The sequence below is a fragment of the Lissotriton helveticus genome, chromosome 10, assembly GCF_964261635.1.
Source record: "Lissotriton helveticus chromosome 10, aLisHel1.1, whole genome shotgun sequence".
Taxonomy (NCBI): Eukaryota; Metazoa; Chordata; class Amphibia; order Caudata; family Salamandridae; genus Lissotriton; species Lissotriton helveticus.
This window is the reverse complement of record NC_136071.1, coordinates 1,130,572,905-1,130,644,993: the sequence shown is the minus strand read 5'-3', so window position 1 is coordinate 1,130,644,993 and position 72,089 is coordinate 1,130,572,905.

Genomic DNA, 72,089 nt, shown 5'->3' with positions numbered 1-72,089 from the left:
TGACCACTCCAGATCACAACACGACCTGAAGGTGAATGTTATGTTTCTTACAACATCATATCACAGCATGGCCTGAAGCTGATTTCGGGGTTCTGATAGCTCATGATCACTTGACCTGAAAGAGTAGAGGATCCATTGGTCTTGTTTTTCAATTTTGGAGCCTTACAGGCCAGTTAATATTGTCACCAAGCTGCGCCTCTTATTGATTGTAGTTTCTATTTACCTGTGATTTTCTTCACATTTGTTTTGGTTTATGTTGTTATATGTTGCAATTTCTTTTTTTTACAAAAATAAATGTTGGGTTTGTTTTAAGTACTAAAACATACAACCATGACTGTTAGACAAACAGACAGTAAGTCTGCAGATATTATGGAGAATTCTGGTAGGATATATGATCATGAAACATACTTTTCAGGTTACTTAACAACAGGGTAGAGAAAAAGGCAAAACACACTTGCATCATTGAGACAAGTCCAAAGGGAACTCATCTTCCTCAGTGAGTCCATAGTAGTCTATCCATCATCCCCATATTTTCTGAAATTTGCGTGGGCAGCCCTGATATTTATAACCAGTAGTCCCCCCTTTGAACTAGCACTGGAGGATCATGTAATGAGTTATAGCGCCGAGACGCCTACGGGCATTTGTTCGCGCTCAATAAATCTTAAAAATAAATAAATAAATAGGTCACCCTCTCCGCAGCCATGAACAGGTCCATACCGTTCATCCATTCTGTGAGGGTTGGTGTCACGGCAGACTGCCATATCTGAGCCAAATCTCGTTTAGTGACCTCCAGTCCAAAATGGCATAGGAGCAGTTTCATGCAAAGTAAGTCTACATCGTTAGGTATCCCCAGCAAGACACATTTGGGATCATCAGAGATTGGTTATTCTAGGATCGTACTTAATTCCTTCTGTATTCATTCCCAATAGATCCATATGTTTGGACATGTCCACAGAGTGTATATGAAGACACCCCAGTCCCTCCCACAACGTTGGCATTTGGGTAAGGATGCTCTACCCATGTGAAATAGGCGGGCCCTATTGTAGTACACCCTGTGTAGGATTTTCAGTTGTATAAGGCGCGGTTGCCACCTCCCTCTGGAACATTAATGATGCCTCCCAATCAATGTCTTCAAGTGAGCCTATCTCTGCTTCCCTTGTTCAAACTGGAAGAGATCCGGCGTGTTGTTATTGATAGTTTTGTAAGTGTATGAGAATGATTTTTCCTACAGTTCGCCTAGTAGGAGTCTACCTTCCAAAGGTGCATAGTCTGGGAGGTATTGGGGTATCTTTTCATCCTTCCATGCGTGTGCCAGCTGTAGGCATTTGTACCATATGTGGTCTTGTAGCTGGAATGCAGGTTGTAATGACTTAAAGGGCATCAGGAAGACAGCAAAGCAAGTCCCTAATCGAATAAACTAAATATGTGGATCATGTGTTGGACAACAAGCTATGCAGTATGTTCAGTGAATGCAGTTGTAATAAAGTCAGAATATAATGAGCTTCAAATCGATATAAAAGACAAGAAAGTACATAAAAACAATATGCAAACTAATATTACAGTATCAATAATTTATTTCGATTAAAAAAATATAATCACATGTAGGCTTAAAACATCTCATGCTCTGAGTACAGTATTATTGGTATACATCACAAGAGAACTACAAAAAAAACTAAAAAATAAAACTACAAAAAAAGGGCATGAGGACACCACTTTCTAGTAAATCCCCCACTTTAGAAATACCTATACTGTCCCAGGGTGCAAAGCTCTGGAGTTTGGCGAGGTCCTACCCAGCCATAGTGGTGTTTCCAGCGTGATTTTGCCTTTCCAACCAATATAGGAATTTGCCCTGGCCCATGCATCAATTGTAAGTTGAGTAGCTGGTAGGAGGTGGAATTCCCCCCGGCCATAAAGGAAGTGATGAAATGCATGTTTCTGAAATTGAATCTGTTCCAGGGCATAGGTTGGGTGGTATCTGTCAACATAGCCCTAGTCATTATTGGCGATCAAATGAGCCTCCCAGTAGTATGCCGGGGGTCTGGAAAGCCAATGCCACCAATTTATGGGCTGCATTGAAGTTTACGGAGTGCTATTCTCGGGTGCCCATCATTCTGCTGGAGGTTTCCAAGCTCAGCCTTAGGCAAATAGTTCTTCTGGGAGTGTTTTGGGAAGCGTAAATGAGCTTGCGGAGGGTAATCATTTTGAACATTGCAGCTTTCCTCAGTAGTGGCAGAGGGAGATGTTTCCATTGCGCCGCATCTAATTGGAAGTCAGAGATTCTCGTCTTTATATTGTGTTGTATACTACACTCTGGCTTTGGCATAGCATTATTCCCTAAGTATCGGAAGTCCTCTATGGCCACTCTGAGCTTTCTCGGGCGAGTGGACTGGACGAAGGCCCCGCTACAGGAAGAGCCTGGATTTATCCCAGTTTATGGTATATCTAGAGTGAGAACGATAGTCCCCAAACACCTGGAAGACCGTTGGTAACGAGATCATGGGTTTAGTCAGGTAAAGCAGAATATCATCTGCATATAAGAAGATCTTCTCTTTCGGAACAGAAGAGCCTTCAATTCGGAAGCCTAGCACCCCTGGGTGGGCCTCGGATCAGACAGGCCAGTAGCTCCAAGGTCAGGGCAAAATGAACTGGGGAGAGTCGGTACCCCTCTTAATCAGGAAATCCAGGGATAAAAATTATTAACTTTGACTTCAGCCGTTGGTTTTGTGTAGAGCAGTCTCACCCACTCTTGAAACTGGGGCCCAAATCCCAGTACCTGCAGGGTTTGCTTCATAAAAAGGCCAATGGATTACATTGAAGGCCTTCTCAACATCCATGGAGGGAAAAATGTGGAGGTTTAGTCTATTTCTATGATCCAGTTGTGAAGCCTAGGCAGGTTCTCTCTCGTGGAACACCTTGGCATACAGCCGGACTGGTCACTATGCACCAAGGTAGTAATTATGTATAGGAGTCGGGTAGCAAGGATGGTGGAATGGACCTTGGTATCGACATTTATGAGGAAAATGGAATGATAGGAGGCACATGAGGTGGAGGGCTTCCCTAGTTTGTGGATTACAGTAATGGTGGCCCTGCATAGGTTTGGCAGGAGGAAGCCATCTCCTCATGCCTTAAGAAAGAGTTGGAACAATCTGAAAACAGTGTACTGGGATGCACAGCAGTATTTATGTAAAGTTTCATCAAGTTTATAGGTGCCACATGAGTAACGTCAGGTGTCCCTCGGCGTTAAATAATCACAGGCATAATGTGAGGTCAGTGGACCACTGGTCTCATCCTTATGTGCACACAATATATTTTCCTTTTATATTCAGGAATTCCAAACTTATTCATCAATGATTCATATTATTTTTATTCGCTTTCCGTTTCATAAGTCAGTAATCATTTGCTACTGTAGTTTACACATTTTCGCTCTTGTTTTCAGAGCATAACAGTGTTCCTTATTTCAAATATATCAAAATCCAATGCATTTCGGGGCCATTTCGTGCCCCTTCATCAGGGATATTGTGTTTGAAAGTGGCGGTTGTTTAAATCTGAAGTGAAGGTTCAAAGGTTCTGCCAGGAGGCATTCCGTTCTTCGACGCACCAGCGTCTGAAAACAAGAGCGAAAATATGTAAACTACAGTAGCAAATGATTACTGACTTATGAAACGGAAAGCGAATAAAAATAATATGAATCATTGATGAATAAGTTTGGAATTCCTGAATATAAAAGGAAAATATATTGTGTGCACATAAGGATGAGACCAGTGGTCCACTGACCTCACATTATGCCTGTGATTAAGAAAGAGTTGGAGCATATGAGAAGCAATTAGAGTACCTTGTTTTTAAAAAAAATCAGCGGGCAGCCGGTTGGGGCCAGGGGTATACCCGGAGATTAAACGGAGGATAGCAGCGGGAAATTCCTCCAAAGAGATCTTGGCCTCGAGAGATACCCTGTCATCGTTGGATAAAGTCACGAGTGTAGTTCCCGCAAGAGAAGAGGCAATCTGTGCCGAATGCTCCCGGTGATGATTTTCGTAAATATCAGTATAGTATCTTGTGAATTCCCCCAATATTTCGGCATCTGTGGAGAAGAGGGAGCCATCCTCTCTCTGTATCTGGGGAACCCATCGAGCCTCTGTCTCCTGTCGACTCGACAAGGCTAGCAGTTTGCCAGCTTTATCACCAACTTCATATAAGCGATGCTGTGTCGCAAGCATATGGTGGCGAACCACGTTAGTAGCCAGTTCAATATACTCAGATCTCAGGCCATCGATCTTACGTCAAAGGGACGGTTGAGGCTGGAGGGTGTGTCTTGCTTCTGCTCTCAGCAGACGAGATTTGATGCACATTATTTCATGATTAGCCTTGATCTTTTTATAGGCTACTAGCTTACCCGTCGCGCGTTGCTGCGATCTCAGAAGAAAGGAATTTTATGGAAACTTGTTATGATAACATTCAATTTACATTGTGTCATTTTTATTGAAACGTATTCATTTTAATATGGAAAACATTTTAAAGTGTTGTTTTAATTCTGTTTATTTATTCGAGTGCTTGTGGATACACAGTATTTTTTGTTTTTCCATCTGGTGCGTACACTCATAAATCAGAAGGTTTTCCGACGCGTGAGCTGGCCACATACAGTTGTCCATGTGAGAAGCACGGATTCTCCAAATCTAGTCCACACACTTGCATCGATTGTCCTTGTGCTTTGTTGATGGTCATTGCAAAAGCGAGTCGCACCGTAAGCTGTAAACGTTCAGTATTGGAAAGATTATGAGGGCCCTGGATGGGTGGGGGGGCCGATATTTAACAAATGTATTTATTTATATTCTTTTTTGCCAGAAACGTTCGCGGGAGTGTACTCTACAACTTCCCAAAGTTTCATGGCGATCGGGTGAATGTTGTAGTAATGCATAAAGGACAAACAGAAATACTTTAGTTTTTATATATATAGATAAGATTTTGCACCTGGTCCCGCATGACTGCCTTAGAGGATTCTCACACTGTAACGGCCAAATCAACCGAGTCTCAGTTCTCCGAGAAGTTAAGTTCAGTTTTGACATGGATTGCACACGTCATAGTCGTGTCTCTAAGTTCCCAGGTGTTTAGTCTCCATGTGGTAGTGGCCAGGTGGGGTCTGTGACCTATGGTTACCCAGAATGGGGATTGGTCTGAGAGGCCCCTCGCCAAATATTTTGCCCAGTATATCTGTCCTGTTTCACCTGCTGGTGTAAAGATATAGTCTAGTCGGGAGCATACTTTGTGGGCCCCTGAGTATTAGGAGTAGTGTTACAGTAGTGGGTGGTGCTTTCTCCACAGATCTGTAAGACCCAGGGAGGTAATAAATTGGGCTAAAGGAGTGACACTCATCAATGTGTGACCTCTCACATGTTCTGTCTAGTCAGGGAGTTACTAAATCATTAAATTAGCCCCTAAGATGTGTTTAGAGGAGGGCGTTTCTAGCAAGATGTCTGTAAGTTTGGACAGGGTATAGCCTTGGAGTCGGAGTGTAGGCACTAATAATAGTGACATAACATCTCTCCTAGAGGCCCTGGAGTGCTGCAAACGTGCCCAGTGGGTCTAGCCAAGTTTTCAGTATTCTGAAAGGGGGGTGTTTTCCAGATCAGCACCTCTACCCCTCGGGATCCAGAGGTGAATCCTGCATGTACCAGAATAGTATATGCACCCCTGGCTAAGAATTGGCATTGTTTGCCTTTAAGATGCTCCTCCTGGAGGAGGACTACATCTGGTTTGAGACTTCATATGTGAGCGGCCGCTAATCCCCGTTCCACCTTGCTACCCATCCCATTGATGTTCTAGGTGAGGATAGAATGTTGTCTAGATTCCCACTCGACTGTGATCATTAATCTGGGAAATCATCAGGGAGATAGCGGACCCTCTGGGACCAAGATCAGTTCAGTACCATCTTGTCTCATCTGTCATGCAATGTAGAACCATATTTTGAGTTAACACGTTTTATGCTTGGAACCCCCCCCCACCCCATCTCCCCATCCCCGACTCCGTGCCTCCCCGCAACATGCCAAGAGAAAACATTGCTCACTTGACAGGAGATCTGTCTCCCTCCCCATATTGAACACTTAAATGGCAATGATCAAATCAACAGGAAATCGGAGTTGAACGCTGAACAGATAGAGTTGGAGAGGGGGAACGAGGGGGTGGACAGGAAGAGATAGCAGAGGGGCAAAGAACAGAAAAGAGAAAGGGGAGGAGGCAAATGGGAAAAGGACAATAAAAAGTGAATCAGGAAAGGTTATCACATGAAACCACTCCCAGTCATCAGAAGAGTGTGTCTTATTAATGGACTGGTGTTTCTTGGGGGATAAAATGTGGGGTCGCTGCGAAGTCATTGTGAGGTCCACCAGTCAATTAAGTGTCACTCCCACGGTCTGAAGGTCTGCCGCCAGGGAGAATGTCTGTGCCTTTGGCATTGTCAGGTGTAGTAACCTGTGTTGTATTTATCTGGTTACTTACTCCCTAGCTGCTCAGCCAGCGTGAATTTGATGCATGGAACGTTGGTGTGAGATTCTTGAATGGAATGTGTGGGTGCCTGGATGCTTGAGTATGTCAGTTGGAGTATGGGCTGAACAGCAGGCAGACTGCTCCTGGTGGGGCTGTATCTCTACTACTTATCTACATGTAACTGGTCTCAATATATCCACTTGAAACTACATCCTGGCTACGGACATCATTACTGCAGAATTGTAAAGGACTCTGAAACAAAAAAATCTCTTAAGGAAACCTCCAGAAACTAAGAAGAAAACCTCTAGTCTGAAATACTCGGCATGTCAGCCCCACCAGTGTCCTTTTCACCGGACAGCCCCTGTCTGCTAGTACTTCTTTGAGCTAAAAGATTGCCTATTCCTGCTTCTGTGACATCTTGTGTGATCCTGAGCACTTATCAATTAACAGCCCAGCCTGGATATGCTTCATTGGTGTACTTAAATGACTTTTCCAAGTGGATAGCTTGTGTGATCCTGAGCACTGTCTACTTTGCACTTTCTTCTGTGACAACTTGTGTGATCTTGAGCATTTCCCCCTGCTCTTCACCAATCTTCCTCACACTGCCTGGCCCCAGCATAAGTGTGGAACACTCACAAGGGAATCCTGAAACAGCGGCACAAGTCTGTGATTTTCCTCAAGCTGGCCAACACCAGCACACGCGAGGAGTGCTCACAGACTTATTTCACTGAATACTGGACAACGATCAACAATTCAACACTAGATCAATGGCTTAACTGCTCAACATGGGATCATTTATGGAGTTTATGCCTGGAGTGTTCATCCCGCTCTACAGCCATCGGTCTCTTCTAAATGGATTTGTTTCTGGAGATTTGCTACACATGATTTACTTGTGTCGATCAATGTCTATACTTTCATTTCGAGTACTTTCCTCAGTGGCGTTATTTCACGTTTGGGAAGCCTGTTTTCACACAAGGATACGCGTCTGGCATGCAAGTTTTGCTGCTTAAGCCCTACCAGAATAACATGGGGTATGTCGGAGACAATCAACCAAACTCTTCAATGCACAAGTCAACTTTTGTTTTCAAGCAGTTTGGTGAGTTTATGATACTTTTGTTCACCTACGCAGAGTGGTCAGTTAAACCGTTCACTGCCCTTTAAATTTGTAGAAGTGCGCGTGCACCTTGAAATGAAATTAAATGAAAGGGGTTTTATTAAGCGCAACTGCTGCCCTGAGGCGTCCAGGCGCTAAGAGCTGGGTTAGTGCCTCCCAGTGTGGTCAGCCCGGGAATTAGTCTGGTTTATTGAAAAGAAAGGTTTTGAGTTGTTTGCGGAAGGTCATCAAGTTAGGATTAGATCTTAAATGGGGGGGAGTGAGTTCCATAACTTGGCTGCGTTGTAAGAAAAAGACCGGCCTCCAGTACTGGATCTCCTAATCCGGGGGACTGTCGCCAAGAAGGCATCAGAGGAACAAAGCTGTTTGTTGGGGAGATAAGAGGTACCTTACCGTGTTCATGAGTCTTGCGGAGGGTTTGCAGCTCTCTCTATGACGTGTGTTCTTCCACGCTGCCTCAAGCTGTTTTGCAACGCTTTCCAGCTAGGACGTGCCTTGAACCACCCGGCGCAGCAGAGGTTGCGTGCCGCCATCTTGTGGTTGGATTTAGCCGCAAGTACTGGAGTACGTGTTGTCCCACGGTGTCCATTTTGATTCAGAACACTTTCTGCCAGCAGCGACCTATGCAGTCAGACCCTGGTGCACTGTTGCTCCGCTATTCCTTTTGGAATCATGTACCTTTTGGTTGTGTCCTGCTTTGCCCAGCCTCCATCTCTTCAGATCTCGACATCTGCGTGTGTACTTTCTTGGTTGCACCGGATTATGAAGACTGAGCATGTTGCATGTTCCTTGTGTACGGCTCCTCTGCTCAAGGAAGGAACATTTTGGTAAAGCACCTGTGTCTGGATGTCACCCTTTTACTAAATTTGGCTATTGATTGGTTCATATATTTTTAATACACATTTACATGCTTCTCTGGAAATTGTATCAATACGCTGCAGGTAATTCCTGTGGGTCCCCTGAGATTTAAAGTTTTATTCAGTTTGCAGCTAACGTTTTCTTTTTGGGGCAAAGGCATTGAAAAAACGTCACTTTTCTTTTGTTTAATCCTCATGGTTATTGGAATTGGTCTGATTCCAAATCTAGTGTGACCACTTTTACTTGCTGTTAATGTGTGACAGTTTGTGTTACATGTCTGTTGGTGTCAATAAGTCTAGAGTGTGGCCATAGTAGCATTACTCAGGTGAGGGGTCCCTCACCGGCGTTGTTTTTTTTTTTCTTTCATTGTGCAAGTTTTTCCCTGTTTAGCGTCCACGCAATCTTGTGCATACTACAGTTCTTGGCTACGAATCACCCTTATTGCAGTTGATGGGTTTTAGTCCCTTTCAACGTATCTTCACAGTTCATGGTGTAGTCACCTGGTGTTTCACATTTTGTTTTTGTAGTGGATTTTAGTCGGTAAATACCCTTCACAACGAATCCTTTACCATGAATACTTTTACCCCGCATCCCTTTTCAACACATTGTAATTTATTACGATTACCTTTACCCCGCAAACACTTTCACCCGCAAACCATTACAATGAATATACTATTACAACAAATATTCTTCGTGATGGTATGCAGATACAAATTTTAAAATGGAGGATGATGCATCATTAAAACTTTGCCCAGGAGTCATAACGGAATGAGCAAGCAGACTCTCACCTTTGTGCACACCGCTCAAGAAAAAGCTCGCAGACACAAACCGTCAAGGACATGTTGGAGGACGACCTGCTGGTTGGAGGAAGACCTGCTGTGTGAGAAATAGCTGAATATAACCCTTGTGGATACGGCTACGGTAAAAAAATTCAGACCCACACCGTCATGGTCAAGTTGGAGGATGACCTGTCCTACCAATCTGGAAGCGTGTAATAAGGTATGCGGAGGAAATGCTCAGCGTCAATTAGTACCTTTTTTACTTTTATGGCAGAATATGACGTAAGCACTAACATGTTAATATTATACTTTAAAGGGCATCTTCAACGAGAATGGCTGCAGGAGAGATATGTTTAAAGGTAAGAAAGAATTTTAGGAGATTTATTTATTTGGATAGTAAGAGAGTTAAAGAGTAATGTAAAAAAGAATGCAATAAAAGTGTATTAGTCTAAAAAAGCTTGAGTATTAATTAAATTACTTACCCCCCCAAAGCCCCCGTTTTCCATGGGATACCATGCCTGTAGGTAAGTGACAACATTTTAAAAAAGAAAGGAGTTCGCATTGAATTTTCGTTGCTATGGCATGCGTTTTTAAAAAACAGTGTGGTGAATGTACTTTAAATTGAATGAATGCAATTTTCGTTGTGTTTGCTTCGGTATAAAAGGATGAGGGGTCATAGTCTTTGCGTTGAAAAATGTTTCAATGTAACGGTATGCGGAGTGTTAGGCTGTGGGGTAACGTCATATATTCGTTTTAGTCCCATCTACGTAGTTCTAATGGGTACAAGTCCCATGTTTTTGCAGTGGGTGTTAGTCCCATTTATGCAGTTCTGATGGGTACAAGTCCCATGTTTTTGTAGTGGGTTTTAGTCCCATGCACGCAGTCAGTAGTGGGGTTTAGTCCCATCTACGTGGTTCTAATGGGTACAAGTCCCATGTTTTCTATTGTTCCCTGCACGTTCCTAGTCTCCTCACAGGGGTTCTAATGGGTACGAGTCCCATGTGTTCTGCTGTTCTGTGCATGTTTCTAACCTCCTCACAGGGGTTATAATGGGTACGAGTCCCATTTGTTTAGTTGTTCTTTTCACTTTTCTAAGCTTCATGTAGAGAGTCTAATGGGTATGAGTCCCATGGGTTTTTAAAAATTATAGGAGGATGATGGGTGGGTAATGTATATTTTAAGTGTATTTATCTATGCATCTCCTCTATATTGTTTATTTTTATTGCATGTACCTATTGTACGTCTCATGTATATTTTCTCTGAATTTTCTTTCCTTTCTCTTGTACTTCGGTCTTAATCTGTTTCATTTTTTTCTTGTACTTTGGACTTAACCTGTTATTTCTATTGTACTTACTCTTGTATACCTCCATTGTATTTTCTTCTTTGCTCACGCTGAAGAACTGAAATCTTCATTCTCAGGGAATACTTACTAATAAAAAAGAACTTGGCACAGAAGCTGAAAATATGAAAATACATCTTTATTAAATTTAATAAGTGAGGCCACGTCACACAGAAACCGTAGCAACTGAATGAGGTAGTCTGAAGAATACAGAAAACAGAGGCCTTTTATCTGTTTAGGGTTACAAACTTCAGCATACAAGTAAGGGGCAGTCCTAGCTTTTGCAAGCATGCAAAATGCCTAACATTCCTTCTTACACAAGCCGGACAACCCCATAATAAAAGGACCACAACCCATACCATAAACAGACCATAAAAGAAGGAACAGAAAACAGATAAGAAGCAGTATAAGGGGTGTGTGTGTGCATACCAAACTCTACAATGTCCTGTGCTTTGATCCTCAATCTTGATCAGCTAAAGGGCAGGAACTGGTTTAACAAGGTCAGCTTCAGGCAACAGGGTCAGTTCACTCAGGTCAAACAGGAGTCAGCATGAACTCGAGCTACGGTCTACATGTCCTTAAAAGACTGGTTCAGCCACAATCATGGGCCTATGTGAGGGCAACCACAAAATGGCTGCCATACACAAAATGGAACCCACGGGTTCAGAATTCACAGAACCGCAGACCCTCCTTTTGCCCTTACATAGGCAATCACTCAGTCTGTGTCTGAATCGATATCAATATTATCCGTTATTCCCTTCACTAAGGCACTATTACTCGAGTTATCTTTCATGGAACACAAGGGATAGACTTCGTTGGCATAAATAAACATCGTCTGATATGCCCATACAGACCCGTTGTAACTAAATGGCAGAACCAAATAGGGAATACCTCTATCTGTAGTATGTGGCATAAGACCACACACTCAACAATTAGTGGTGTTCACTACTAACTGGTGTTGATGCAGAAGCTGTACAAAGGAATTATTAGTAAACTCTGACCTCCTAACCAGTTCATGTTCAGGTAAAGTATGGAAAGAATGCAAAGAAGTAGTAGTAGGAAGAGACATAGGTTGGGAGGTGGGTACAGATGTCAATTGGGTAGCAAAAACAATTTAACCCACAAAAGACAACATCATGATTATATGTTCAGGTGAAACAGTGGTGATCCTCATCAATGCTCTGAGGTGAAAAGGGGATACTCTTCCACAAAGAATGGATTTTATTCTGCTTTTACTAAACAGAATACTACTTTAAAACAATGCCAGTAAAACAATAATGATCAGTCTCCTCAAACCCATTTTATGCAATCACACGGAAACCACTTGTGAAACCAACTAAGCTCAGAGTCCGTTCAAAAGCCTCTCTGGCAGGCTTCTATTGTCCATCATATCTGCTCCAGTTGTTGCATGGGTCTCTTGATTCAGGCCTCCCATGAAAAATAGTGTTTTTCAGTATCCGCTGGAGTGCCCTCCTGGCAAACACTCACAGCTCATTTGAAAGTCTCAATGTCTCAAGGCAGTGCACCAATATCTCTCCTCTGCGGCAGGCACTACAGATAGTGTGCTCTTCATTGATCAAGGGCACAGATCATCTTATGCAGATCCGGGTCTACATTCTCAGGCTCCAACACTCATTACTCAGTGTCAGAGAACGCTCAGGCTGCTCTTTCATGGGCACCAGAATGTAGTGCCTTTTTCCAATCTTGGATCCTCCGGTACACTGCACTTCCGTTGGAGCAAAGGAAAAGGGGTTGTGTGGGCAAAACTCAGGCCAAGGGGCTCAAGGGACTACACACTGCCAGAGGTTGCCAGCACATGACAGGTGGGTGGAAAACTGAAGCCTCAAACAACAAGAAACCTTCAATTTGGCTCTTTGCACTGAAATTTTTGTTCTGTGATGTCCAATGCCGTCTGATGGAGCAAGTGCGATGCTTTAAACAGTCCATTGTATAACAAGGGGACTGCAAGCAGGTGGCCTGCACTCTTCAAAGGAGTGGCCATATGCCATGGGACAATTCTGGTCTAAAATACACTGTCATTTCTCAAAAGGCAATACAAAGACAAAGGCAGTAGGCAAAACAGTGCCTCTAGGCTCTTCAATTGGGTTTCTGTGTGAGAGCATATCCTCCACCATCTAAGGGTAGATAGCGACATGATTAAGTCTAGGTATTCCTAAATTCCTTATCTAGAACATCTCAAAAGAAAAATTGCATAATATAGATTATCACGGACATGTAGATACCTCCCTTTTAATAACTGTGCACCAAGTGCACTACGCAATACACAGGCTAATAATCAAAATGTGGAAACTTGTCTTATAATAGCATTGAGTCAGTTAACCAGTCCATCACTACCATGACGGTTAGACTGGAAAACATCGAGTTAGGCCTAAAGAAAATTCTTTAAAAAACAGTCTAGTGATACAAAAGGGAATTATACATAATATAGGGGTTCCTAGTACATTACTGCAATCTGGAAGTGTGAACCTAATACAATAATAACAAAAAGAAGGCTAACTGGTGAAAGGAATATGGAAAATGGAAAATGGGACTAGGACACAGCTAAAATCCCCAATTACTAGGCACGATGCAACATCAATCAGGGGAAAAAATAAGCCTTGTTTCCTTTATGGTACAAAGCCATACACTATTCAGGAAGCAGAACAAAACTGACTAATGTAATATAAAAATCAGGTCACCATGCAGAAAAGTCACAGATCTATAATTTATCCTTACGTCCAATTCAGGATACATCATTTTAGGGCTGCCTGTTCCTTACAGGAAAGGGGGCAGTAATGTGACTGTAGGCGAAACCTTGTTTCCTGTATATCTTTTTTATTTTTGTTCAAATACCATTATAGCCAAATTTGACATGCACTGGTGAAGTGTTGTCTGTCTTGCTCACAGGATGAAAAAATATCATATCTGTGAAATTTAGCGCAAATTCACCCAGCTGTTGTACAGGATACACATCATCATGTATATCCCTTCACAACACAGGTAAACTTGTAATAGTATCATAAGCAGCAACATAAAACAAAAAACATGCAAAAAAACGCACAAAACGGGCATGTCAAGCCATCAGATATACTCGCTGTATATCAAGCACAAAAAGCATAGACAAAACAATAGCATATATAAATGAGCGGTAACGCATAACACCGTGTCAGGTTTAAAATCCTTACCCTCCTTTTTGACAGTAGATCACCAATTAGTGGATATCTGCTGTCAAATACAACTTTCAGACACACAGAACCAGCAAGAACAATTCATGATAGAACCAAATACACAAACATGAAAAAAGCATGGACATTTCTTTCCAAAGGAGTTACGCAAAAACACATTTCATTTCAACCAACCGAACTCACGTGTCTTGTCAGCCTTAAAATCACCCAGAACAATCCATGAATGATCTGCGGGCAGAAGCAGAGAAAAAAAAAAAAAGACCACAACACACAAAAGAGAGACATTTCTCATAACAAACAGACATTAATTATAACTTTTAATCAGAAGACAAAACATAATACACATGAACAGACACAAAAATAATTTTCCATTACTTAACTGTTACCATCTTGTCAGTCAGCTTGCAACATTAAGCCATTTTAACTTTCCAAAAGTAAAATTCTTTCACTGACACTCCATGTTATCTTAGGGCCACAATTCGTTCTCACTTAGGCATGTAGCCTTCAAAATTTCAATAAAAAGCTTCATCTTATTTTCTGTCTAAAACTTAATGCAATGCTTCATTTTCGGTCAAATAAAAGCAACTAGCAGACATTATTTTTTTTAGAGGCAGAGACACAAATATATCATTTCTGCAGAGCATTTAGCATGTGTTGGGACTTTCAAAGAAACCTTTTCCATATTTTCCCTTTGGAATTAAGTTCTTTAATTTTATTAATGTTCTTATGGAGAATCCAGAAACCCTTCCTTTTAGAGGCCTGTTTAGCAAGGTCATTCTGCATTTCACAGAGACAAGTCCCTAATTTAAAGGGTTACAAATGTCAACATGACAGCCTCCTTCCATTGTTTACAGGGAAACCAAAGATAGCATCTCAGCGCGACTTGAGCCAGCTGCAGCTTCTTCTAGCCCCCACCCTCTGCTCATTCTGAGGCTGACAAAGACGAAAGGCCTTCCTAATTCCTCCTAACCTGCAATAATTCACTCTATTTTGAAAAATATTTTCTCTTTTTCAGGCGCTTAAAATGATCTCCATTCCCAGATTATTAAACAACATTTACTGTGAATAATTCACAGAACCTGATAACACACATACCAGTTTTTAGAACAAATGCTTATTGCAATGGTACTCATTTCATCAACCTTAAATGGATCTCACTGGGCCATTTAAAAGCAAACCCCAAATGGGGACAGTCTGCATATTTGTATTATACCTAAATGTATGCATTTACTGAAGCCTAAAACACTTTAAAGCTATCATAAATGGCAAGAATGCTGTTTTAAATGGTCTATTTTACCCAAATTCGACTTTGATGTTTGGGGCACTTAAAAATAAATATCCTATACTTGTGATACATATTAATCATCCTCAGAATGTTCTTTACAAATTACAGAGATTGGACATTAGACATATCCCATGTAAATCCTTAGAAAAATGAGTTTTTTACGCCTGCGCTAGGTAAGATGTCATATGCTAATGTCCTCATTATGCAGTGCAACACAACTCAAATTAAATTATAATGCTAGGAGGTCACAGTATGAGCATTAAGCTCCATGAATAGTAAAAAACGAATTTTGTAGCACTTATTTTTAATAATTATTTTTCATAATTAATAATTATTTTGAATATACCCAATAATTTTTGCTAATTTCACATATAAAAGCAAGCTGCAACCCTTGCCTATCATTTTAGACGCATTCATTTATAAGCCTAAGCACAGAAGCCTAACTTGAAACATGACGAAATTTGGCGCTACATTTTTCCTTCTAAAAAGGACAATTTTTATTTAGCAACAGAGCCAAGAATATGCGTATGCTTAAAGAGGGGAAACCCTTAATTGAAATGTCTTCCTGTAATACAAAATAATGAAGAAATGATATAAGTTGGTTTTTCTACAAAAACACACCATTCATTTTTGGGGGCCTTTTTATTCCTAGTGAATGTGAATTTTAATTTAATTTTTTTAATCAATCATGCCATTTGTATAGCGCACTACTCACCCGGGAGGGTCTCAAGGCGCTTGGGGGGAGGGGTATGCTACTGCTCGAACAGCCAGGTCTTGAGTTGTTTCCTGAAGGCGAGATGGTCCTGGGTCAGCCGAAGGTGGATGGGGAGGGAGTTCCAAGTCTTGGCAGCCAGGTAAGAGAAGGATCTTCCTCCGGCGGTGGCTCTTCGGATGCGTGGTACGGCTACGAGGGCGAGGCGGGTGGACAATTTAGAAATTTTGCTTAATAGACTGAAAACATAAAAAACCACAAACACACATTTGAGCTCATTCAGACATAAACAGAAAGGGGTGAAACACTCAGGACACACAATACGGCGAGCTTTTAGCCATGCTTTTCATAAATAGCGCCATCGCAATTTACTTACAGAAGTTGCACTAATGGGAAAACCACATAAACATTTAAACACACATTTAACCCACAACTCAATACTCAGGACAGAAACCAAGGACAGCCCACAGACTGTACTTAAACCAAACCATTTGCAAATACTAGTTGTAAGTCATATTTACAAGAAACGCTTCTCAATAGTGTTCCAAAAGACTGCAAAAACAGCCCAACAGACTGATGTACATCCAAGAAGCGAAAATACACTCAATTCACTAGCTTTGGCTAGCAGAACACCAAAAAATCGTTCTGCATATCTTCATTCATAAAACTGCGCAGAACAAAGGATCCTTGTTTTGCATTATGTCATATTTTAATTCCCTGGGGATACAAAATCACCAAGGAAGAAATATGTTTGTAAATCTAAACCTATTTAGATATTCCCGGCTAATTTACTTCACATCACACTATGGTACCTTCCAAAAAAGGCAACACATTTTTCCATGTGAGCTTACAAACAGGCATGCCAAAAATACTGCGGAATACGCAAGTATTATAATCAAAGTGGTGCTTAAGGTACTTTTCGTACGTGCACCGTTCAACTAGACCAAATGGAGAAATATCTCCTCATTACCTGCCTACACAAATTGCAATTCGCATATCCAAACCTATACAAATTCAAAGTTGGCCAACACAAATTCCAAAGTTCCAAAGCTACAGTCCCAAATTTGCTAAGATTAGGCATTTTATAGCTCACTAATCTAGCTTCAAACTTCAAGGGGTTATCTCTACCAATATACTCGCAAATATACGAGCCCCTCGGCTTTGGTAATTTGCAATAACCAAATCAAAAACCAAGAAACCAAACCCCTCGTCTTTGGTAATTGCAATAACCAAATCAAAACCAGAAACCAAACAAAGTCGTAGGAGCGACCCACTTGTACTTCTTATTTTTACTAATCAAAAGGTTATCCAAATTCTAACTGTCAAGTTGTACATGACCTAACGGTCTTTTTTAGAATACTCACGCCTTAAAAGGTTCTCAGTCAGGAGTGACATCATGTGGAGGATCAAAATCAGGAAGATCAGAAATGTACTGGGCTGCAGAATCAAAGAATCTCCAGAATCCCTATGCATAGAGTACCTCCTTAGTAGAATCCTGTTCTGTCCTCCTCAGTAGATTTCAGTCCTCTGACCAGATCACTCCCACAGATAGTCACTTCTCTGATGAAGCCCCACGAGGGCGCCATTTGAAGAACTGAAATCTTCATTCTCAGGGAATACTTACTAATAAAAAAAGAACTTGGCACAGAAGCTGACATCTTTATTAAATTTAATAAGTGAGGCCACGTCACACAGAAGCCGTAGCAACTGAATGAGGTAGTCTGAAGAATACAGAAAACAGAGGCCTTTTATATGTTTAGGGTTACAAACTTCAGCATACAAGTAAGGGGCAGTCCTAGCTTTTGCAAGCATGCAAAATGCCTAACATTCCTTCTTACACAAGCCGGACAACCCCATAATAAAAGGACCACAACCCATATTATAAACAGACCATAAAAGAAGGAACAGAAAACAGATAAGAAGCAGTATAAGGGGTGTGTGTGTGCATACCAAACTCTACAATGTCCTGTGCTTTGAGCCTCAATCTTGATCAGCTAAGGGGCAGGAACTGGTTTAACAAGGTCAGCTTCAGGCAACAGGGTCAGTTCACTCAGGTCAAACAGGAGTCAGCATGAACTCGAGCTAAGGTCTACATGTCCTTAAAAGACTGGTTCAGCCACAATCATGGGCCTATGTGAGGGCAACCACAAAATGGCTGCCATACACAAAATGGAACCCACAGGTTCAGAATTCACAGAACCTCAACGCCTTACTTTCTTTAGTTTCTTTGCCATGATCCTTTCACGCTTTGTGTCCACTTTCTTCTCGCTTTTTCTCTACTTTTCCAGTTTTCTTTTTCTTGGGGTACCCTTTGTTTGAACCTTCCTCTTCTTTGTGGTTGCTATTTTTGTTTTGTAGAAAAAGGGAAGGTATGTAGTAACCTGTGTTGTTTTTCTCTGGTTACTTACTCCCTAGCTGCTCAGCCAGTGTGAATGTGATGCATGGAATGTTGGTATGAGAGTCTTGAATGGAATGTTTGGGTGCCTGGATGCTTGAGTATTTCAGTTGGAGTATGGGCTGTATTTCTACGACTTATCTACATGTAACTGGTCTCAATAAATCCACTTGAAACTACATCCTGACTACGGACATCATTACTACATCAGGGTAGAGTCTTGCTCCAGGGCCATGATCACTCTGGCCAATGGGTGTACACTCTCCATGTCCAATGGAGATGGTACAGAGGAAGCGAGGATTCCAATGTCTGTTCACCTGAGGCAGTGGAATATGGGGGGCCTCTTCAGGGGCACCGGGCCATCGCTCCTACTATGGGGCCAGCTGGTTAGTCCTCGCCTCATGGGCACCAGGGCCACTCGGATGTACGTTGTTACAATGCATGCTTTTACCACGCATGCTGTAACAACGCAAGTTTTAAAACTCATTCCATTACAAAGCATTACACTGGGGGGTGCTGGATAGTGAATAGTTTAATTTACTATTCCAACACCAGTCCCCGTGGACACTAGGGAAGGTGTTGGATAGTAAATTAAAACTATTCCCTATCCTAGAGCGCCCCCCAGTGTAATGCGTCATAATGGTTTTCGTTTTAAAGTCTGCGTTGTAATAGCACTGCGTGCTAAAAGTTGCGTAGTAAAGGCTGTTCCCCGGGCCACTCCCACGTAGATAAAGGTTCCCAGGAGAAGGCATTCTCTCAATTACCTGCCCCAGAGTCTCAGCATGCCTGTGTAGGAACCAAGAAGGGAGGGGTTCCTCTTTCCACCCCCCAGGGCGAGTCAACACCTAACCAGCGGACTCTCCTTCTGCAGCGCTTGTCCGACCCCCATTACTCCCAGCCGCAACCACAGGGAGATGACCACCATCTGAAGGGGGGCCGGCCACCACCTCACTGCGTCCGCCAGCCACAGCGTCAGCTGCCGTTCAAGGCCCAAAGCCCCAGACCGATCATAGTGGCCCTCAGGGTTCGGGTCGCCGCCTCTCAGATCTACAGTTGCGAGCTGTGGCTGCCTAGGATAATCTTTCTTCCGGCCTGTTGCAGTGGGCCCACGGATCTGAACCTCTGCTCCATCCAAGGAGCAGCTCGGTGACAGGGTGGGGGCGCTGCTGCAGGAATTCCTTGCCGGCCCAACTCCCTGCTCCTGTAGGCCTCAAAGATCAGGTCATTCTGTATAGGCTACAGGATCTCCAAACACCTCACTTCAGGTCTCGGGCCGCAATCCACAGTCGGCCGCTGCTTTGGCTCCGCAGCAATGCACCGTGTCTCAGTCAGTTGCTCTCTCCTCAGACAGCTCACTCCCCAGTCACCATTTTGTCCTCGGGTGTTGACGGGTTCCTAGTAGACAGTTATGGGCACTGTCGGTCAGCCCGCCAACCGTAATAGCTGGAGAGGTGGAGCAGGAGTGTTGGTGAGCAGGGCTGGTTCTAGGATTTGCGAGGCCCTGGGCTGAAAGGGAATGTGCGAGGCACCTCTAATGTAGATAAGTGGCCCCTTGCAAGGAGACCATTCACAGACACTGTGGGAGGCCTATTGTCCAGCATTTTGTCCCCCCCCCACAGTTTTAACTTTGAGCCCACAAGCATTTCTCCCACCTTCAGTCCGATAGGTGTGAGAATTGCTTGTGGGCTAAAAGTTTAAACTATGGGGGCGCCAAAATGATGGACAATGGGCCTCCCACAGTGTCTGTGTATGGGTCTCCTTTCAATTGAAGGGAGCGTCTCCCTCCTTTATGTATCCAGATACCATCCCTGAGAGGCCCGGGGAGGGGGGCCCCTCTATTTCAAAGAAAGGTGACACCTTTCTTTGAAATGGATCACCAGGGAACCGACAGGACACATCACCAGTGCGTGCCCCCATGCTGGTGGGCTGAGTGCGAGGCCCTGGGCAGCTGCCCACGATGCCCATGCCTAGCGCCGGCCCTGCTGGTGAGCATCCGTGGTGTAAGGACAGGCCATAGGGTGATCGGATTCAGCTCTGGTGACTGGAGCTCACCGCAAGTATGTCCTACGCGACCATGTTGCTGGTCACGCCCCCATATTTTGGCATTTTCTAGTTTTTTGTGGGCATATTTTGCAAAGCACTGAATTTGTCTTCCTTCAAAATCTGCATTGGTTGGCATGGTAACTATATTGACTTTTTTCTTTGTGATCAGTAAACATGTACCTGGTTAAAGCAGTGTCATTGCTGGTACCGAGCAGAACGCTTTCGGTTTTGCCTTTTTCTGTTTGTTTGACCTTTCTGGTGTTCTACTGTATTCTTTGAAACCAGACTGTGCCAGAAAATGAAATGTGTGCCTCTCCTTTGGGGCACGGACAAACTCACCGCTGCTTCGTTTTCACATGACTTTATGGTTCCTGCATGTTTAGCAACCCAACAGTTGCAATCACAGCAGTTGCAATCACAGCAGTCGCAAACACAGCACTCTAAAACAAATCAGTCACAATCACAGCAATCTCTAGGCGGTTTTGACTTATGCATGACATTGCAGCCCACCGCCCCAGTTTTGCGATATTTAAAGTGATTTTTAAAAATATATGTTTATGAGTGCCACAATGCACATGAGTTGTAACAGTAGGACTGTACCCCAGTGTATCAACAAGAACATTTGTGATTTAAAAACAAATTATTCATGTTGGACCTCTGGATTGTGTAATTGACAAAGCAACCCCACATGCCTGTACCAGAATGTAAATGTCTTTTCCTGGCTGTTCCTCAGACACAGTAGAGATGTCCCCTCAAAGTATTTTGGTCTCCAGCCTGGAGCATCCACAATAACGTATGCTGACTCTGCATCTGCTGTGATGAAGTTAGACAGAAGGCTGGGCTTCTCCGAAAGGGTCCCCTTCACCTTGCACATACAGGTTGTGTAGTCCCAACCCTTCCTACACCCTTTTACAAAAGGGCAGTGTTTCAGAAGTTTAATAAGCAGCCACTTGCTAACAAAGGGCCCGATTAGGATGGCGGACGGACCTGCGTCATTCCGCCACCCCAGAGGTGGAGGGACCGTCCGCAGGGGCAGCGGCGGTCCCTCCGTGTGAATTAAGATGTGACCGCCAGGGTGGCGGTCACAGCCTGTATCTTTAACATTGCGGCCGGTGCTGCTTGAAGCAGCACCCGCCGCAATATTAAAAATGCATGTTTAACATTTACATGCACAAAGCGGCAGGCGCGGTGCCTGCCGCTTTGTGCATGTAAATGCTGGGGGGTACCATAGGTACCCCCCATGTGCACCCCCCACCCCCCGACACCCTGGGGGCCCGCAACGGGCCCCCAAACGCCAAAGTCCACACGCTTTTCCACGGCGGAAAACCCGCCGTGGAAAAGCATGTCTCCGCCGGCATCCTAATATGGCTGGCGGTGTCTGATAGACACCGCCACCATATTAGAGCTTTTCAGCCGCGGTCGGAAGGCGACCGCGGCGGTAAAACAGCAGACGGAAACATGACCCCCCCAGCCATCCTAATCTGGCGGGGGGTCTTTTCTGTGTCCGCAGCGGTGAATCCGCATCCTCCGGGCCGGCGGTGGCTTCTGCCGGCCCGGAGGATGCGGATTCACCGCGATCCGAATCGGGCCCAACGTCTTTATTTAATTTCTATAGGGAGCCGAGTCACCAATCTTCTCACCTCAGTTTTGAATGCAGGTGATACACGTCCTCTGTGATCATGCCACAACCAGGGGCATCCAAAACAGACCCCTCTTTGCTTTGTAATTAATTCTCTGAGTCAAACTTGAGCATCATCAGACACCCACACCAGCATTTGCAGAATCCCCTTCTCAAGGTTGCATTTTCTCACATTGCTCTGATCTTGAGGTTACTGCTACCATCGAGCACATCATAAAGCTCTCCATATTTCTCTATTTATGAGTCCAGGTATTACTTTATAATTCCCAGCTACTACGCTCGTCAGCTGTCCTTGCTGTTTGCTTGATTCTGGTGCCTATCAAAAGCTCCTAACATATCATGGTCTTCACATACAAATTATGCTGTTTCTTACTATAATCTTGCATCCTCAGATTGATGCTATCTCAAAAAGAAACTCTTACATTTCTAATTGTTGCATGAAAAAGTGATTTTTACTTAAAAATTCGGATTGTCGCCTCTCCTTTTCCTTTCAAAGCTCCTCTCCATACCTTCCATCCTCTGCATGCCTCCACCCTCTGAGCACAACCGTCTCAAAGGCACATGCATGTTTGCGTTAATCTCTATGACTGTATTCTGAAAATATCCCAAACCTCTTATCAAAGATCACAACCACTCCTTCTTTAAAAGTCATACCCCTGCAACCTAAGAATACATAATCTCTTCAAGCTCATCAGTTAAATTTACCAACAATCTGCATGACTCACATACCGCCCCAGTAATGATCTCACCTAAAACCTGTTAATGTTATTTATCACTAAGGAACTGGAGGAAATGTACTGGATGGTTTACTTGAGTGCAGAAAACTAAACCTAATAACCAATAACACTGGACTAACCTCTACCCTTGGGTTCCAGAGCAGTGGGCTGCCCGGCATAAAGAGCTTCAATGCCTTATCAGGAGTAGTAAATGCTATATAAAAGCAATTTACAATAGCTACCGAGGCTAGTCCAGAGACCAACAAATATAAGGGTCGGCAACAAAAGTTTGGACCTATCACGGTTGCTTGCCAAGAGGATAATAACATGGCAGGAAATCCCCAAGGACCCTTGCAAAGTTCCACCCAAAAATGAGCAGTGAGCTAAAGCATAGTGCTACATGCCCAATAGCATCACTGTGGTGGCCATCTTTATGATTGATACTCAAACAGGCCTTTAATTCCACCAGACATGCTCAAAAAACTTTACCCATCAACAATTAATGTCATCAACCATATTACAGAATAAAATGTTTGTGCCAAAAGACAACAATTATGACAGTAAGATAGGAGAATAGAATAGGACAAAGATTAACCAATGATACGAAAAATTCAAACCTGTAAAATAGAAGCTTTTAACCATTTTCAAGTGTAAAGGAGAGGAGGGAGGTAGGAAAGGGGGGGAGTAGAACTATAAAAATATACTGTATTTAGCATTTGCAAGAAAATGAAGACTAATACACTGTAACATATAACAGTGTAATAACTTTCTATAATAAAATACTAATAATAAATAAACGTTGAAGAACAGAGAATTCAACATTTCATGGCAGTTAAAAATGTCCTACTGTTATAGAATTTGTATTTGAAAAATGTGTACAGCTCTTATTCAGAAAAGGCTTCAATGGTTATCAAAATAAATCTTTATTTCTTGGTGAAATAGAATGAGAGATAAAGACTGTATCAAGTCTATGGTGGTGACAAACATTATACCACCAACCTTTCTAAGAAAAATTTGAAGAACATTCCCAATTAGGATTGATTTGTTGAACAACTATGTAATATGGAAAAGGGACCTTGAATATGAAGAATATTTGTAATTTGAGACCAGACCTTATGCAAAAAGGTAAGAATGATTGTGCACCAAAATAATATATGCATAAGGCCACTACTGGGGTGTCGACAAGACCAACATTTAGTATTATTATCTATAGGGAATTTAGCAGTGAGAGAAGGAGTAATGTACAGCCTAATGTAAAGAAAAAACAAATGTTGTGTTGTGTTAGCATTGCCGGATACTTTGTGAAGGGTAAGCTAAATTCTGTTCGAAAATGTAATAGTCCATGAGCTGCTCAGGTCGGATTCCCATAGAAGTTCTACTTTGGATTTAGAACGAGAGGGATATTTAGGGAAAAAGGATTTGTATGTAAGGGAGCTTTAAGGTGACAAATCTAATATAGATAAAGATACTGCGGAGGGTGAAAAGGGCACAGGAGATTCTGCTATAGAATAAAACGCATCTGATACAATAGTGATTGGAATAGAGAACTTGTTTTGAAAGTGATTCAGACAATAACAGCTTTTTTTAAAGCGAGAAGGATATAAGAGCATCCTACTGGAATAAATCCGCTACACAGAAAATGCCTTTTTGTCTCCAAGATTACCAATAAAACAATGTATTTGTTTTAAGAAAGTTATGGTACCATAGAGTTAATAAACGTGGTACGATTAGGTACAATTGGAAAATAGTAAGGCTTCAACAATTGACAAGTGTGTTTAAAAAGGGGTGCAGAAATAATATATGAAGAGGAGGAGAAAGAGGTCACCTCTTGGGTGGAGAATGGATAAAGGAGTGATTTTTTAATGTTGAGTCATAATGGGAGGGAGATGTAGAGAAATTTAGAGATCCACAGAGAAACTTGCCGCATACAAAAGGCTTTGTGATACAGAGGAAAGTCTGGAATGTTAATACCGCCATTACTCTTAGTTTGCTTCAGTTTTGCAAGAGAAATCATGGATTTTCTCTGCCTCTATCGAAATTTAGAGAGAAGAGAATCTATTTTCTTGAAATGAAGAGAAGGCACGGGAACAGGAATCATAGATAGTACATGTAATAATGTGGGAGTAAGTTTTAATAGAGTGCATATATTCCCACCTAGAGAGAAACAAAGGATTACAGGAAGGTAATAACGACTCAACCTTAGCCAGACTTTCCTTGAGATTAAGAGTAACAGAATCACTAATAGACGAGGTAAACCAAAGTCTCTGATATTTCATCTTTGAAGTGTTTCATTGAAAACTAGAGGATTCAAATGCACATTTGTAAGCAAATTTATTGAGGGGTAGAATTTCAGTCTTATCTGAATTAATTTTGTAAGCTGAGACTGAGTCGAAATTAGCATTTTCTATGAGTAATGCCGGTATCAAAGCATCAGGATTGGATACGAAGAAGAGGATGTCTTCCGCATAAACTAATATTATCAATTGATTAGCTCGGTACTGAAAGCCAGAAATTGAGGATTTACTACATATATGGGACAGGAAGGGTTACAGGGCTAAAACAAAACATAACAGGGATAATGGGCAACTTTGTTGAACTCCCATCTGAAGAGAGAAATAAGGCAAGGTCATCTCATTCACTAAAACTGAGGCTTTTCAGGTACAAATATTAAAGATAATAAGAATGTAATCTTGGACCAAGATCATGCCACACTAAAGTCTCAAACATAAAATTCCAGTCAATCCTATCAGGAGCCTTGTCCGCATCTACTGTTATAGCTTCTAAGGGATACGAAAAAAGGGTGGCTTTATTTAGGACATTAAAAATGAATGGAGTATTATCCGAAGCAAGGCTGTCCTTTTATTATCTGACTGTTCCCTACCTATTAAAGTGGGAAGAAAAGGTTCTATGTGTAAAGCTAAACGTTTATCAAAGATTTTGTAATCTACATTTACAGGAGAAATCTGCCTATAGTTTTGCAATATAAGGGATCTTTCCCCTCTTTGTGAATAAGCCAAATGGTGACTTCCTGGAATGTGCCAAGATTCAAGCAAGTTGTGGAGAAAAACAACAATTGTAATAATCATGGTACGGGAATATTGGGAAAATGGAGGGAAAATTCCACAGTGCACCCATCAGTACCAGGGAGTTTCCCCTTTCCTAAGTGTTCTGAGAGCATTGGAGATTTCTTTTAGAGAGATATCTGTCTCAAGGGGGGGAAAGTCAAGATCATTGTGAACGGGTTTGGGAGCAGTATCTAAGTAAGAATCTATATTGAAAAAAGTGGGGTAGCTTCAGTAGTATAAAAAGATTAATTGTATGTGGCAAATTCATTCAGTATGTCCTTATTCTTATGTAAATGAGATCCATAGGAGTCACAGATAGAGTCAATATGGTTGTTGTTTATTGATTTTCACATAATTAGCTAACAATTTGTCAACTTTGTCATTAACTCCATTGAAACAAGCACTTTGTTTAAGTAAGATTGAAGATGCATTATTCATAGAATATTCATTAAATTGTATTTTGGCTCTGATAAGTTCCTTTAGGGCAGAGTCAGACTTGATCGTATAGAATTTATGTTCTAGTTTTTTAATAACGGATAAAGGGGACTTATGCTCTTTATTATAATATCTCTTGTTTTAGCTACAAAATTAATTATGAAACCATTAGCAGATGCTATAAAAGTGTCCCAAAGAAGTGGAGGTGAGATTACTGTATCATTATGAATGGTGAAGAATTCCGTAGCAGAAGAAGGGAAAGATGAAGAGAAGTTAGGGTCTTGTAAAAGAGAATTATTAAATCTCCACCAACTGGATTTGAGCTAAGGTGGAATAAAGTCAATGTCGGTTATCACTGGTGCATGGTCAGAGTTTAATATTGGAATTAGTGAAGAACCAACAATATTTTAGGATAAAGATATGATCAAGCCTAGAGAGGGAACCGTGAACAGGAGAATAGCAGGAGTAATCTGAGGAAGAGGGACTGCAAAGCCTCTGTGAATCAATTAATTTCCTTTGTGTAACAGTTCAATGAAATTGTTTGTACATTTTAGATGGTAGACATTTTACTGTGGATTGACGATCAAAGAAAAAATCCATAATCTAATTGCAGTCACCTCCTAACATAAAATAATCATCAGCATATTGCAAGCATTGTTTGGCTACACCAGGCCAGAATTTGAAATCTGATTGTCATCAGTGAAGTCACTGACCATGTCATGAGTGATGTAATATGTGATGTCATAAGCAGTGCAATGCAGGAGCGTAAGTTATAGTTTGCTCAGGTAACTATAACTGCTGAATTTCTATGGTTTATATGAGTGAAATCTGAGCCTAACTATAATGTCCCTGTAACCTTTGTTTTTTTCAGTGAATTTCTAAAAAAATGTTAAGGCTATTTGCTAACTATAACATCTTTGTAACCTTTTTAAAGTTAATTTCTGGAGTTTTTTAAGTTTTGCTTCCTAACTATAATGTTCTTGTAACCTGTGTTTTTTTAAGTGAATTTCTATGGCTTTTTAATTAGTGGGCACGTTTGCAGACTAGTGGAGAACGCGGGTGGGACTTTCAACCAGCTCTCAGCAATTTCACAGTGTGCGACTTACTCGAGGTAACCGAAGGGGTTGTTGGCCCCGAAGGACCCTCAGCAGCAAAGGGCTCTTTATCCCCCAACCAGTGGAGCACCAGGAGGTGCATTTGCGAAGTGGTGAAGATAGGAGACAGGGCCTCTGGCCATTTCTCAGCAATCCCGCTGTGTTGGACTTATTGGAGGGTTCTTGGCCACCAAGGACCCTCAGCATACAAGGGACTTCATCCCCCAAACAGTAGTGCACCAGGAGGTGCATTTGCAGAGTGGTGGACAAAGGGGGCAGGGCCTCAGACAACTACTCAGCAATCCTGCTGTGTGTGATTTACTGGAGGTAATAGGAGGGGTCCTTGGCCCCAAGGACCCTCAGCAGCCAAGGAGACTTCATCCCCCAAGTTGTGCACCAGGATGCTCCTTTGCAGAGTGGTTTAGAAAGGGGGCAGGGCCTTCATCAGATTCCCAACAGGCCGGTGTTTTTTTGATTTTTTTTTAATAGGTGATGTGGCCGCACTGCCTCCCTCTTCGGGCCCATTTCAGACCAGGGGGCCTCATCCCGGGGTGTCCAGCCTTTTTGCAGTGGGGAGCCATGGGCACTCCTCCCCAGGCTTGTTTCAGCCCCAGGGACCCCATCCCCCGGGGCCCGACCTTTTCTTTTAATTATAATAGAGGAGGGAGAGTCACATGGCCCCCTTCCCCTGGCTTATTTTGGCCCCAATGCCCCCTCCAAGAAATGGCGGGAGCATTGAAGCTCCTGCCAAGTCAAAGCAAACAGCTATTTCTGAAGGTAGGCACCTTGTGACATAGCAGGAGCTGGTCCCAGGGTGTGACGGTCCCCAGGGCAGATAATGGCCCAGTAGGGGTGCCGTGCTGCCCCTTTCCTATTTTTAAATTACATTCGGCCCAAGGGAAGTGGCAGTCCCCGGGGCTGCGGGTAGGCCCTAGCATGGGGAGGTCTGCTAGACCTCCCAATCTATTTTTAAGATTCAGGGCCGCATCGCCCAGGACCTGGCACACCGGTGGCTTAATAATAAGCACAGATTAATTTTTTTTAATCTACGAGAACCACGGATTCAGCACGACTCCTGCCAAAAAATTAAGTAAAATGATTTTCTGGCCCCACAGGGGTCCCTGAGGGACACCCCCGAAGACGCCTGGGGGGTCAGGGTATTCCTACCCTGCCCACTTCTGTGTTCAAAGCTAGTATGCCACGCACTTCAACAGCTGTCTGGAAAATGTAAAGATGATTTGTCAAGCTAGGGCTGAGAAGAAAGAGGGGGGTCCCAAAACAAGCTTTGTTCGTGCAATTTCCCATAGGGATTTTAGACATGACTACAGCCCGAACTGCTGAATGGAATAACATCAAATTTGGCAGAGAGCTAGCTCTTGGTCCAGAAAGGGACGTATTTGCTATTTGGTGTAAATTCATTCAGTAGGTTTGGAGTTAGTAAAGAAAAAAGATAATTGTATCTCTATGGGCGCGAATCCTCCACAGATCTGACTTAATTCATGCGCTGATGTCTGATTGGCTGCCAACACTTCAACGAGGACGTGTTGGCAGCCATCTTAGGACTCGTACTCAAACGAGTCCCAAGAAAAAACATGTAAAAAAGACAATGAGGCAGGGTAGAAATATCCTGACCCCCTAGGACTGGTGGTGGGGTCCCACTGAGACCCCGCTGGGGGCCAATTTTTTTTTTTCTTCAGCTTTGCTCTGGAATCGTGGTGGATCCATGAATCCACAGCAGAATTGGAGAGAAAAAAACAAGCGTGGGTTTCCTCGCATGTTTGGTATGTATATATATATTTCATTGTTAAAAAGTAGTAAGAAGTGGAGGAGGTCAGGTAGAACTGACCGTGATAGAGCCACCTCGCGTTAAAGACTATTGATTGAGATAAAAGCTCCTTCCTTACCTTCTGTGAAAGACAGTTCTTGATGCCTGATACCTGTGCACATAATTAAGCAGTCGAGAGGAGCTCTACAGCCAGAAAATGTCTATGAACTCAGCCACATTTAACTTCGGTATTACTTACTGGTTCCCAGAGAGGCACTATGGAAGGTGCTCAAAGAGTTGGGACTTCTGTCTTATCTCTTAGTCCTACTTAGGAAATTACACACTGGCACCTTTGTCCCAATTAGATTTGGTAAGAACGGGGAACACACCAATCGCATTCCGGTTCATAGGGGAGTGAGGCAAGGATGCGTGTTTGCCCCCACACTGTTTTGCATCTTCATTAATGGCTTAGTGGATGTCATAAATAAATGTCAGAACATCGATGCCCCTAAGCTACCAAACAAGAGTATACCAGCAATGATGTTTGCAGACGACACCTTGCTCCTCTCAAAATCCCCTATGGGCTTGCAGAAAATCTTGGATGCCTACTGCGAATTTTGTTTGGGTAGGGGTTTAGAAATCAATATACAAAAAACAAAATGTATGGTTTTCAACCCCAGTAAGAATGTCCGCTCTAATCTCTGCATGAATGGTGTACCGTTAGAAAGGGTATCCGAATTTGATTACCTGGGTCTTACCATTAATGAAAACATGACCTGGAAAACCCAAGTGGCCAGATCTAATCTAAAATTAATACAGACAGCTGGGGGTTTGAATAAACATTATAGAAAGTCCTTCCACAAACCCCTGACCCCGGCTATAGAGATTTATAAGACGCAGGCCAGAAGCTCAGCTCTCTACGGGGCTGAACTATGGGGGCACTTGAACCGTAGGCCAATTACACATACCGAAAATAATTTTCTGAGGCAATTGATAGGGCTTCCGCGAACCTCTCCTATGTTGCCTTTGGATATGGACCTGGGGGTGAGACCTATTGCACAAGAAATTGCAAGGCCTCCGCTACTGTATTGGCGACGACTGTGGGCAACAAACAAGCTGGCGGAGTACAGAGCCGAATTGCAAGGGGTACTCAGCCTACCTGGGGCAGGGGAGCTTCCTTGGCTTATGCATATTAAGAAAAGCTTAAATGAGATAGGCTGTCCCGAGCTTTGGGCAAGTCCTCTAATTGCCCATACCAGGGTCACGGGAACATATTTATCCACCATGTACTGGAAGGCGAAATTTGAAAACATCTCAGAGGACCCCAAGATTGGCTCTCCGACTCACAGGTTCCTGGATATAAAAGCCATTTACCAACTAGAGTCGTGCTTGGACTTTATACGTCCAACCGTTGCCAGGAAACTCTATTTGCAGTTTCGTCATGATTGCCTCCCCCTGTATTCATTTGTTAATAAATGGTCTAAGGATGTTCCCAAGGCCTGCCCTGCCTGTCGTCTAGCTGAGGAAACAGAATTGCATGTTTTTTTTGTTTGCCAAGGCTACTCTAAGATCAGAAGAAGAGAATTACAGCAATTATGTAAGAATCTTGGTGCTATTCATTGTATGGATGTGTATAGGCATATACTATTTGCTACCTCACGATTTCTTGCTGCAATGTGGTGGGCTCGTTTTCAATTTTTAAAACTTTAATGAAATGTATTTTTTATATGTAGTCACTGACAAACCGCGAAAGATCTTTTTCTTTTATCAATGTATTTTTTAAATATTTCTGCCAAAATCTTTTTTAATCGTTGACACGAAATGCTGCCTTTTTTATGGTTTTTCAACCGAAATAAAGATTTTCTACTGCTACTTAATTTAGGGAAAGAAGTTATTATTTTCATTGCCATATATATATATATATGCGCTATATATATTCAAAGATGTCTGGTTATCTTCGCTGTGCCGAGAAATAAAACGCTGATAGCATGATGGATGAACATTAACAGAAAATAATCTCTCAAGCTCTCAGGCAAAAACAGGAGAGACAACTGAGTCTGTGTTGCCGCGAGGAGGTGATTATTATGGAGAAACAAGCAGTGCCTGCGAGCTGGGGAGAATGGCACCGCCTAATGATGAGAGAAATTAACGAAATGCGCGAAAGTGGCTCTTTAGGGAATTGGGCCTCACCTGTGTGGCTTTCGACGAAAATAATAGTCTGTTTATTTTGTTATAGGTCGCAAGCAGTTGGGAGGAGTTCTGCCTTTCCCAGTGCTCGGTGTCCGAGAGAGATCAGAGTGACTCGTAACTGAGCTCGGTGAAAGAATAAAAGTGAAGGATGCTTTGAAAGTGGCATTGTGTGTGTTTTTCAGAGTTAAGTCTGCTTCCTGGGCAGGCCAGCGCCCTGAGACTGCGCGCGCGCTCCCCTGGGCGCCTTTGCTCTGACCGAAGCCTCATTCATCAGCTCAGCTCTCTAAGCCTATCGTGTCCTTGCACCGTCTGGCTTCAGCCACGCAGTCTTTCTCAAGCAGTCCTCCAGCAGTGGCTGCTGCCAAAATACAATGGAAGGGCAATTCAGGGGCAAATAATAAAAAATAAAATAAGAATAATAATAATAAAAAATAACAATAATAATAATAAATAATAATAATAATAAAATAATAAAAATAATGATAAATAATAATAATACAAAATAATAATAATAATAAATAAATAATAATACAAATAATAATAATAGTAGTAATAATAAAAAGTAGTATGATTATTATTATTATTTTATTATTAGTATTATTATTATTATTAGTATTATTATAATAAAAATAAAAAACCACTTACCTGCTTCCCGCGCTGCCTCTGTCTGGCTTTTATCAGAGAGTCACCAGTTATTTCACCAAACCCACATTTGATTTCCTTTCATCATCCTTTCAGAGACCGTGACACTTTCTAACCATGGTGCACAGTTTTAACTCATTCATTCTTTGGCTGTTAATGAGCAATCCAGTAAAAGACAAAGTCCAAGTCTCCTTACTCACTGGTGCATCACCAACAACCACCAACAGCGAGGATTCCAGAAACAGAATATGCTTTTATAAAAATCATGTAATGCACTGTTTAGCATCAGGGGTAGAAGGATGCTAACATGAATGCCACGTGAACAATGCCACCACATCACAGCCTTATTAAATCAAGAGAAACCAAGGGAATCATTAGGATGGCGGGCGGACTTTAGTCTGCCCGCCACCCTAGCGGTAACGGGACCACCCGCCTGGCATGCGGCAGTCTCAACATCCCAATTATGATGCGACGCGGCGATCGCAACTGGTGATTTAACATTGCTGTGGGTACTGCTGGCTGCCATACCCGCCACAATGTGAAATGTCCATGTTGTGCATTTGCCTGCACAACGTTGCGGGCACCGTGCGGTGCCTGCCACCTTGTGCATGGGAATGGAGGGGGGTACCATGGGTACCCCCAGTGCACAGCTGAACCCCCAGGGGGACCGCAACAGGCCCCCAAAGCCAGAACCGCTGCAAAAAGACAGGCAGAGAAGCCTGTTGTAATCACTTCGGCGGTGCCTGCACGGCATCCCCACAATGATTGCCTGGTTCCGGGTTCCGCAAGGCGGACGGAAAAGGACCGCCTTGTGGAACATGGCGGTCGGTCTTTCCGACCGCCGCGGAACAATAGTGATTCCCACCGCCATCCTAATTTGGCGGTGGGTAACTCACCTTTTGATGGCGGCGGATGGCCACCACCGGGCCAGCGGTGGCGATCCACCTGCCATCGTAATCAGCCCCCTTGTTAGGTTCGGATTTTACACACATAAAACAATAGAAATTCAGCAGTAATAGTTATACTTATCTGAAGAAACTATAACTCGTGCCCTAAGGTAACTATAACTCGAACCCCCACCGCGCACAGTTTTCTCATCAATAATTTTATTGCAAATGTTGCACTGATATTATCAATGATGTTATAGAAGATGTATGGACTGATGTAATATGTTGGATAATTAGCAGTTCATGGCATGATCTTGAGTTATAGTTACCTTGGTTGTGAGTTGATAACTGAAACGCATTTACTTTTGATTATGCCTTTTATTAAATCGCCTTTGGGATCCTGTACTCAGGAGTGCCGCTCTCTTCTTTGAACTGTTTCATATATAAAATATAGATAGATGGATGGATGGATGGATGGAGGGATGGATGGATGGATGGATGGATGGATGGACAGACAAAAGCCGGGACAGGCCAAACACAAAAGTGACACGAGAGACTTTTAGTCCTACTTTCATGTCACAGCTGTCCTGGTTTTTACTTCCTAAAATCATGTCACTCTAGTTTAAGCATTTTTGTCAATGGCTGCTTTTGGTTTCTAGTCCAGCCTGGACACACTGATTTTAGGTATGACACATAAGACCGACCCCAAGGGATCCCCACAAGCGTGTCCCACCTGAATTCGACATAGTGATGTAACCCCTGTGAAGTGGACACACACCAGGAAAAGACAGATCAAGCCGCAGAGAAGTAAGAAGTATGTATGCATTATCCTCATAAACATCGGCACTGCAGCTCCGGAACGATGTACATAGAGCCTGGAGGATAGGCATGTTTATAAAAAAACGTATTTCGCCACAGGAAAACTATCATTTTGTAATCATGGAGACTATTATGATTGTTTGTAAGTCGAAATTGTAACGTAATTATGTACTGTTTATAACATTTTATAGTTTTAACAAATGAATTGTTTATATGTACTTTTATGATTGTCTCAGAAAGCAATCGAATAAGGTCTTTTTGAACTTGAACATTGGCACGGTAGATTTGGACAATCCTCTCCCATTAGTAAACTCTCTTGATTGTGAACCACCCCCTTGTCATGATGACTTTGGGCCAGTCCATGTTTTGCATCCAACAGCACTAGCCACTCTGGGACTGCTGGGCTCATATTAATAAGGAAAGCGTTGAAACTAGGGGGCTTATTTGCAAGTCCCTTGCCCCGCTGTATGTCAATTTATCCCATATCAAAAGTGATGCACTGGCGGCGCGAGGTGCTTTTAAATAAGCCCGCTAGATGTGCCAAAATGCTTAATGCTACCGACTTAAAATCAGGAGTGGCTGAAAGTCGCCCTGGTGACGTGGGATTTATTTTGGGCAGAGACCAAACTCTGTTGTCCTTTTTCGTTCAGAAGCAAGAGTTGCGCAACACCGCTTTGTTTTGCCAACTGAATTGCTTTTTCAAGTTCTTCCTGTTTGTTGGTCCCCCTGTGCGGTTATTTCCAGTCTTACACCAGGAGCTCCGGGTGGCACCAGGAAATGAGCTGGTAAACTCAGATCAGCAGAGGTGCCAGCATAACTGTCGTCAATTATGTCAAGATCTGCAGATGCATTATTACATTTCTGTGGAAGAAAAGATCACATCTGTGCAGAAAAAGCCCCATGAAATATATATTGGGGGACTTCCTTTGAGAAGTGTGCTATGCAAGTGCACAATGGGTGGTGCCATTCATGTTTAGGGTGACCAGACATCCCAAATTTCCCTGGACAGTCCTGGTGTCCCAACACTTTTAACAATTTTAAATACATGCCCCGGTTTTTAGAAGAAAGTGGAGTGAGCATTGCAATTATTGCACATTGTCTCACTTCCACAAGTGTCTATGTGGTGTGAAAACGAGGTAATTAACCTTGACACTGCTCTGCATCAGCCTTATTCAAGCTGCACATCTGGAGCTCAGCTGGGCCCTCAATTCCTGGCCCCAGCAGAGGGGAGGAGGGTTTAGGGGCAGGGAGGAGGTCCTGTGCCGGTAAGTGTTTTAAAAGTCAGTGGCACACACAGTTCGTGCATGTGTGTACATATCATATATAAACATGTAAAATATGCCGAAGTAGGGGACTAAAAATGTGTGTGTGTGTATATATATATATATATATATATATATATATATATATACATATATATATATTCACTGAAAAAACCATAGGTTTCACACCAGTTATTGTTAGCTGGAAATTTTACTCGCATAAAACCATTGAAATTTCCACGTTATAGTTAGTTGGACTCACTATAACTTGCGCGTGCAATGCACTGCTGATGACGTCACATATTACATCACTCATGACATGGTCAGTGACATCACTCATGACATCACTGATGACACCATCCAGTGAATGTGTGTCTTTCTGAAAAATAAATATGTGTTATATATGTATATGTAAAAGTTGATGGAAGAATAAATGTTTAAATAAGTTTTTACATGGATGTTTTTTTTTTTTTGTGGTTTTTTTTTGGTTCGTAAGAGTTTTATTAGCCTTTGACATAGTTACAGTCATTTCGCCTACAACCCGGAGGCCGGCTACATTTCTAGACATACGTTATGCGTTACGGTACACAGCTATTTAGCCGACAACCAGCAGTCCGGCAGCAATAATTTCGGAGTATCCTACACAGTCAAAGAAATATCATTGCTAAGTATCAGAGACTCTCACTTTTGTATTTTATGAACCGAACTAAAACTTTTTGATACAGTGTAGTGAAGAACAATCTATATCTCTGCCCCGACCATTTGGCCTGTATGTCTGTGATCCCACTCTGTCCCTCGTGGCAGATTTGTGTGCAGGTATGCCCTTTCAGGAGTCTGTCTCATCATTCGAAGTCGCTAAGGAGACCTTTATGCCCACAGTCATCACTTTCATTCATCCGAATCCTCCCCATCTGAACTGTCCACTTCATCTTCCGTTAGAGGGTCACATATGTCTCCCCGGTATTTATTCCAGGGTGTCCAGATGGCATTCCATTTACGCGGGTTATGCCGCTTTTTATACACCGCCCTTTCAGTCACCATAATCATATCCATGTTGTTACACCACTGACCTAGTGTAGGTGTCCCTGCCCCTCCCCACTTTTGTGCTATATCCCGCTTCGCCACCATGCAACCCACTGTCGTCCACATCCTCCCATGGCGTGTAATCCGCAATTTTCGGGCAATCCCAGAGTGTATGTAGGAAGGTACCCTCCCCACCACATCCCCTCAGACACTGCGGAGTATCAGCCCTGTGTAATTTATGTAAGGTTGTCCTAGTGAAGTATATGCGGTGTAGGACCTTCAGTTGGATCAAACGGAACCGTGCCGAGATGCCCGCTTCTCTAGGGGAAGCCAGCGCCTCATTCCATTCAGTGTCATCCATGTCTCCCAACTCTCCCACCCATTTCTCTCGCAATTTAAGTAAGGGGTCCGGTAGGTTATGTAATATCTTATGGTAGGTGAGGGAAGTGGCGCCCATGTGCATATAAACATGGATGGTTTTAAAAAAAAAATTTGATTGGTTAACTGGTTTATTAAGTGTATCTTAGTGAATACATATATTAGAGAGTAATGTTTAAATATTTAAATATATGTATTAGTGTTTCACTTTGTCTATAAGTGGCTGCATGGCTTGGTGAGTAGGTACATGTGTATGTATATAGGTTATTAGATGTTTTTCTTAGTATCAGTATGAGTGTTTGTATGGTTTGGTGGAGGTATTACTTAGCACATAGATGCATGAATGACTGACTCTCTCTTTGTATGTGTTTTGAAGACAGCATATGTGCAGGACTGTATGGGTGGATGACTGTGTATATGTGTGTGTTACTGAGTAAATGAGTGTCTCACTAGTTTCTTTATCAGTAACTACATATGTTTTAATCTAGTGTATGTGAATATTGATGTATATAAGTGAGTATATCTGAGAGTAAGAGATTGTAAGAGTTCCTATTTAAATTAGTATGTGTTTATATAAGTGATTGTTTAAGAGAGTAAGTATGTGTAAGTTTTCTTAGAAGTAAAGTGGTACTGTGTGTATAGCTGTATATGCAAATAAATGGATGTTCAATAGTTTATTTGCATGTGTGAGTATGTGTGTGAGTAACTTTTGGATGACTGTCGGTGTGTAACAGGATGTATAGGTGTATCACTACATATGATGAGTGAGTATATGTATGAGTGACTATATAGAACTGTTGGTGAATCAGTGCATGTGTATATAGATGGTGGAATTACTGAATTGGTTGTTGTAACTGGTATGGGTATCTCCATTTTTTTGTAAATTTTAGTTTCTATTTTTGAATATGTGTTTCAAGGGTTACATTACACTGAAAGGAGGTCTGTCACTCTGTCACAAGGATGGTGTCATCAGTGATGTCATGAGTGATGTCACTGACCATGTCATGAGTGATGTAATATGTGACGTCATCAGCAGTGCATTGCACGCGCAAGTTATAGTGAGTCCAACTAACTATAACGTGGGAATTTCAATGGTTTTATGCGAGTAAAACTTCCAGCTAACTATAACTGGTGTGAAACCTATGGTTTTTTCAGTGAATTTAATAGGTTTTTTTAATGCTAATTCCTAACTATAACTGGTGTGAAACCTATGGTTTTTTCAGTGAATTTCAATGGTTTTTAATAGCTAATCTTTATAGGTATAAAAAATAATACATTTTAAAACGAATTTTATATTGTATAATTATGTCAATTGTTTTTTTTTGTTTTTTTTAACCTCGGGGCGCTCCCGGGGCGCGTACCGGTGAACGCACGGGTAAGCGCAATGTTACGGCGCGCCCCGGCGCGCGTCCCGTTAGCGTGATTCTCGCGACCGAAAACAACATCGTGACGTTTCGAGTAGCCGCGTGATGCGTCATATGACGCACTGCGTAAGCGCACCCGGAAGCACGCGAGCGCATACGATCACGCAACGTCCTGACGTGCTTAGGCTGCGCGCCCCGGGGCGCGCCCCGGGGCGCGTAGCGTAAGCGCGTCGGGTCATGTGATCTGAAAATAACACTTTTCATTGGTGCAGATCAGTTTTGGTTTCCAAATGATGAAAGCCCGGATCATGTGACTTGAAAATAAAACTTTTCATTGGTTCCTAACTTTTTTTTTTTTACAAAGACTGAAATCCCCACCCATTTCCTTCACTTCTTGTTTCACTTTTGTGAGTGCAAGACCTGCTTTTGGCACCTGTGTCATATTTACTTCTATTATCATGGCTGCAAGAGCATCCAGCAGCAGTGATGAGACTGAGGATTTCATTACAAGACCGGAGGCTACATTATGCATTTATCCTTTAATAGCAACTCACACAGCCGCACTACATCACAAAGGATAAAGTTCTAGAGTTAACAACAAAGGATGTATCCAGGAGATGATCTGCCTCTTTTAAAAGTGGCTCGCCAGCAGATAAGTCACTACTTTCCTTCTCTCTGATGATTCCACATTATATGCTAATATTTATGACTATTCCTTATGTTTTAGGCCTGATTTATGCTTATATAAGGCTGATTTACGTTTATTTCTCTCTCTGACTGTATTTTCATGCCTTTTTGCCAATACGACGTTGAAATGTCGAGTTTGACTTTGTTGTGATGCCTTATTTAAAACCTAGGGTTTTCGTTCAGTTATCCCCCGGGTGGCGCTAGTTCTCACTCCCACCCCCTCCCATGGACTTCCAATTTTCGGTCGTCCTTAGGTGTTAACCTCGTACCTTCCCTGCGCGATCCCGCAACGGTCCCCTCATTGCCCGCCGCTCTCCCGTCCTGTCCCGTCACTGCTCACGGCGATTTCTTCGCTTCACCCCTTCCGACGATTGCTTCGGTTCTTCCTCGGAGTAAGCGCCGCTTGGAGGAAAGCACCTTAGCAACGCCCGCGTTGCGTGCTTCTCCTCTCAAGCGACTTTCCTCTCCCCGGCGGCTGAGCTCGAGCACTCTTCGGCAAAATTGCCAGTTGCTCTGCATCAGCCGCCGGGGGGAACCCTATTTCATCGCGCTTTGGCTCCTTATCATAAAAAGATCGTTTTTTTGGCACATATTAACCCTTGCCTTACCCCTAATAAGAACCCAAATAATTCCTCCACATATTGAGTACTATCCTTCCCCTTCAACCTACCTGGGTTCCCTTAACCCTAAAATCCACCCATAAAATCCATCTATAAAATAGTTTCAAACCATAAGTTAAAAAATTTATACATTTTATATAGATATATCCCCAAAAAAAAGAAAAAAAATATATATATATAAATCAAAATCAAAAAAAAAAAAAGGGGGAGATAGAGTAAAGAGGAGGTAGAGAGGAGAACTTTATTACCTTACCTTTCAGTATCCTTTTCTGGCTCTTACTACACCATGTCTGACATGGATTCTGATGATGCCACCGCTAGTTCACCTGCCCCTATTGACGACTCACTCAAAAAATTCCTTCAACAGGAAATTAAGTCATGTATGATATCCTCTCTCAAAGAAGTCATGCTCCCCAAAAGACCGTGTGATCCTCAGGATCCTCCCCTACACGGTAAGAGACCCAAGAAGACCAAACATTGCGAAAGCACTACAGGCCCTAGCGCCTTTCACACTACAGGAGGTCCTAGCACCTTACTTTGGATGGGTGGCCACCGCGCCCCACTTGAACCTGATGTCCCTCGGGACACTACCTTGACCGGTGCCCATGGCGGCACAAATATGTACGGTGTCCCTCGCGACACACCTTGGGATAGTGCTAACCAAAAAAGTAAGAATGTTGGTCTCGACTCCTCTTCATCCTCCTTTGATGATAACTCCTCTAAAGACCTTTCAGACGAATTTGTCTTTGACCTGGATGAGGTCCACCATGATCTTAACTCGCAATCTGACCTGGAACCCACCTCAAAAAATATTATTTTAAATCCTGTTGGAGAGGAGATGTTTTCTCCCCTAAACATCTCTCACCCCAACAGTTCAAAATGGTTCCCACAGGATCATGTTTCCAAATTTGTCACACGCTGGTTGAGAAACCTATTGGACAGAAACACCAGAAATACAATGAGATCTGAATCCCCCAGACCTACCATTGATGAGAGGGTCTGTCAAACCCCCAACCTGGATCCTAATCTTATCAAATTTTTATTTAAATTAGGGCGAGACCCCAGAAAAGGATTGGAGAGAGCCCTTAAAGGCTGCCAAGACCGCCTCTTGGACGTCTTGGGACCCCTCGTTAGAATCCTTGATATGGCCGAACAATCCCACCTCTCCTCCACCCCCTTGAATGTTGATCTCATTCGAGGATGGAGCCAAAGAGCCATCGTTCTCCTTGGCAACGCTAACTCAAGCTTGAACGTTGAACGCAGGAGATCCATTTTAAACAAGATCAACCCAAAATTAGGTGACATGGCGGAGAAAGAACCCTCCCAGAACCCCAGAGGCCTTCTTTTTGGAGAAGACATAATCAAGGAGATTGGCAAATACGTATCCACCTTTACCGCCCTTGATAGAGCTCAAAATAACCTGAGACGGGTATTCAACAACAACCTTTTTGGCCAGGCCGGTAGAAGGGGTCGCTCTTCCGGCCGAGGCAACCAACGACCCTACTCGTCCTTCAGAGGAACAGGAAGGGGCTTCTACCCCCCTAGACAACCTTTCTTTCCCCAGAGAGGAAGAGGCCAGAGAAACCGTGGTTCAAGAGGTCGAGGTACTCCCAACACCTCCAACTCTACAAGTAAGTACTACTCCTCCTTCTTCTTTCCCTCCCATAGTGGGGGGCAGACTAAAACAGTTCTATCATGTCTGGGATTCAATTACCCAAGATCCATGGGTTTTAGAAACAGTTATGGGCTTCAAGATAGACTTCTTTCAGATTCCCTTCCAATCACACTTACCCCATCCCTTTGTCCTTCCGGAAGATCAACAAACGATCGTGGAGGAAGAAATCATTTCCATGCTCAAAAAAGACGCAATTGTGGAAGTTCCATGGTCCGATGCAAGGTTCATAAGCACACTGTTTCTTGTGCAGAAAAAGGACAAGGGTTGGAGACCCGTAATAAACCTTCGAGAAGTCAACAAATTTCTGGTTTATCGTCACTTCAAAATGGAGGGCATCCACCTCCTGAGGGATCTCCTTCTCGAAGGAGACTGGATGGTCAAGCTGGACCTGAAAGACGCCTACTTCACCATCCCCATGTACAAGGAACATCAACCTTTCCTTCAATTTGCTTGGAAAGAACGTCTTTACCAGTTCCAAGCTCTTCCCTGCGGCCTCTCTTCTGCCCCTTGGTGTTTTACCAAGATCATGAAGTGTGTCGTTACAATCCTAAGAGAGAGGGGTATCCGCCTCATCATTTACCTGGACGATATTCTTATCATGTCCCAATCCCATTCAGACCTCCTAAGAGATCTAGAAACCTCCATGAACTTAATAGAGAGCCTAGGTTTCATTATCAACAGAGAGAAATCAATTCTCTCTCCCTGCCAAATTATAGAGTTCCTCGGTTTCACCCTGGACACATTGAAATGCCTTCTCCTTCTCCCTGCCAAGAAGATTGCCAAGATCCGGAAGGAGATCAGATCTGTGTTGAAACAAGACTCTTTAACTCTCCGCGAACTAGCCAGACTTCTTGGGCTCCTTTCTTCTTCCATCCAGGCTATCTTTCCTGGTCCCCTCAACTACCGCGCGCTTCAGAGAATAAAGAGGAAAGCCCTCAATTCAGGTCTGTGGTATGGGGACCTTGTGTCTCTGGACCCAGATGCCAGGGCAGAGCTCTTTTGGTGGCTGGAGAACTTAGACGCTTGGAACGGCAAAGCTATCTTCGGCTCATCCCCGGATTTTGTCCTAGAATCAGATGGCAGCCTTCATGGCTGGGGTGCTCATTTGGAAGACCAGAACACCGGTGGGGTCTGGACCCTGTCGGAATCTTCTCAACACATACATTTTCTGGAGTTGACGGCCGGTTTATACGCCCTTATGAGCTTCAAACACTCCATCCAAGGGAGGTCCGTTGTCCTGAAAATGGACAACCTTTCCGCTGTGGCCTATATCAATCGCCTTGGAGGGACGAGATCTGCGGATCTCTCCAACCTTGCCAGGAAACTTTGGATGTTCTGTCTGGAACACAAAATTTCCCTCAGGGCGGAATATCTTCCCGGGAAATCGAATATTTCTGCGGACTGGAATTCAAGATTCCTTATAGACTTCTCGGACTGGAAACTCGATGTGAACGTCTTCAATTCCCTCTTCCACTTTTGGGGTCCCATGGACGTGGATTTATTTGCCAGCAGGCTTACCTTCCAACTTCCCAACTATTTCAGTTGGATGCCGGACCCGGGCGCTCTTGCTGTGAACGCGTTTCTCCAACCTTGGTCCCACTTCCTGGGTTATGCCTTCCCTCCTTTCGCCATGATTCAGAGGGTCCTTCAGAAGGTCAGATCGGAACAATGCCTTCTGATTCTAATAACTCCCTTTTGGCCATCCCAGACATGGTTCCCGACAGCCCTGGAACTAGCATGCGACATTCCTTTTCTGATCCCAGCCTCTCCAGGCCTGGTCTCGAACACAGACGGGGAAGATCATCATCTTATTCTCGAGGGGAATTTGAACCTTCTTGCCTGGAAGGTGTCAGGCAATCTAACGAGCTGTCTGGACTTTCGTCGACAGCTCTCTCTCTCCTCGGAGAATCTTGGGCCCCTGGAACACACCTTAGATACAACAACATTTGGAAGAAATGGTTTCATTGGTGCCTGGAAAGGAGTCTGGATCCCGTGGAGAGTCCTGTCGTGAATATCGTAAATTTCCTGGTCGAACAATTTGACAGAGGCCTTTCCTATCGCTCTATTAATTGCTTCAGATCCGCAATCTCTGCTGGTCATTCTCCTATCAACGGTAAATCGGTAGGTAAAAATCCTATTATTTGTAGAGTCCTCAAGAGTATAAGACTAAGAAGACTCCCTAGACCTAAATACCAGACCCTTTGGGATGTCAAGTGTATTTTAGACCTTTTCTGTTCTTGGCCGGACAATTCTTCCCTTAATAGAAAGTTTCTCTCCTTTAAACTCGCCACGCTCTTATGTTTAATCTCTTGTAGGAGAGTATCTGACATCAGAAGTTTAGACATCTCGAATAGGTGTTATGATATGTTTGGTGTCAAGTTTGAATTACTAAGAAGAACTAAAACCATGTCAGATTTTATCTTTTATCCTCGTTTTGACAGTTTGCCTAAACTTTGTGTGGTTGCTTGTATGAAAGAATACGACGCTAGGATGTCTCTCCTACGCCCTCATGATGCAAATCAACTTTTAGTTTCTTTTGTGAAACCTTTTAAGCCTGTTTCTTCCACCTCCATAGCTAGATGGGTTAAATCTACCATGAAACTTGCTGGTATAGACCTCTCGAAATTTCAAGCACATTCCATTAGAGGAGCTATGGCCAGTAAATCCTTCTGGTCAGGTTGTAAGTTGGACGATATCCTGAAAGCTGCTGACTGGTCAAATGCTAATACCTTTGCTCGTCATTATTGCAAGCCTATCGAGCATATGTCGGAGGTCGTCCTTTGAGGCTACGAACATGCATAATGTAGCCTCCGGTCTTGTAATGAAATTGCGATTCTCCTATTAACATGACCAGAGAATCTGGATTTCATTAAAGACACGGAGGCTGACATTATCCCTCCCTCCTCCCTTTTACAACCTTTGGGATATCTCTTACGAACCTTTTACATCTTTGATATATTGTTCATGTTCTTATTGATTACTTCAATTGTTTTAATCCTATATTACGCCTATGTGATGCTTTATCTCTTCAGGCTCTTGGTTCTTAATCTTTTCTCTCTTTCAGACAATTCTGTTTAACCGGCTGGCCCTTGACTTGCTGAAGTTTCTTCCATGATGTTTTCAAGCTTCCTGGTCTCTCAACCTTTGAAGTTCGTTCCTTACCCGGATCTCTCAGTTTTTGAAGTTCTTCCTGCTGCGATTCTTTTAAAAGAGGCAGATCATCTCCTGGATACATCCTTTGTTGTTAACTCTAGAACTTTATCCTTTGTGATGTAGTGCGGCTGTGTGAGTTGCTATTAAAGGATAAATGCATAATGTCAGCCTCCGTGTCTTTAATGAAATCCAGATTCTCTGGTCATGTTAATAGGAGAATCGCAATTTCATTGATGAGGAGGTTCCTAAACGAACTGTGAAGGAACATTTCATTTGGAAATTTTTCAAAATTCCAGAGGGGGAGAAGAAGGTAAATGCTCCAAAGGTGGAGTGTCAAATATGCCACACCATCTTATCGAGAGGAAATCCCAGAAAAAAATACAGCTTCGGGAACTGGACGATGATACGTCACGTGTCAAGGAAACATCCCCAGAACTATGCACGGGAGAGTGTCAGGGCTCTGGCACGAGAGGCTCCCAGGGATGGTGGCTCTACTTCTACCGGTGGAGAAACACCTTCTGTGCGTCGGCGTGAGCAGGAGATGATACCAAATATTCAGCCTGCTTTTAATCAGGCTATATTAAAATGCCGAAAATGTGACCATCTTCTTTGCTATGGGGAACAAAGTGTCACACTCATGGTTCGAGCTCTCGAGAACCACCGCTGCTATCCCCAGGCCTAATTTTTTTTTTTTTTGGCTCCTGTTGAGCTGTTTCCAGTTCCCTGTTTTTGTTTTTGATAAAAAAAAGAAGAAAAACAAAAGTTCTTTTCAGAGCTACCTCCAATTCTCATCAAAGAGCTGTGTTCTTAAAAAAATGAAAAAGAACTCCCTCCAATGTATTAAAAAATGCTACATTTGTAAAGAAGTCTGTCATTATTTTTTCTCCAGGGTACGCTCCCCGGTGCGCGTACGGGCGCTCCCCCCGCGGAAATCGAAAAAAAATATATATTTTTTTTTTATCCGAGGGACCCTTTTATGGCCCCCACTTCAAACCTAGGGGGTCAGGGGGGGTCTACCCTACCCCCTTTTGATTATTTCCCCCTTTGTTTTTACCACCTCTTGTGTCTCGATCCTACCGAGACACAAGATGGCGGCCGCTCCGGACTGTTTCGAATGTTTACAGACACCCGAGAGCCAATCAGCTTTCCGTGCGCAAGTCGCGTGGCGCGCCCGGAGCGCTCCCCGGTGCGCGTACCGGGGCGCGGCTATAGATATATAAATTTTTTTGAACCTAAATTACTCAAAATCCTCTGGAGCACATATCTTGAGACATAGCAAAGGCACATCGGGCTACCAGTCCCTACAATTTTGCCAAGTTTGGTGAAAATCCATTCAGCCGTTCGAGCTAAAAGTGAGTCCGACTGGTAGCCCGATGTGCCTTTTGTAGGTCTCAATATATGTGCTCCAGTGGATTTTGAGAAATTAACGTTTAAAAAAAGATATATATCTGTAACAGCGGACCGGGCAGCGTCCCAGGACGCGTACTTTTCGCGCAACGGAGCTTTGTGAAGCGAAGCTGATTGGTTCTCTGGCATCTGTCAACATTCCAAAAAGTCCGTAGCGGCCGCCATCTTGTCTCTCGGTAGGATCGAGAGACAAGAGGAGGCCAAAACAAAGGGGGAAATAACCATAAGGGGGCATAGTAGATCCTCGCTGACCCCCTAGGTTTGATGTGGAGGTTTTAAAAGGGCCCGCGGGGCAAAAAAAATAATAATAATAATAATCGAACGGCTGAATGGATTTGCACGAAACTTGGCAAAATATTAGGGACTGGTAGCCCGATGTGCCTTTGCTAGGTCTCAATATATGTGCTCCAGTGGATTTTGAGAAATTAACGTTCAAAAAAAAATATATATCTGTAACAGCGCTCCGCTTCGCGTAACGGAGGTTTGCGAAGCTGATTGGTCATTCTGTCACTGGGCTATAGTTGGGCTACATCTGGCTGATATTTGGGCTACATTTGTTTTTTTGTGTGTCTGGCGGCCATCTTTGGGCTACATTGGGCTACATTGGGCTTCATTGGGCTACATTGGGCTACATTTGGGCTCCAACATATATATAGGCCAATGTAGCCCAATATATATTTTTCAAAGTTAATTTTCGTAAAAACCACTGGAGCATATATCTTGAGACATAGCAAAGGCACATCGGGCTACCAGTCCCTACAATTTTGCCAAGTTTCGTGGAAATCCATTCAGCCGTTCGAGCTAAAAGTGAGTCCAACCGCCCTATGGAAATGAAGGAAATGAATGGGTAATTTGTAATTAGCAAATAGCTAATCGCAAACTAGGAATGGTAAAGAATCGCTATTTATTCCTTAAAGTTCGCTATTTAGGAAATGCAAAAAACTTTGATGATACATACGGCGGTTCATCTCTAACAAGATAAGAAGCATAGGGATACATTTATGATGACTGGCGCATCACCAGGGATGTGTTAGTCATTCTGTGCCGCTGTTCCGTCACCTATGGTGTGCTGCATTTACAATGCGGCGCATCATGGGGCAAAAACAGCACAGAAGCGTGATGTATCTGTGCCGTAAAGGTGGCGCATTGCTGGAGTTGTATCGCAAGTGTGATGAAGCTCCAGCAAGGGTCGGGGGTGCCCCTGTCGCAGGGTTTCTGTTCTCACACAGAACTGTGGACAGAGGATTGGAACCTCGGCGAATTAGGGTGTCCCAAAACTCACGTTAGTAATCAAAAACTCCTTAGCAAGCTAGGTACAGTGTCACATTGGATATAACAAACTCTCAATGTTTAGACAATCCAGAATATGAACTTATAGTACCTCAGGATACGTGGAACTCATGAACAGTCGGTCGTTATATATTTCTTAGAAACCAGAACATGGAGTTAAGAAGAACACATGTGTATTTGAAATGTTTATTTACTAATGCCGTCTTCTCAGGCGTAGTATCTTAGATAATACAAGTACACATATTATCAGTAGCAAAATTACCAGCATAGTTACTAGTACATAAAAAGCGAATGGTGATAGTTTGTTAACATGCTGTAAATGAATAAGAGTTAGCAACACTTATAAGCAGCCGCAGGCCGTGGAGGGAGTTACGGTGAGGCAGGGAGGCGGGGAGGGGGAGAAGCAGGGTGGAGAATACAAGTACACATATTATCAGTAGCAAAATTACCAGCATAGTTACTAGTACATAAAAAGCCAATGGTGACAGTATGTTAACATGCTGTAAATGAATAAGAGTTAGCAACACTTATAAGCAGCCGCGGGCCGTGGAGGGAGTTACGGTGGGGCAGGGAGGCGGGGAGGGGGAGGGGCAGGGTAGAGAGGGCTCCACCCTGCTTCTCCCCCTCCCCGCCTCCCTGCCTCACCGTAACTCCCTCCACGGCCCGCGGCTGCTTATATCTCACCCTCCCTAATACACATATTATATTATTTGCTAAGAAGGTCTCTTTGTGTTGGTTTAGGGCGTGCCCATACTTTAGTGTCTTAGATTTGAAGGAATCACATCAGCATACACCAGCTCTCTCTTCATGTGAACCGCATCAACTGTTGTGTATGTGTGTTCGGCAAAGCAATATAAAACCCGCCTCATGCCCAGAATTGGCAGAAGTTGCACTTATGTTATGAGTATGAAGTCGTGGAGATCAGACCTCATAACAATTCTGTATCGTGTTGTTCTTGAAACTTTAGCACTCGCTGTACAGATATAGTTTAACAAGCAAAGCAGATAGTAGAGCAATAACATATTATTCTCATGTAAACCACGATGAACTACTAGGTGGAAAGCTAAAGCAACAACTAAGTGTCGTGTGCAGAAGTTGCAAAAAAGGAAAAATGGCGTTTAAACCGGTAATGAGCCCATGCTAACTTAACACGGTGTAAAGATATCCAGGACCTAGATGACACCTCCCCATGATCCGGAAACGAACTGAATAAGATAATAGAAGTGCCATCTCATGAGAGCAGATTGCAAGTTTATATGTGGACGGTCCGCAAGGTAAAGCATTAAAAACTAGGAAAATTTAATGCTAAAGAAAAATAAAACAGCCAAGTACTTTATCGAGTCTTAAGCCAATAGGCAAGGTAAATAATAAAAACTTGACAAATAAGTCAATGAATTGTCAATGAAATGCTAGTACTCAGCATATCAAACATGAAAAAGGTCTATGACATAACTGTGTATGCAAAATAAGCTGCAACAGCCTCCAATAGGAAGTCACCGTCTTCATCCGAAAACAGTTCAGCCATCCAATTTAAAAGCGGAAAAGAACATACGTGCTCTCCCAGCACCGGATCCTCTATCACCATCAGAGGACAGCTCGGTGGGTTTTCAAGAAAGCTCTGTTCCAAGAAAGACTGTGCTGCCGCCAATAAATTCCAGGGACCAATTAGTCCATGCATCAATGCCACAGCCATAATCCTTTCGCCAGGACAAACCAACTCGTGAGTAATGATAGGAGGCATCAGCTGATTAAAGTCGACGTCAGGAGAAACCGGTCCGCAGAGACACAAATCAATGGCCCAATCGAAATCACAGGTCAGGCAGTGAAATACAGGCTGGACACAGGTGAAGTAGGAGAATCGAAAAAATAATCCATATGCCGTGCTTAATATCGCCAACGGCATTGTGCCATAATATTCTAGCATGCGATTGCGGAACAGTGTCAGCAGCTGCAGGGTGGGAGGTTGCATAGGAGGGACATCCATATTTAAAAATGTAAAAAAGCACAAGAGCGTCCGCTGGTAATGCAAGTAAAAATGCCAATCCACGAAGCAGAGTGGAGAAAATAGAATGAAAGAAAGCAGGGATGACTCCAAAGATTTTCTCAAATGAAGTCACGAGACCACTGGTAACAACTTTAAAAAAGTGCGCCAGGGCCTTTGTGGAGGATGCGTTAAAGATAGTCCGAACCATCTTGCTGAAATTGAAAGGCAAATCTGAATTGAAAAGGGTCTGCACCTCTGTACGGGTGTTCGCTATGTGAAGCACGAAAGTTTCACGGGCCGAACTCAAGGCCACCTCTCTCTGAGACAAAAGAGCTCTTATTCTTGCCATGCCGTTGAAATCTCTCCCAAGGTTGGTATTTGAGGCCAGATTGAAAACTCCCTATGTTCATGTGTGGGAGAAAATAGAACATTTCTGCAGCAAATAACCCGTTCACTTACTGTTACGATAAAAGGAATACTTTTAATTAACTCAGAACAATCTTCATTATTGAGCATCAAATAACTACCATTTTCCAACAACTTGAACGTGGGGATGATAGCAGGAACTGGCGTGCCTTGCAACACGCAAGCCATATTTGGTCGGTGTTTGTTGCATGAACCGTGTAACTGTATGTGCCTACACATTAGTGAATGATCTGGCGTCTCAGTGCATTCCTCTCCATTCAGATAAACTTCTTGATCATCTTTGAAACATCTGTATGTGTATGGAAGCGACCAGACCTCATGAAGAAAAGCACTACCTAAAGGTTCAAAACGACCTATTGGTATATATTTCATACAATTTGAAAACTTATATAAAGCAAAAGGCAGCGTTATTAAACCGTGGATAAGGCACGTTGCCAAAAAACCCGCAATCCTCTGCTGATGATGTCACTGAGCATGTCATGAATGATGTAATATGTGACATCATCAGCAGTGGATTACGGGTAATAGTATCTCTAGTTTACTCCCCTATAGCTGTCTTTCTTTTAACATAAGTGTCTGTTTCCTTCCCTTATACTTACTGTTTTTGGTTCGCTTCCGGTTCGCGTACCGGCGAGCGAACTGGGAAGCGAACTAAGAGAAATAGAGGTTGGCACAGTTCCAAATATTGTACCAATTTTTTAATAACGGGGAGGTAGTTCTGAAAAGAACTTTTTTTTATTGTTTTTGTTGTTTTATATTTTTTTTATTATTTTTCAGAACATTTTTTTACTTTTTTTGAATTTTTCTGAACAGTTTTATATTTTTTGGGGTTTTTCTTGGAGGGGGCAATGAAAACGATTCATTGTAAAGGGCTCAACAGGAGCAACAAAACAAAAAAAAGTATTTATTATTTTGGGCGTTTCGTACAAACTTGCATATGATAGTCAATAGCTCTGTTGATCAGAGTGATGCTTCTTTCTCCGTAGCAAATGAATCCATCGCAAAATACGCAGATGTGTTTTACTTCACCAAATCTCATTTGTATATTTGGCACCATCTCCCTGCCCTCTGGTCCCGTTACTTCCGGTACAACAGATCTTCTGGCCATAATAGGGAGATTATCTAGGTCGTTCCGAAACTGTGCAGCACTGTAGTTGTTAGGATGCCACCTAGTCATATGGCGATGCATTGTGTAGTTTCCGAAACTGTATTTTTTCTCGGTTCCTCTGGACAGTCTATCTTGACATATAAGGCAAGTTACGTATCTTGCATTTACTTTTTTCTGACCTTTGGGAATTTAAAAAAATTGCCAAATGAAGTTTTCTTTCCGGTGAGACGTCCTGGGTTCCTCAGGCAAAAACTGCCTCTCTTCCTGCTCTTCCTCGTCTTCCTCTTCTTCCTCTTCTTGCTGAATTATAACTTGAGCAGGTGGTCCACTCTTCCTTGGATGTGGTGGAGGTGGTGGGGAAGCACCAGCTGAAGCTACTAAAGAAGCCATTGCTCAGTGATCACAAAGGGTCTTTCTCTCACAATGATGAAAGTCAGAGTGAGGAAAGAAGGAGGGATTTTCATCATTTGGGAAAAACAAGAGTTCTCAACCAATCAAAAGTGTTCATTTTAGATTATATGACCTAGTCTTACATCATTAGGAAACCAAAAGTGAAATGAACCAATGAAAAGTGTTATTACCAAGTCACATGACTTGCTGTGTTTACGTTAAGCGCTTTGCAGGGCCTCCCGGTTTGCTTCCAGAAACCTGCGCTTTGCGACTCGCTTCGCGTACCAGTTCGCTAACGTAGCACGTCATATGACGTATCACGCGACAACGTGAAACGTCATGCGGACGGGAGGCGTCACGATGTTGTTTTCTAACGCGGCACTTGCGGTAAAGAAACGTTTACCGGCTCGCGGTCTATTTCGCGGCATCAAGGTCAGCTAACGGGAAGCTTCCCGATTCGCGAAGCGGGAACGAAGAAAAAAAAATATTTTAAAAAAAAATTATTCATAAACATATAAAATATATTTTTGGATTTAAAGAAGAATACATTTTACAGCTACAGATATTAGCTGTTAAAAAACCAATGAAATTCACTGAAAAAACCATAGGTTATAGACCATATATAGTTAGGAATTAGCATTTACAAAACCTTGAAAATTCACTGAAAAAACCATAGGTTATAGACCATATATAGTTAGGAATTAGCATTTAGAAAACCTTATTTTACTCACACAAAACCATTGAAATTCCATATATAGTTAGTTGCACTAACTATATATCGCGCACCCGCAATCCACTGCTGATGATGTCACATATTACATCATTCATGACATGGTCAGTGACATCACTGATGACATCACTGATGACATCTCAAATGACATCACTGATGACATCACTGATGACATCTCAAATGACATCACTGATGACATCATGACACACCAATACCAGTTACTACATACGCACTCACTGATTACTACGTCTACACACACATTCACTCATTCACCCATACAATAACTCATACATACAGTCACTTATTATTACAACACTATCATATGCACTCATACACCTATGCAGACAGTCACACACTGCCACTCATCCATGGAGTTACTCACACACCAAGTCAGTCCTGTAAAGAATCAATCACACTTCCATTTCTTCATCTATACAGTTAAACACAGAACACCATACTTCAGTGACATCACTGATGACATCACTAATGACATCTGAAATGACATCACTGATGACATCTCAAATGACATCACTGATGACATCATGACACACCAATACCAGTTACTACATACGCACTCACTGATTCGTACGTCTACACACACATTCACTCATTCACCCATACAATTACTCATACATACAGTCAGTTATTATTAGAACACTATCATATGCACTCATACACCTAGTCAGTCCTGTGAAGAATCAATCACACTTCGATTTCCTCATCTATAGTTAAACACAGAACACCATACTTTTCACACATATACTAACACATACTTACTCTCTTATACAATCACTGATACAAGTACACATTGATATGCACAGAGTCACACACCTCCCAGCCAGCCACACACACACTCAGTCTTCCATACATCCAGTCATTCTTCAATATGTAAAACGTATTTAAACTTTACAAAAACACACAGACACTAGATGATGTCATCAGTGATGTCATTTGAGATGTCATCAGTGATGTCATCAGTGATGTCACTGACCATGTCATGAATGATGTAATATGTGACATCATCAGCAGTGGATTGCGGGTGCGCGATATATAGTTAGTGCAACTAACTATATATGGAATTTCAATGGTTTTGTGTGAGTAAAATAAGGTTTTCTAAATGCTAATTCCTAACTATATATGGTCTATAACCTATGGTTTTTTCAGTGAATTTTCAAGGTTTTGTAAATGCTAATTCCTAACTATATATGGTCTATAACCTATGGTTTTTTCAGTGAATATATATATATATATATATATATATATTTATATATACATATTGTATGTATATATATATATATATATATATATATATATATATATATATATATATATATATATATATTTATATATATACATACATATATATGTGTATATATATATATATATATGCACTTTCAATCCTTCTATTCTTGGCCTGTCCCGGTTTTTGATTTTCAAACTGTGGCACCCTATCCATGTTACATCACTAGAGTCATAGGTGTTGTGAAAAATCCAAGCATCACACAAACACACGAAGAATGATTATAGAAGATAAACCACGCCCATTCAGCAGGAGAATGGTAAAGGTGTGGTGTGTAGCTGGTGATGCACTCTGAGGTGCACTTTTTGCAAATATATTATGAAAGCATGGTGCGGTTGCACACTGTCATTTATAGACAGTGCATTTTCCATTGAAATGGACACAAAATTTGGACTTATCTGGTTTTACTGATAAAACTATATATAACGCTCAAAATGTGTGGAAATCGGGTTCCAGCAAATAGTTATCATATGCACAAAACCAGGTAAAGTGTCTTGAATTAATCTGATCTGACTAAAATCTTTGTTTCTACCACACTCAGAATTACAAAAAATGTGCTTCATTTGAGGTTTCCTAACTGCTTTGTTTTGAAATATGTGTTCACTTCATTTACAAGTATTTAAATGATGTATGTTAGAAAATAAAACTGACACCATGCAACCGTTCCTTTTACACTCCCTGTATTGTACACTGATGGAGCATACATACCACCAAAATAGAAATCGGCCCCAAGCTTCTTCATGTAGAAAGGCATTTGTTGCAAAACAAAACTAGTTGAAGGTTACAATCATGACATAGGCATATCCTTTGAAGTTATTTATGTGTTTTGTTTCAGGCAGAATCAGAACGGATCTTATTGACCAATCAGAGTGCTTCAGACAGCAGATATGCCATGGCATCTGCCCTACAATAGGACAGAGTCAAGTCAAGTCAAGTCAAGTCAAAATTTGTATAGCGCACTACTCACCCGGAGGGTCTCAAGGCGCTTGAGGGGGAGGGGGGGGGGGTTCGTTACTTATCAAATAGCCAAGTTTTGAGTTGTTTTCTGAAGGAGAGGTGGTTCTGTGTAAGGCGGAGGTGGGTGGGGAGAGAGTCCCAGGTTTTGGCCGCTAAGTAGGAGAAAGATCTTCCTCCCCTGGTGGTTCTTCGAATGCGTGGAATCGCGGCGAGGGCTTGATTGGACGATCGTAGTTGGCGGGTGGGGGTGTAGAAGGTAAGGCTCGTGTTGAGGTATTTGGGTCCTAGGTCGTAGAGGGCTTTGTGTGCGTGGGTGAGGAGGCGGAATGTTATTCTCTTGTTGACGGGGAGCCAATGAAGGTCTCTCATGTGACCGGATATGTGATTGTGGCGGGGTATGTCTAGGATGAGTCTGGCAGAGGCGTTCTGAATGCGTTGGAGTTTTTTCTGCAATTTGGCTGTGGTTCCGGCGTAGAGGGTGTTTCCGTAGTCCAGACGGCTTGTGACAAGTGCTTGGGTGACCGTCTTACTTGTTTCGGTGGGGATCCATCGGAAGATCTTTTTGAGCATGCGTAAGATGTTAAAGCATGATGATGAGATGGCGTTGACTTGTCTGGTCATCGAGAGAGAGGAGTCTAGAATGAATCCCAGGTTGCGAGCATGGTCCGTTGGTTTGGGCACGCTGCCTAGGGCCGGTGGCCACCATGAGTCGTCCCATGCGGAGGGGGATGACCCAAGGATGAGGACTTACGTCTTGTCTGAATTCAGTTTTAATCGGCTGTTCTTCATCCACTCGGCTACATCTTTCATCCCTTCGTGTAGGTTGGTTTTGGCGGTGTTTGGGTCTTTGGTGAGGGAGAGGATCAGCTGTGTGTCGTCAGCGTAGGAGATGATGTTGAGGTTGTGTTGGCGTGCGATGGATGCAAGGGGCTCATGTAGACGTTGAAGAGGGTGGGACTGAGCGATGATCCTTGTGGTACGCTGCAGATGACTTCGGTGGCCTCTGATCTGAAAGGGGGAGGCGGACTCTCTGTGTTCTTCCGGCGAGGAACGATATGATCCAATCCAATGCTTTTCCTTGTATCCCGACATTGCTGAGGCGTTGTACAAGGGTGCTATGGCAGACCGTGTCAAACGCTGCGGAGAGGTCCAGGAGGATGAGGGCGGCTGTTTCCCCGTTGTCGAGTAGTGTTCGGATGTCGTCTGTGGCTGCGATGAGGGTGGTCTCGGTGCTGTGTTTGGCTCGGAATCCGGACTGTGAGGGGTCGAGGGAGCCGTTAGATTCGAGGAAGGCGGCGAGCTGACTGTTGACGGCCTTCTCTATGACTTTGGCAGGGAAAGGGAGGAGCGAGACGGGGCGGTAGTTCTTAAGTTCAGTGGGGTCTGCTGTAGGTTTCTTCAGGAGGGCACTGAGTTCGGCATGTTTCCAACTTTCCGGGAAGGTAGCGGTGTTGAGGGAGGAGTTGATGATATCTCGGAGGTGGGGTGCGATGATGGAGTCGGCCTTGTTGAAGATGTGGTGGGGGCATGGGTCGGTTGGTGATCCGGAGTGAATGGAGTTCATTAAGCAGATGGTGTCTTCGGTGCTGATCGGGTTCCAGGCGCAAAGGGTGGTGGTGGGGGGCTTCAGTTCAGTGTTAAGGGGGGTGGACTGATCGCCGAAGCTGTTATGTATGTCAGCGACTTTTCTGTGGAAGAACGAGGCTAGAGAGTCGCAGAGGTCTTGAGAGGGAGTGATGTCGTTGGTGCCGGCGCTGGGGTTGGTGAGCTCTTTGACGATGCTGAAGAGTTCCTTGCTGTTGTGGGCGTTGTTGTCGAGTCGATCCTTGAATGCTGATTTCTTGGTGGATCGGATCAGCTGATGATGTTTGCGGGTGGCGTTCTTGAGGGCGGTCATGTTGTCTGTGGTTGGGTTTCTTCGCCAGGCTTTCTCGTGGGTGCGGCAGTTCTTTTTGGAGTTCTTGAGGTCGTCATTGAACCAGGAGGCTTTTTTGTTATCTGGTTTGTTGTGTTGCTTTTTCAAGGGTGCTAATTCGTCAGTGCAGTGGGTGATCCATTGTGCGAGATTGATGGCTGCTTGATTTGCGTCCGAGGGTTTGGCGGGAGGGTTTTGGTTTAGCGATGTGGTGAGCTGGTCGGTGGTAAGTTTGTTCCAGTTTCTGCGGGGGACTTGTTGTGGGTGGTGGTGGTTCGTGGTCTTTCTGAAGATAAAGTGGACGCAGCTGTGGTCCGTCCAGTGGAGTCCTGTGATGTGATTGAAGGAGACGTGCTTGCTGGAGGAGAAGATTGGGTCGAGTGTGTGTCCGGCATAGTGGGTGGGGGTGTTTACCAGTTGTTTGAGTCCGAGATTGGCGAGGTTGTCCAGAAGGGTGGTGGTGTTGCTGTCGTTGTTCTTATCTAGGTGGAAGTTGAGGTCCCCTAGGAGAATGTAGTCCTCGGAGGGGAGGGCGTGTGGGCTGATGAAGTCAGTGATGTCTTTGCTGAATTGTGTGCGGGGTCCTGGGGGTCTGTAGATGAGGGTGCCTCTAAGTGTGGTCTTGGGGTCGGTGTGTATCTGGAAGTGGAGGTGTTCGGCGGTAGTGAGGGTGACGTCGGAGCTGGTCGTGATGCGGATGGTGTTTTTGTGGACGATGGCGATCCCTCCTCCTGTCTGGTTGATGCGGTCCTTTCGGATGATCTTGTAGCTGTCTGGGATGGCTATGGCGATGTCGGGCGCTGAAGAGGCGTTCATCCAGGTTTCCGTAAGAAAGGCGACGTCCGGCGTAGTGTTGTCTATTAGGTTCCATAGTTCAATGGCGTGTCTGTGGACCGAACGGGTGTTGAGCAGGATGCACTTCAGGTGGTTGTTGTCGCTGTTCTGTTTGGCGTTTGTGGATGTAGTGTGGGTTTTGATGCAGCCGAACTTGCAGGATTGGCAGGTGAAGGGTCCATGGGTGCGTCCTGGGGCGGCTTGGTGGCAGTCGGGGAGACGGTCGGTGTTGAGTGCAGAGAGGGTTGCGGCGTTGTACGTTAGGCGGGTGGAGTGGGTTTTGCGTGGTCCAGGGGGTTTGGCGCTGGGCGCGGTCCAGGCGCGGACGGGCGTAGACGGGCTTACCTTTGGCGGGCCCGCGGCGCGGGAACGCTGAGCGTTTGTGGCTCTGTCATAAGTGGAGAGTGGAGGGGGGCGGAGCGAGGGAGGTGCAGCTGGGAGGCGGGAGCGGGGTGGCGCGTGGGGAAGGGATCGCTTGTAGATGTTGTAGGGAGCGGGGGTGGGGCCGCGGGGGAGCAGCGGCGGGGAGGAGAGATGGTCTGGGACACCAAATGGCAACGAACAACAACAAACGGCAATGCAGGGCGAGATCGGGGCACAGGCTGGCGCAGATACTCAATAAAGGCAGCAAATACGATCTCAGCAACAGAAAGCAATGCAGAGCTAGATCGGGGCACAGGCTGGCACAGATACTTAATAAAGGCAGCGAATACGATCTCAGCAAGGCAGCAAGTACGATACCAACAAAGCGAGGTCGGGGCACAGGCTGGCAGGGCACAGAGTGTGGATGCGGTGCGAGGACGGCCAGGAGCGGGTGGAGCGACCGGATCTGACTGGGTCTGTTTGCATGGAGTGTGCACTGAAACTAAGTCTCGTGCTTGGTAGCCCTGGAATGCAATACTGGGCACCAGAACAGACATTCTAGGAATGTCAGAGGCAAAGTGCCCCAGGAAACCCGGAAGTACACTGCATCCTGTTTGTCAAGAAGGATGGATGAGGTCACCAGTTATGCAAGGCTGGGTGAGTGGCAGTGCCTGCGGGTGCACGTAATGACTTCTAAATGGTAGTGAGGGCGGAATGCACTGAGTTTCCCTTGTTAGCATAACCAACCTGATGAGTGAGATAGGTCACTGGGTGAAGCCCGACACCACTGCCCAGGACACAGCTCTACTGCAGAGTTTGCCCTCTGCTAAGCAGTGGACACATGCTTCCAGGCCACTGACTCTAGGCACGCCTGACATTCGGTGGTCCTGAAGTGGATGGAGAAGAACCTCCCATTGCCTCACTTGTGCCCACTAACACATCTCTGGTTATAGGTTGTAACGAAGAGAGAATGTGGAAGACACTCCTGGGTTCCTGCTAAGGAGGGTGCAGGGTGCCCCAGTCCCAAAACGAGCAACACAGGGATCAGTAAAATACCTTAGAGTGTCAGGAGCAAGAATGTATTAAATTGACTATATATTTTCCAGAATGACTGAGATGTGTTTTATTTCTTCACCCAATCTGATTCAGCATTTCCCTCTGTAGTCATTGTGGTGGCACAAAAGATCCCTGTGCAGCAGGGGACTCCTTATGTGAATATAAATCAGGGAAAAGCATCCAGACAACTGAATGGGAGTCTTTATTGAAGCAAAGTGTTGGGTACCACATTTCCAACCAGCAGGTGGAGGCACCAGTATTATACTGAGAAAGGACAGAGGTTGAGATGTTCATGCCAGCAGCGTGTGCACATGCAGGGGACCTGTGAAAGGGTGTCATCTACACAGTGAACAAGGTTGTGTGCCCATTCACGTACAGGCCAGCACCACAAACGCACATGCCACCCCGGTGTGTGCACATCTCAGAAGTGAGTTAACAAGACTACGTATACATACAAAAACAAGACTATGGGTGTCCGAAGGTTGCATAATTGGTTCTTGTGCAAATAAGCAACATTCCACGATACATTTGCAAATGATGAAACAGTTTTGGGATGGAAAAGTCCTCTGCATGGTAAAATTAGTGTATCGTTGCCCTGAGTGCCCAACTGTACTGTTATCTGGATCGCTAATTCAGAACACGGATCATGCATGTGCACCATGACAAAGGCCTGTCTCAAGGATTGGGGTCTTGTTGGAACAGGAGGGGCTCTCAAAGCTGTACCCTCATAGTAGTGGAAGGCTACCACTTTAAAAACCTTAAAAGCACAAGCGTGGGGTGCCAGCATACTGTATAGTGCTCAGTCCTTTTTACCCTGTGTCACTGGGAGTGATGCCTGCAGACTCACTCACAAAGTCACAAGTTCAGACCGATTGCGATGGACTATGGGCCAGCCACAGGGACCCAGTTAGGCCCACTGAACAAAGTACCTCCAGTCCTGGTTTGTGGAGTGTTGTCAGGATAACGTCGAAGATGTGTTGCACAGCTGAAGCAATATGTCAGTTGCAAGATACGACGAGGCTGCGATGCGAGGTCCTGCATCGTCGTCAAGGATCCCGTCAGCCAGGGCTTGCGATACGAAGTCTGGCATCCAGGATGCGTTGCGCATTTGGGACAATGCGTTGCACATTTGGTACAATGTGTTGGTTCTGAGGAACTGCGAAGCTGCGATGTGGAGTCTGGCGTTGTCCGAGGTTGTGTTGCACAGCAGATTTTCCAATGAGGCACAGGCTGCAATGCGTTTTTTTAAAAAAATGCAGGTCCAGTCCTTCTCACCCAGGCAAGAGGGAAGCAGGCTGTGGGTCAGCAGAGCAAGGCACCAGTCAAGGAAAGCAGCAATCCCACAGGGCAGCAGTCAAGCAGAGTGGCAGTCCTTCAGCAGCACAGCAGTTTTTTTTCCTGTCAGAGTACCCAGAGGTCCAGAAGTGTACTGAATTGGTGTCTGAGGTCCAGTATTTATACCCAGTTGTGTCTTTGAAGTGGGGGAGAAGCTTCCAGAGGTTTTCCATTGAAGTCTCCCAGCATCCTGCCTTCCCTGTCCTGGCTCTAGAATAACTACAGGGGGTATGCAGCTCTTTGTGTCGAGGCAGAACACAGCCTTTTCAAGTGTAAGTAGGGCTGTGCTCAGCTATGCCTTCCTATCCTGCCAGTGATGGCACAACCAGGCACAAAGAAGCTCTCTTTTGTGTGTGGCTGTCTAGGAAGAATACACAAAGCCCAACTGTCTTCTACTCCCAGTCATATGGCCCAGGGACCAGCTAAAGGCACTAAATGGCTGAGGCAGGAAAATGGCAACTTTCTAAAAGTGCTATTTTCAAACTTGTATTTAAAATCCAACGTCACTATAACTTACGATTTTTCATTACAATTCCAAAGACACCAAACTTGAACTGTTTACTTGTTCCCATTTGGAAATTACAGCTTATTAAACGCAGTAGTGGAAAATGAATTTAAGAGTAAAGAATAAAACTTAAAAGTATATGTCGCACTTTTTAAATACAATGCACACTGCCCCTCGGCTGTTCAGGGCCTACCCTAGGGGTGACCTACATGGATTAAAATGGAAGGTTTGGGCCTAGCAAAAAGTTTGTTTTGCTAGGTCGAAGTGGCAGTGTAAAACTGCACACATAGGCTGCAATAATAGGTCTGAGACAAATCTAAAGGGCTACTTACGTGGGTGGCCCAAAAAGTGATGCATGCCCACTTGTAGCATTTAATTTACAGGCCCTGAGTACATGTAGTACCACTTTACCAGGGACTTTAAAGTAAATTTCATATACCTATTGTGGATAGGCCAATGTTACTATGTTTTAAGGAGTGGGCGCACTAGTTACAGTGGTAAAGTGTGCAGACTCCTAAGGCCAGCAAAAATTAGGTCAGCAAAAGTGGAAGCGGAAGGAAAAAAGTTTTGGGGAACACCAACCTAAGGGTAACAGGTCTAGCAGTCACCTTTTATGGCCCCATTTACTAAGCCCAAGTTGCAAATAGAAGAGGGTGCATTTACAAATCAATATTGCGGGCTGAGCTATGAGGTTGGCTTGGCTCTGAGAGTCCATGCACGAGCCAAGCCATGAAATAGCTTGGCATGTATATTGTGCAACAAACATAATGTAAAAATACGATACAATCTCTTCAAAATTCGAAAAGTTTTATTTCTTTAACACGTACAAGTGTTTCACATTTTTACATCAGATTATCTCACTGCATAGAGGTGCATTTATTAAAACTGGTAGAATTTAACAACATTCAAGGCTCACCTCCAGCGCCAATACCATTACTAAACTAAGAGGCAAGTCATTAGTCACATAAACACTAAATCACTGAATCGCCGTACTCTGCTCTGTTGGTCATCTCAACTCAAAGCGAATATCCATCCCTTCATCTTACTAGTCTACCACCCCCGGCCCCCACCCCCTCTTGCTGTGTCACTTGCTGGCCCTAGCAGTACTTCCAGCCGGGGAACATCCATTACGACGCGGTGTTTACACCGCACTACCATTGCAAAGATGGTTTTACAACACAAGTCGTTACCACGACTTGCGCTGGAGGGCGCTCTAGGCTAAGGAATAGTAGATTTACTATTCCAACACCTTCCCTACTGTACGTAGGCTGGTGTTGGAATAGTACATTTTACTATTCCTAAGTCCAGCACCCTACAGCGCAAGTCGTGGTAACGACTTGCGTTGTAAAACCAGCGTTGGAATGGTAGTGCGGTGTAAACACCGCGTTGTATTGACATGCAACCCCAGTCTCTTACCTTGGGGGGAAGGGACTCCCTGTGCTTGTGCCCTGCTCACATTTAGACTCACTGGATGTGCAAGTACACTTGCCCGCTTGTCAATTGAGCCCCTGTTTACCTTGCATGCACATCTTCATCTCTGGGCAGTCGGTGTACCATACAACAATACTTCTGTGCTAATGCATCTCCATTGATGTTTGCTATATTTCATAACCCACATGGGTGATTCCTTGCAAAGCAAACAGAGAAATAGGATTTATAATCCTAATAGAAGACTGTGAAACAAGGGCTATCGAGTTTGTAAACCCTGTGAATTACTCTTTATGAAAACAACCACCCCAAATCTATTGCATGCAAGATGTTTCTCTGGTTCCTAGATGTTTTTTGACTTCACAGAGGATCAGATGACAAGATTCAGACATTGGGTCCTTGTTGCAGCAACTATGGATCACGATTGCCTTGCAAGCATGTGATGAGCTGACCTTGTCAGTGAAATGCTTCCGCCTGGTAGCTGCTGCCCCTGACCCCTGCAGGTCTGCGAGTTCAAGGCCCTCCTCCACCCGCAGGCACCCGCCTGTGGTTCATCCCCGGTGGTCCAGTGGGGAGCATCTCTGCTCTGCTGCTGCTCTGCCCTCTGTCTCTCTGCTTTCTTCCTTTTCTCCTCTGATCTCTTTTTTTCCTTCTTTCATCTTTTCTGCTTTCCTGCTCTTTGGTCATTTTCTTTCACTTTCTGCATTTCTGCACTTTTTCACTTTTGCGCCTCTTCCTTGCCATGTCCCTGCTGCTGGTCGTACTCCATCGCCCCGTCCCCCTCCAGCACCGCTTCCCACTTTCCTGCCACCAGCTGTCCAGCCCTCCCCCCTCTCACCACTTAATGGCGGCCGCACGGTGAAAGGAGCGATCTCAGTGACCTTGTCAGTGAACTGCTTCCGGTCCCCCGCGGCTCCGCCTGGTAGCTGCTGCCCCTGACCCTTGCAGGTCTGCGAGTTCGAGGCCCTCCTCCACCCGCAGGTATCCGCCTGCGCCTTATCCAGTGGGGAGCATCTCTGCTCTGCAACATACATAGAAAGAGCAAAACACCATTAATGATTTTTTTGTACAGGACAGTGTCACTTCCTGCACAAACCCAATCGGCGCTAGGTAGCGTTTTTAGCCCTGGTGCAGGAGTGAGCATAGGCATGTGATGTATTCTTGTTTATACAGCGCATCCCTGCAGTTTATAAATGGCGCGGAGCAGCAAAATTTCTTGCAGTTCCGCGCTGCACTATTTTCATGTAAATATGCCCCTACTTTTCTTGTTATTCATTTGCTATAGATAACTCCGGTTGTGGCATGGCCCTAAAGCATGTGTATCTCTTTTGTCCCATTCCTGACCTTTTAGTCGCAAAGAATGGTAATTTGGATTTTACAGGTCCCAGCAAGTTATGAACTATTCGCAAAATGCAGTTGCTTCTCTAAAGGTGCCACTTGTGTCCTGGGGACTACTTGAAGCTCCAATCCTTGCTTCCTGCAGTTCTGCCTCCATGTGTTATTTATTGCTGAAATAATGTGGTTGAATTAGTGCCTCTGGGACATAGGGCAAGGCACAGAAGAGCCATCTATTGTTGGAACTTGTGATTAGCAAAACTGTGAAAATGTATTCATGGTGGTTTTATGCTTAACATGCTGTAAAGTTCTTTACAAGGAATACATGACAGCAATAAAACTATCCACAAAACGAGCTTCAGTGGGAAGAAGGTTGTTTACACAACGCTTGTGGTTGAGCACACAAGCTCCTGGCAACGAGCCGTGCAGGGTGATTGGTGGAGGCAAGCCACTTTTTTAGCAAATCACAGAAAGCTAAAAAGTTCAGAGACTCGAAAATAATCTGATTTAGGTTGCGTCTTCGACCTTGTAAAGTTGTATGGTAAAATAACTAGCGGACTACTAGTTATGTTTAGGTAGGTATCTTTATTTATTAATATATAAACGAGCTAACTTGAGGAGCGCCGGCCGGCGCTGCCGTTCTGTGTCTCTCTCGGCGCGCAATGGGGAATGCGCGCGCAGCGCGCCAACATGGCCGCCGCACGTCACGTCTGACGTGACGTGCATCCACTAGAATGCGCACTCTACATATCTCCCCTTTTTTCCAAACTTTAACTGAGTCACTTACAGTCCAGTGTCCAACTCGAAATCTCGAAATCTGGAGGGCCTTACCACCGGCCTCCCACTTCTTGTAACCTTGACCGGGTTCTCCATAGTCTCTTGGCTCCGCTCCTCTTGGCTCTCTGCTCCTTCACTCACAGCTCCATCCTCATTCATGCTTCTCTCAAACCTGTCCATTTCCGTACCTCTACTTCCGTTCTCTTCTTCCTCTTCTCTATCCATTCCGACCCTTACTCTGCCTTGCTGCTCACAGGCTTCTTGTCTCCTCTCCACGTTCGCACCTTCCGTGTCTTCCCATTCAGTTCCATGTTGCTCCCAGCCCAAAACCTTATTGCACCTAGCCATCCGGTCCTGGGACCACACATTCCCATCACTCAGCAAAGCAGCTCGATCGTACACCTCCACGACTTGCATCGGCTTGCTGTACTTGCTGTCTCCTTTCTTCTGTAGAGTGGCCAACTTTACTCTCACCCACTCTCCTTTCTCCAATCCTGTACTTTTAACATTCCTCCGTTTATTGTAGTGATTACTGTAAATTGTCTGTGCTCTTTCCAGGTTGGCCCGCACCACTGCAGGGGACCATTCGCTGGTGACGACCTTTTCCTTCCAAATCCTGTTGTCATGGGTGAATGGTTCACGTCCCCTCAATATTTGGAATGGGCTGTACCCCGTGCCAGTGGGGGTTATTCTGTAAGCCCACACCATGTTCTCTAACGCCTTTTCCCAACTCTGTCCACTGGATATGGCGGCTTGGATGGCTCCCATCACTACCCTGTTAAATCTCTCCACTAAGCCGTTACCGGCTGGATGGTAGATCGCCGTGTGCTTGACAGTGATGCCATTCCTTTGCATGAACTTGCTCCACCTTTCCGACGTGAACTGGGGCCCATTGTCACTCAAGATCGATTTGGGTATTCCTTCCCTGGTGAAAGTCTCTGACAGAAACTTTATGATGTTTTCTGTGTCCATGGACTCATCTATTCTCACCTCCGGCCACTTTGAATATCGATCCATGAGTACGCACACGTATTTCTGTGTGCCGTGGTCATCTAGGACAGGTCCCAAAATGTCTATCGATAGTTCTTCCCATGGATTAGCGGGAGGGTCAAACTTCCCTATCGCTGGTCTCAAGGGTTTTAAGGTCTTATCTGCCCGTTGACATTGGGGACATTCTCTGACATGCCTCTCAGCCCTTATGTCCATGCCTGGCCACCAGTAGTTTTGTTTTGCCCTTGCCTTTAGTTTCCCTATGCCTAGGTGTCCCTCGTGTAGCAAGTCCAACAGTTTCGAGGTGAGGTTCCTGGGGGAATCACCTTGTCTCCTCTGTAGATGAATACCCCCTTGTCCCCTACTGACAGTTCCTCTCGGACTTCGAAGTATGGCTTGAGGCTCGCCCTCACGTTCCTTTTCTCAGGCCATCCTTGAACAATGTTCTCCTTTACTTCTTTCATGTCCGTGTCTTCCTCATAGGACTCTGTCCATTCTTGTAAGCTTATCAACCTTTCTTGGTCCTCTATGAGAGCTACCAACTCCCCTTTGCTTGCAGGGTCTTCCTCTCCAGGTTCCATGGCGGCAGCCCTACTCAGGTAATCCGCTACTCGGTTCCGGTTCCCGGGAAGGTACTCCACGTCATACCTAAACTCGAGTAACTTTAGTGACATCTTGGATATTCTGGGAGTGGCACTGGCGTGTCCACTCGATGTCAGCACCTTCACCAATGGCTTGTGATCTGTTTTGAGTAGAAAACGTGTTCCCCACAGAAATTGCCGGAATCTCGCCATGGCCCACACAACCGCCAGCATCTCCTTCTCAATCACGCTGTATTTGCTCTCCGTGTCCGTCAGTGCCCTGGACGCAAAACTGATTGTCTCCATTTCTCCTCTTCCTCTGTCTTGCATGAGCACAGCGCCCAGGCCCTTGTCGCTGGCATCCGTTGTCAGTACCGTGGTGCCTTGTGGATCGTAGCCCTTGAGGGGAACCGCTCCTATTACATCCCTTTTGATTGTTTCAAACTCGGCTTGTGCTTCCGGTGTCCATTGGAACACAGTGCTTTCCCTGGTCAGCAGCCTCATGTTGTGGGTCTTTGAGGCGAAGTGGACCACAAACTTGCTGTAGTACTCCGCCATCCCCAGGAACGACCTAACCTCTTCCTTGCTTCTGGGTGGTGGAGCTTCAGCGATGGCTTTTACGTTTTCCGACTTGGGTGTAACGCCCTGTTGTCCGATCTCGTGTCCTAGGTACGTTACCGACTGTAGGCCCAACCGACACTTCGCCCACTCCGCTGTAAGGCCTTTGGTTTCTAGCGTCTGTAGCACGTGTCCCAGCTTTTGATCATGATCATGCTTGTCTCGGCCCATCACCAGGATGTCGTCCTGGAAATACTGGACGTCCTTGCAGTCTCTGAATATTTGGTGCATCATCTTCTGGAAAACTGCAGCCGCCGAGGCCAGCCCGAACGGCATGCGACAAAACTGGTAGCAACCAAACGGGGTGATGAAGGAAGTGAGACTTTTGCTGTCCGGGTGAAGTGCTATTTGGTGATAGGCCGATGTCAAGTCGATAGTGGAGTACCACCTCACTCCTCTGGTCTTGGCCAACATTTCTTCAATTCTGGGGAGAGGGAACTTCTCCACCACGATATTTTTATTCAGTTCTCTCAGGACCTTCCCATTGGGCTTCATCACGACCACTAGGGGCGCCAACCATTCTGCACATGTTATAGGTTCTATTATTCCCTTCTTTTCCAACTCCTGAAGTTCTTTCTGGACCGCCTCTCTTACCGCAATCGGCACGTTTCTCACTTTGTGAGCCACCGGTATGGCCCCTTCCTTGAGCACGATCTTGTGTTGGAATTTTTCCATCCGTCCCACCGTGCCTCCAAACACTTTTGGGTAGTTCTCCTTCCATTTATTCAAGTCCGGCCATTCCTCTTGTCCTGCGAGTAGTATTTGCTCCTTTCCTCCTGGATCCAGCTTTATCCCTAGATCGCCCTGGTCCAGCCATCCAAGGACGGAGGGACCTTTCTCCGCAATATACAGCTTGCACCATGCTGATCGGCCTCTAAATTCGAACAACAAGCGTCGGAACCCCACCATTGGAATGCGGTCGCCATTGTAAGTGACCGGCCGAATGTCTAGTTTCTCCAGCTCTGGGCCCAACTTGGGTCTGAACATTTCTTCCCACACTGCCCGCTGGATGATGGTGAAAGGGGATCCAGTGTCTGCCACTACCGTGATGGTGATTCCTCCCATAGACATGTCCAGAATTGGTTTCGTGGATTTCTTCCCTTCTACGCTTAGTACTTGGTCGTATATACATAAGACGGTGACCACCTCTTCCTCTGCGATCTCCTCTAGGTCTTCTTCGCCTTGATCTATGCTTTTCACCATTTCCTTGGGATTTTTCTTCCTACACACCTTTTCATAGTGGCCCAAGATGCCGCAGTGTAGGCACTTGGCTCGGAACGCAGGACATCTTCGATCGCGCGCGTCGTGGGACCAACTGCCGCACCTGTAGCACGATTTCTTGCCAACGTTGCCTGCTTGCTTTCCTTGCCATCTGTTGGTTCCTCTGGCCACCGAGTCTTTGCCTCTCTGATCTTTTCGGTGATCTCCCTCTTGTATCCTGTTCACCATCGTTGGGGGCGCTATGTCTTTCTTGGTCGCATCGGCACATCTCCTTGCGAGTTCCGCCCAATTTACGATGACCATTACATCTTTGAGTGAGGTGTCGCCGCTTGCCCATAACTTGTCCTGGACATTTGTGCTTGTGGTATGCATCACGATCTGGTCCTTTATGAATTCGTCTTCCCACAATGCATATTTACACGGGGCAGCTAGCTTCCTCAAGGCCGCCACATATTCCTCAATGTTCTCTCCCGGCTGTTGTCTTCTCTGCTGGAAGTTAAACCTGTCCACTGATACGCAGATAGTGGGGCGATAACGTTCGTCCAGATCTTCCAATGCATGTGCATATACATCCTTGTCGGCATCGTCCCTCTTTTTGGGCACCAGGCTCTTGTAAATCCTGAGACCCTCCGGTCCCAGGTTCAGTAATAGGATCCGTTTCTTCCTTTGGGGGGTGAACGACTCTTCATTTTCATCCTCCAGGACCCCTATGAAATTGTCGATATATTCTTTCCAGTCCTCCCACTTCATCAGGGGGTCCCCTGGTTTCGGTAGGAATTGCACCGGCGCAATCGCATAGCCTGCTGGCGTGCTCATCCTCACCTCCCTGGTCGCTGTCGATTTGACGTCCTTGCTGGTGGGACTCCCTGGGGTGCTGTCCTTTACCTCTGTGTTGGTATCTTCCTGGGGACTCTCAGTGCTAGTCCCCGCCTCCTCCTCTTTGGTAGCCAGCGCTGTATCTCCAGGGCCCGGCGTGGTGGTAAGGGTTGCACCGTGGGTTGTCTCCTGTGGGGCGTGCTGCTGCCTCTCCGGCCTCTTCACCGCCTCTCGGTTGTCTGTGGCACTGCCACGCTCCTCAGCTCGTGTGGTGGCTCAGCTGTGCCCTCCCTTAAACCCTCTGCTATGTGGGCTATGTGGGGCAGCTCTGCATCCTGCTGTTGCTGTGCATGGGTTTGCCTACCCTGCTACTGTCCACGTGGGGGGTCCGTTTTTTCCACGTGGGTGGGTCAGCTGGAGCCTCCCGACCTCGTCGCCACTGTAAAGTTGTATGGTAAAATAACTAGCGGACTACTAGTTATGTTTAGGTAGGTATCTTTATTTATTAATATATAAACGAGCTAACTTGAGGAGCGCCGGCCGGCGCTGCCGTTCTGTGTCTCTCTCGGCGCGCAATGGGGAATGCGCGCGCAGCGCGCCAACATGGCCGCCGCACGTCACGTCTGACTTGACGTGCATCCACTAGAATGCGCACTCTACAGACCTCTGCTGGAAACTTCGCTTCACCAGTTGCAAAGGTTTCTACTAGATCCAAATGTAGCACATTTCTTTTTGGCCACTGGACGTTGATTGGTCGCGCAGAAAAAAGGGTGTTCTGCTGGCTTAATAATCAATGTGCAACGTTAGACTGTCATAAACAGTGCCAAGGTGCCTCTAGAATCAATTTTTTTTTAATTTTTTTTTTTGTTTAGTGTATTTTGTACAGCGCACAGCTAGCACAACGGGGTGTCCCGGCGCTCCTGTGCGTACATATGCTGGATCAGATTTTAGATGGAACTAGCAGAAGAGAAATGTTTTTAGAGCTTTTCAGAAGGGGAGCTCTTCCTGTATCATCCGGAAGGAAATGGGTAGCTTGTTCCAAAGGGAAGAAGCGCACACTTGGAAGGTTTTGCCTCCGGAGCATGCTTTTTTGAATCTGGGGTATTAGATGTGTCACCATAGCAACTCAGTGGATGTCCAAAACCACATGAGACCACTTGGATGCAGTTCAGACCTTTAGAAACTGGTCAGCTGGAATTTCCACGAGTGTGTGATGACACAGAATATGCAGGAGAGACTGCAGATCGGTTGTTTCAAACTATGGAGCGGACCTTGCATGGGTGGGCGAGGATTTGTCTAAGTCGAGATCTTTCAACTTGTACCGGTGCATTAAAAAATAGCATTTTTAATGTTATTAAAAGACGAGAGGCAATAAAACAAAAGTAAGAACAAAAATTAAATGATAACACATGTATAATTCAAAATCATGTAAGTAAGCAAAAATTAAATATATATTATATTGATCATTAAGGGAGAACCAAGCAAACTTTTTTCTAACTTGGAGATTCTCAGCATATAAAAATTAAACACTGCAACATTTTTTGCGGAAAGGTGCACAGAACAATAACTTTAAAGAGCACTTCATTGGAACTGGGTGTGATTCTTCACCTGTGGTGTGAACTGTTAGCATCAGTCCCACCACACACGTAGACATCAATGAAACACAATACCAGGAGTAAAAAAAAAGTGACACCATGCACCATTTTATCCCCAATGACATCCCATGGTTGACCCCTAATGTAACATTTAGCCCAGCAAAAAAAACTTGGATTTGCTTGTGAGAGATTCAGGAAAGGGCAAGAGATAAAATGTATCTCACGGGCCTGGTTACTACCTCTTACTGTCATTGCCTTCATGACTTCTGAGACCTGGGGTAGCAAAGACAGTGTCAGTCCCAGTTTCCAAGGACAAGACTCGAACCTACTGCCGCTTGCAAGCCCTAACTGATTTTCATGACCATAAACTGCCCTCGGTACTTTAAAGAACCACCTTTGTTATGAACAACTAAATGGTATCATGTGATTTTGGAAGGATGAATGTCTGAACTTGGCCCACTCGGCATGAACCTGAAATCTCACAGTTGCATGAGGACAGAGGTAGCTGGCACTTACCATAATAAGTAGTAAAATTACATGGTGAAAGCATTATGCTATTGAATAAATTGTTGATCATTAAATAAAGGATGCAGTACTGAACGATAGAAGCCAGTATTTCCTTAGGAAATTTGGGGGCACATGCACCAATATTGCTTTTTGCGATTCCTTAATTGCGAAAAATAAGGAATTAAGGAATTGCAAACTGCAATGCATCAAGAAATCGCTAAAAAAAAGCGATTTCTTAAAATTCCTTAATTGCGATTCTCTAATTGAGAATCGCAATTAAGGAATACCTCCCCATTCATTCCTATGGGCCCAGAGGCCCATAGGAATGAATGGGAAGACATTCTCAATTTGCAATTCTCCATTACAGAATCGCAAATTGAGAATGCAATTTCAAGGGTGCAGGGGTGTCCAAAGGACACCCTGTTGCACCCCTGAAATCTGCCTATAAGTACATCTTGCACACACACATGCCCCAAGGGCATGTGTGTGTTTAAAATGGAACTTTGAAAAATGCACTTTAGTGCATTTTTCAAAGTTTTCGCAAATTACCATGAAGGTCAACTTCATGGTAATTTGCTCCCCTTATTAGCGAAATCGCTACTTTTTTAAGTTTGATGCATTGCATTTAAGGAATCTCAATTTGAGATTCCTTAAATGCATTTGCAATTTAAGAAATCGCAATTTTGCGATTTCTTAAATTGTGAAAAGTACAAAAATGATGATGCATCCCAAAAGTTGAAATTGCATTCTCAAACGGCCGAATTTTGCGATTCGCACCATTTGCGAATGCAATTTACAATGATGCATGTGCCCCTAAGTGTTGTGGTGATTTCAGACTTTAGAGTTAGTGAAGGGAAAGCCATCAATAAATGGAATGGCATTAGGGATATCTTTGTGATCTGATTCGCCTCAAGGCACTCAGATGTGAGAAGCTGGTACACGTGGAAATCACAATAGATGGACTTAGAGTTTTCTGAGGCTCAGGAGGGAGCACTTGGTAAACATGGTCATAAGAAACACATCCTTAGTCTAGGTTTTAGGACTACGACGTCATTCAACCTGCCGCGTGTTCGAGGGGTCTGGAGTTCACCTTTGGTGGGATGAAGGCTGGGAACAGCCTGGGATGTATCGTTAAATGTTGTTACTGTTGTACTGAGTGTGCAGCTCCAAGTATTCACAAGGTCATGTGCAGCACAGATCAAGCCAACATGAGCAGCAGAGACCTAAACTGGTGAAAACATAAACAAAGAATCTCCATGTTTCTAGGACATCATTAACAGACAAATGCCCTTCACAATTAAAGCGTGTATATAAATGCAGACACTTCCCAGATTTCCAGGACTGTGATCAGACCGCCAAAGCAGCAGAAACGGTGTGAAGATTTTTAGCGCCCAATCCAAATAGAAATGTGTCTGCTCTTCGATTTCAAAGGCTAATTTTCTGGGGGGAACATCCATTACGACGCGGTGTTTACACCGCACTACCATTACAACGCTGGTTTTACAACGCAAGTCGTTACCACGACTTGCGCTGGAGGGCGCTCTAGGTTAAGGAATAGTAGATTTACTATTCCAACACCTTCCCTACTGTACGTAGGCTGGTGTTGGAATAGTAAATCTTACTATTCCTAAGTCCAGCACCCTACAGCCCAAGTCGTGGTTACGACTTGTGTTGTAAAACCAGCGTTGTAATGGTAGTGGGGTGAAAACACCGCGTTGTATTGACATACAACCAGGCACTGACCCTGCTGCATAGGCGTCTAGTGAGAGCATTTGGAGTCCAGGGTAATGTAAGCAGGGGTTAAGGAATGGACTCCGAAGACATCTTTTGAGTTCCTATCTTGAGTGCTCGAAGAAAGTGCAACTCTACACAAAAAAAATATATGTGAAAGCAGCAAAATCTTTCCTTAATAGGATTTTTTTAAAGAAGGAAAAACACAGATGATAAAAAAACTTCCTTCAGCAAAACTATCGTTTTAGAGTGGAGATGCAAATAATAGTGGTGCAATTAGCAATGAGAACAAACTCCTCCTGGTGTCAGAAAGGCAAAAAGAGGCACGTGAATCCAGAAGTGGATTCTAGAATAAATGAGGGAGAGGTGCGGCCAGAGCGGCTGACTTCACAGCGCGGGGCTCGCGGTTCGATCCCCGGCGCTGGCGGGAAGTTCAGCTCAGCACCATGTGACGCTGACCAATAGCTGACTTAATATCCCCGATGGCCCCCAGCACCTTGGAACCCTGATATTTTTGCACTTTACAAATAGGAATTATTATCCAGTCTGTTAAATGCAAATATCAGGGCTAAAATTAGAAGCAAGCGGTAAAGATGGCAAAGAAAAATCAGGAAAGGAATATGTTGTGATACATTTTCCTTTCATATCTGCCTCCTTAATATATGCTTCAAACAGTACCTGACATCACATAAAAATACTCTCCTGCTTCTTGGAATGGGACTCTCAAACACCCTGCTATAGATGGACCGCCATCTTTGAAATTGTTGCTCATAAGATTTGTTTCTTTTCAGGATCTCAGGGACTTTCTTCAGCAATGAAGCAGCCCAAATGTAACATCCTTCACAACAAGCTGGTGTCTGAAGCCTCGCCGCTGACCGTCATGCTCTGCATCTTACGCAACCCACAGAACCCCCCAATCCTCCTCTATGGTACCCCGACTACAGAAGCTATCCAGATGCAAGGAATCCCAGAAAGAGATGATGCACAACATCTGGCAACGCACTGATGGAGAGGCCTTGGAGCGCTCCTTCCTCCTCTGAACCCCAGTAGCTTCTCAAAAGCTCTTGGTACTGCCCTATGTACAGGCCTCGGTACGCATGTACCAGTACTCCCCTTCTGAAGCTTTGGGTTTAGCAGGGTGCGTTTGACACTAATGGAAAGATAGTAAAGGAGCATTAACAGAAGAACCATTTTCTGGAAACCATAACTCTCTTTAACCCATAATCAGGTTGTCTTTGTACCATAAATGGTAACTTTCAGCAAAAATGAGCTGGTGGCAGAATCTTCCC